This window comes from Anolis carolinensis, chromosome 4, assembly GCF_035594765.1.
Source record: "Anolis carolinensis isolate JA03-04 chromosome 4, rAnoCar3.1.pri, whole genome shotgun sequence".
NCBI classification, from domain to species: Eukaryota; Metazoa; Chordata; class Lepidosauria; order Squamata; family Dactyloidae; genus Anolis; species Anolis carolinensis.
In genome coordinates, this window is record NC_085844.1 from 125733114 (window position 1) to 125805202 (window position 72089).

Sequence of the window (72089 nt, forward strand, 5' to 3'; positions counted from 1 at the left end):
AGGTAGGCGGAAGTTGGGCTAAAGGCCAGGAGCTCACCCTGATCATAGCTTTGAATTGTCAACCTCTTGATTGACAAGATTTACTAGCATCTGCTGTGTTAAAGCCTGTCATAGTCTCTTTGCTGGACTATAACAACAAATGGATTCATTGCTGTTCTCAATCAGCAGCATTAGTACCATATTTTCTGGCGTATAAGATGACTGGCCATATAAGATGACCCCAACTTTTCCAGTTAAAATATAGAGTTTGGGGTGTGCTCACCGTATAAGACGATTTCTTCTTTCAATGCACACCAAATAAAAAGACTATCTGAGTGGTAGTGCAAACATGCCTCTTTCACCTGTCTGGCCCACCCTTGTAGCCTGTTACCGTACCTCCTTCTCTGTTTCAGCACCCGCCCTATAAGATGACACCCGGTGTATAAGATGACCCCCAACTTTTGAGAAGATTTTCCTGGGTTAAAAAGTAGCTTTATACAACAGAAAATACAGTACCTCTTAACATCTGTGAAATCTGGACTTTCATTCAGAAAGACAAAACAGGACTAACATCTTAGTCCAGGTGAGTATCTACAGTCTGTATTTATACCACCTTAATTGCCATAGCTCCATTCTGTGTAGATTAGGGAGAGATATAAGACGTATTTGTAGACTTGTACAAGAGCTCTTCAGTGCATAATTCTTATTATCTCAACAAACTTCAAATTCCAGAATTGCAGAAGATGAAGTCAAGTCAGTTGAAGGGGGTATGTTACTGAGTGACAACTCTCATCACTTTTGATTATCCGCCATGCAGACTGGGGATCTGAGCAAGGCTGTTGATGACGGGTGTCTTAAAGAGCTGCCATAAATCAAAGCCAACTTGATGGCAAATGACAATAAAGAAAACTAGCACAGTAGGAATAAAGCTAGGCAATTGCTGCGAAAAGTCATGGCTGAGAAGTTCTTGGAAATGAATAGGAAAGTCTGTGTACTTCTTGCCTCTGAGGTAAGGCTGGGAAACCCAAGTACTCTGGCCCATTGTTGGATTCCAAATCCCTACAATTCCAACATGGTCAATGGAGGCAAAAGAATGGTTTACCCCAAGGCAGCATTCTTGCATCGACCTTATTTAACATCTTTATTAACAATCAGCCACAACCCCACAAAGAGCTTTTTATATATGCTGACGACCTTGGCCTAACAACACAAGCAAAAGACTTTGAAACAGTCAAAATCCAACTTACTGATGCTTTATAACAGGGGTCCTCAAACTTTTTAAGCCGAGGGCCGGTCCACAATCCTTCAGACTGTTGAGGGGCCGGATTATCATTTGGAAAAAAAAATACAAACAAATTCTGATGCACACTGCACATGTCTTATTTGCAGTGCAAAAACAACAACAAGAACAAGAACAAGAACAATGAAAGAACAATACAATATTTAAAAATAAAAACAATTTTAACCAACATACATTTATCAGGATTTCAATGGGAAGTGTGGTCCTGCTTCTGGCCAATGAGATAGTCCAGTTAATTAGGATTGTTGTTGTTGTTGTGCCTTCAAGTCATTGGGTGACATTGGGTGAGCCTAAGTCTAAAATTTATTTATTATTTATTTACTGCATTTATTTATTACATTTGTATCCCCAAAGGGGACTCAGAGTGGCTTACAAATTATATGTACATACAATATATTATATTATTAGCATAGAACAATATTAGCATTATATATTACTATATTGTACTATACCAATATACTGTAATATTATTAGTAATATTATATGTAATATAGAATATATAATTAATATTATTATATGGTATTATTATTAGTGTTATATTGTATTACATTATAATATTATTATCAATATTATATGTATATACAATATATTATATTATAAAACTGAGGGCGGGGGCCAGGTAAATGACCTCAGAGGGCCGCATCCGGCCCCCGGGCCTTAGTTTGGGGACCCCTGCTTTATAAGATCTCTCCAGCTACTACAAAAATAACCACCTGAAGCCTAACTCTGCCAAGACACAAGTGTGTGCTTTCTACCTACGGAACCATGAAGCCAATAGGAAACTGAAAGTTACATGGGAAGGCCAAGAGTTTGAACATTGTTTCCATCCTAAATATCTTGGTGTCATCTTAGATCTGCCTGAACACTAAGCACAAAGTAGCTACACGCAATAACATCTTGTGGAAATTTACTTGCAGTGCATGGGGAGCATCAGCCCTGTCCTTGTCTTACCCAACTGCTGAGTATGCCTGCCCTGTTTGGCACAAGTCTGCCCATGCAAAGCAGGTGAATATAGCATTGAATAAAACATGCAGAATAATCACAGGATGTCTCAAACCTACACCTGTTGATAAACTCTACAAGATAGCTGGAGAACAGACTCAGGAGTGGGCAGATCAAAAGACAACCTGGCAAAATGGTACTAGCTAAAATAATCTGCCACCTTGTGCGACTGCAGAGCAGAACAGACAACTCCACATCTGTATCCCTGCCCGCAATGTCTTGCCTCATATACAGAGGAAGAATTGCTTGAGGCTACAGACAATGCGGTTGCTGTTGCCTGTTTCTGGTCAAAAGATATTTAGCTGCTTGTCCTCCTTCTATTTTCATCAGTTCTATATTAATTTATGCAATGCTTTTGATACGAAATAAATAAATACATGGTCAAGAATGATGGGAATTGCAGTCCAGCATCAGGAGAGTTATGAGCTTCCCATCCATGCTGTAAAATCAGGTTTTTTATTACCCTTTTGTAAGAAACAAATATTTTGGTTTTTGGTTAATGGATTTTAGCTATATTGTCCTGTTATGTGTTTTAATCTTGTATTGTGCTTAATTTTTGTATGTCACATTTCTTGTTCTCTGGGCTTTGTCCCCATGTAAGCGACCCTGAATCATCTGGGGAGATGGAGGCAGGTTATAAGAATAAAGTTATTATTATTATTTTATTATGACACAGCAAACAAGATAGATATGCTGGATTTTGTATCACAAAATCACAAGTCGAACACTTCCCAAGTGTCTAGGACTGTGTGATGTATTTTCGGATGATGCGTGCAGATCCCAGTAGAGTGGCCTTTTGCAGTTGGCAGATTGTGATTTTGTCAATGTCTATTGTTTCCAAATGCCAGCTGAGATCTTTTGGCACAGCATCCAATGTGCCAATCACCACTGGACCACCTGCACTGGTTTCTGCCAGAGTCTTTGAAGTTCAATCTTGAGGTCCTGATAGCGGCTGAGTTTTTCCTGTTGTTTTTCGTCAATGTGACTGTCACCTGGGATGGCGACATCAATGATCCAAACCTTTTTCTTTTCCACAACTGTGATGTCTGGTGTGTTGTGTTCCCGAACTTTCTCAGTCTGGATTCGGAAGTCCCACAGTATCTTTGTGTGCTCATTCTCCAATACTTTTGCAGGTTTGTGATCCCACCAGTTCTTTGCTGCTGGCAGGTAGTACTTGAGTCATAAGTTCCAATGAATCATTTGGGCCACATAGTTGTGCCTCTGTTTGTAGTCTGTCTGTGCGATTTTCTTACAGAAGCTGAGGATATGATCAATGGTTTCATCGGTTTCCTTGCACAGTCTGCATTTTGGGTCATCAGCTGATTTTTCGATCTTGGCCTTAATTGCATTTGTTCTGATGGCTTGCTCCTTGGCTGCAAGTATCAGGCCTTGTTGTTATTATTATTATTATTATTATTATTATTATTATTATTATTATCCTTGTTCACACTGCTGGTGCTCCATTGCAGATAGAGATCAGAAGAGCAAGACGAGGTAGCTCTCTGGGAAACTTGCCCATTAGAACGTACCCTTCCTTCAAGAACCTTCTGATATACATCAAAGAGATCCCTAAGAATTCAGCAGAAAAAAACCCCTTCTGAAACAAAGAGAATGTTAGGCTTCTATCACAGTTTCAGCCTCGTCTATCAGCTGAAAAGAAAGCTTGGGTGGGTGAGGTGGGGTTTTGATGTTTCTAAAAGCACCTCCGTTTTAAGGCTACATCAATATAAATGCAGCGAACTGTGACCCCACTTCACTGGACTCCATTAGAAGCCATCCTGGAGTACACACACCTCACATGAGTTTACCGAGCCCTGGCTTTCAGAAACAGCTGGAGTGAGAGGGAACACTCTATTGAAGCTCAATTTTTAATTCACTTTAAACATTTTCGTTTCCCCCTCAGGAGTTTCTGTGTAATAATCCTGCCTGCTAAAATAACACCTGTAACCAACTATGGCACTAACATGCTGCGAGTTTCATTGCTACCGATGGTTCTAATGCTAATACACCATTGTAAGTTCTGAGAGTGACTGCTGATGGAGCAAGTGACACCGAAATGCCTAATCTTTCCAACCAGAAGATGGTAGACACTTGTAATCAGCTCACCAAATCAGATGTCTATTGTCACTGAAACTATATTACAATTATGTCTCTCTTTCCTGACATTCTCTGTTGCATGCAAGTTTATGGAATATGGTGGTCACTTCTTTGGAACACAGACTCATGACCCTGCTTCAGGCTACTTGAAGCCTTCCCTTGTCCAATCAAAATTCCTTATTCTTCATACGTAACCTTCCCAAACAAAATTACTTCTCGCTTTCAATATCTGGACCATTTTATAATAGTTTTTTTATTATGCATCTATCTATACACATAATAAAAGTGAAAATCTGTATGTGTGTATGTGGCACAGGTGTCCGCTCACGCAGACAGCTTCCGGCCTCCACAAACAGGCTAAAGTTCCCAGTACGGAGGAACCACCAAGTCACTCTCTCCCAGGACAATGCAGGTTACAGTGAGCACATCCCAATGTTCCTTTCTCTCCCCATTTGCATGACCCCACCCACTTCCTCTCCCTTAACCCTTCCCTATCCTTTCCTATGGCACACAGCAAACGGAGGAATAGATCAGCAACTGAACATACTGGAGAGGATTGGGGAAAATTCACTATTATTTGTAGGAGTTGTGGGGACTGGGATGTATAGTTCACCTGCAATTTAAGAGCACTCTGAACCCCACCAACGATGGGAGTTACAGTTCACCCATATTCAGAGAACACTGAACCCAGCAAGTGACGGATCTGGACCAAACTTGGCACACAGACCCAACATGGCCAACAGTGAATCCTGGGAGAGTTTTGGAAGGGTTGACCCAGGATTTTTAGGAATTGTAGTTCACCCACACCCTTATGCATTTTCTAATGGGAGCATTCATAAAAAACAAAAGCAAAGACTGAGGTTTTTTTTCTAAGCCATAGTGTAACATATGATATTACCTAACTTCCAAAAAACAAATAATGCCCTTTTCAAATAACCCGAGCATCGCCGGATACCCAAGCTAGTTTAAAATAAAAAACACATTGTATTATTCACACACACACACAAAATAGAGATGGGATGAGGGTTGTGGAGGTCTGGTTAGTAAATTAGTGTTATATAAATATCTGCTGTATCACCTAAGAAGAGGAAGGGGATTGGGAGACAAAAAAAAATAAACTTGTTATTGTTATTACATCCATATCTTCCACACAAGTATTGTTATACACATCATCTAAAATTTTTAAAGTTTCAAAGCAGATACACTCTCTGGCCATCCGATGTCAAGACTTGTTGTCATATCTTTTCATCTCCAGTAGACTTTCAATGTTCTTTTCCAGTTCTTTGGATATATTATTCTAGTTTTCATTATTGCCATATAAATCCATGGAAATCATTTCCCTTTGTTTGTAAATTAGTATAATATACATGAGAATTCATTACATTATACTGCCATATATTCTTCTCTTTTTCTTTGTATGTATTTGTATATCTATTTGTCCATCTAAAATATCTAAATAGCAAGGCATACAATTATTTCTATTCAAATTAGAAAGTATGGTTAGGTCAATTATCTAAGGCCTTGAGAGTCTCTTAAATATAGAAAGTGCCAACAGTACACAATGCATCGATATACCATTTGTGTTATTTTAGTCCACAAATCCTACTGTGGTCATCTTCCTCTAGTTTTCCATGAATCCAATAAAGGGTTTCCATTCTTTTGAAGCTTCTGTGTATTTATTTGCTGTAACACTAAAGTTAGTTTGTTTGGTAGAAATTGGGAGACAAAGCCCGTTGCCCCTAAGTTAGCCTGCTGTCTTCAAGCATGGCAGAGTCAGCCAGAAATACTTCAAGATTCAATGAGCTTAATGAAACAATTTATACCAGGTAAAAAGGTATTATAGGCCCGGGCTGTGGCGCAGGCTGGAGAGCAAGCCAGCTGAATCCAGCTGCAATGAATCACTCTGACCAAGAGGTCATGAGTTCGAGGCCCGCTCAGAGCCTATGTTTGTCTTGTCTTTGTTCTATGTTAAAAGGCATTGAATGTTTGCCTATATGTGTAATGTGATCCGCCCTGAGTCCCCTTCGGGGTGAGAAGGGCGGAATATAAATGCTATAAATAATAAATAAATAAATAAATTATTTTCTAAGTCCTTCCGCTGCATTGAAACACTGCTATCCCTTGCCCGGGTTCAAAGAAGTGTGTCCACCATCTCTACATATTTGGTCTTGTGCAGAAATTGAGCTGGACGATTCAGCTTCCAGACATTGAATTGGGGGAGAAGGAATTTTGGGTCAGGCAACAAAATGCCTTGAGATGGTTCTGGCCCATCCTCACTCCCTACCATTGTCTCCTTACCTTCTTAAAACCCAACATGGTAATCTCATCCCAGTCATTCTTTTTTTTCCATTATCCTCTCACACAAGAACTCCTGGAAAGAAAGAACTCTTCTTTCATATCTTTTCTAAGAAACCTTTGTCTAACTCCTTAGTTTTAATTGCCAATTAAATTAGGTCTAATCTAACAATGTTCATTTGTGCTCTAACTCGCTCGCTCTTCACTCTGTCGTCTCCCTGCTGTCATACTTCAAACAGATAGCTCCCTGGGACGTGGACCATCTGGGTCCATGCGTGAGTGCACACACTTATGAACTCTGCCATGCACACCCCAGGGAAAGAGCCTAGGGCACAATCACTCGCTGATAGTCCTGTGTCACACCAGGAAGAGAGAGGTCATGCAAATATCAATGGCTGTCAGCACCACGGACAGAGCATTGCTGGCAATAACTGGCAGGAAGTTTTTCTCATTTTGTTCCAACAAAAGGACTGCGGGCAACTGATGCCTTAAGGAAGCCTGCAAGGATATGAGGTTTCAAAAGTCTACCAGTGCTGATTACAATTCCTAAAAGGACACTATGCATTTGTAACTTCATGATATTATATTAACTGCAGTTAATGCAAAGGTCGGTGGCCAGGATACTAACTGGAGTGAATTAGACGGAGTGGTCAACCCCTCTGTTCAAACAGCTCCACTGGCTCCCGATAGGTTTCCGGTCTCAATTCAAGGTGCAGGTTACCACCTATAAAGCCCTAAAGGGTTCGGGACCTGTCTATCTTTGTGATCGCATCTTCCCCTATGAACCTGTGTTATCTTTAAGATGTTCTGGGGAGGCCCTCCTCTCGCTCCCACCCAGTCTCAAGCACAGTTGGTAGGGACGAGAGAGAGGGCCTTCTCGGTGGTGACCCACCCGCTCTGGAATTTTCTCCCCAAGGAGATCAGGCTGGCACCCACCCTGGACACCTTTCATAAAGACCTAAAAACATGGATGTTCCACTGTGCTTTTGATTAGATAGTTCCGCAGATAACTTTGGCTCCTAGCTATGACCCAAAACCTAGTCCTCGCACTTTACGACTGTTCTCCATCCATTGACATAGTGCTCTGTTTTACATTGCCCTCTATTTCTAATTTTGTCATCTGGTTTTTGCACTTTATCCATCAACCCTGCTCTTACAACTGATTTGCATCTGCCCGTCCACCCAAGTCCAGAAGCTGTTTACTATATCAAGCCATTGGTTGGTTGCTCGATGGTTGTCTTTATACTGTGTTATTTGATGTTGTTTTATATTGTTTTATGATGTTTATGAGCCCTGGTGGCAAAGTGCGTTAAAGCACTGAGCTGCAGACCGAAAGGTCCCAGGTTCAAGCTCCAAGAGCGGCGTGAGCGGCCACTGTTAGCTCCAGCTCCTGCCAACCTAGCAGTTCGAAAACATGCCAATGTGAGTAGATCAATAGGTACCGCTCCGGTGGGAAGGTAACAGCGCTCCATGCAGTCATGCCAGCCACATGACCTTGGAGGTGTCTACGGACAACGCTGGCTCTTCGGCTTAGAAATGGAGATGAGCACCAACCCCCAGAGTCAGACATGACTGGACTTAACGTCAGGGGAAACCTTTACCTTTACTATGATGTTATTGCACTAACTTTATTGTGTTATATTTTAACTATGTTGGTTGGGCTTGTCCCCATGTAAGCCGCCCCAAGTCCCTTCGAGAAGATAAGAGGTGGGATACAAAAATAAAGTTGTTATTATTATCATCTTCATTATTATTATTGAAGAATAATTACAGAGGTAGGAATCATACAGCACTTAGACTGTATCTGGACTTGAAATTTCAACTGTCCTAGGCAGCATAGCCTATTGGAATTATAGTTCAACAATACCTGGTGGGTTGCATAACTCCCACACCCAAATTAGAAGAAGCTAAAAGTACCCTGAAGTTGAGGAAAGGGCTAAAATTTGACCTACAAACGTTCACTCTACAAGCAAATAGTGAGAGTGCTTGACAATTTTTCCAGAAATGGAGTGATGCTGACCCTCTGAACGTGACACAATACAGGTGCATACAATACAGGTGAACTCACACAAACTCCAAATGCAGCAGAATTGATTATGTATCAGACTGAATAAAAGTTCAAAAACAGGTTCTAATAATCTCATATGTTTGCAGAATGTAGGACAAGCAGATTAGAAAAATACACTGCATTTGGGGGCAAGTTTAACATTGCTTAATAATATTGTTAACACTTAAAAAGGTAAAGGTTTCCCCTGACGTTAAGTCCAGTCATGTCTGACTCTGGGGGTTGGTGCTCATCTCCATTTCTAAGCCGAAGAGCCGCCGTTGTCCATAGACACCTCCAAGGTCATGTGGCCAGCATGACTGCATGGAGCGCCGTTACCTTCCCACCAGAGCGGTACCTATTGATCTACTCACATTGGCATGTTTTTGAACTGCTAGGTTGGCAGGAGCTGGGGCTAACAGCGGGCGCTCATTCCGCTCCCGGGATTTGAACACTTAGGTTTGTAACACTTGTAACACTTAGGTTTGTAAAATAGGATGTGTTTTCACACATAATTGCTTTAATGATGACCATAAGGGTTAGGTGGCTTCTCCAGATCTCTATGCTTCTCTTGAATTTGCTTGGTAAAGTGTCCTCTTTCCCCATATAGACGCCCAGCATGGTAGATAGTGGCATTTGGTGGCCTCAGGACCCTTCCACACAGCCATATAACCCAGAATATCAAGGCAGAAAATCCTACAATATCTGCTTTGAAGTGGGGTATTGGTTCAAAACAGAAAATGTGGGATTTCATTCAGCTGTGTGGAAGGGGTCTGAATGTCTAGTGGATATGAAAAACTAATTTGATTCACTTACTAACTTTTTTTTTTTTTTACAAAAGGCCTGCTTTACTTCAAGTAGACCTAAAGCTTTCACAGCTAATGTTAGTCTCGGAGCATGAGCTGCCACTTCACAAATACACAGTTCTTTAAATGAATTCTCAGGGAAGCTTACAAAACACAATAAAATGCAACAAACAGTCATTGATAATGGTGTGGATTTTGATTTCATCACTAACATGCACACTGATGTGGAATGCATATAACATGGATTTACAGGTTTATCTATATTACAGATACATTTATACAATTCAAGCATGCAAATGAAGGTAAATTCAATTTGGTGTACGAAGCATGTATAGGGTCAAAAGATTAAAGCAAGTGCTCATGATTAGCCATAATACTTAATACATTCTTTAAAATGGGGATTAACGTCAATTATTAAAGTTTTGACATCGGCCACTATGCTGAGGTGGTTGAATTGATAAAGAGAATCTGTTTTCTTCTTTGTTACTTTTGAAAGGATTTTTTCTTCATTCAGCATTTATTAAATTCTATTCACCAACATCTATAGTACAAGTTTTCTCACATCTGTCATTAAGCTGGTGATACCTTTGGAAAGAGAGATGGGTAAGGACTAAAATGTGAAAGCTGCCAGGTGGAAATACAGCATGGGTGGCTGAGCTTTATGGAAAGGTAGCGACAAAGGAGACATTACAATAAGTTGATGATTTCTTGTTAAACTAAAAAGGCAAAGTAATGTAGAGCTGCACTCCAGGGAGACATCTTGCAAGAATGAAATGCTCCAATTGAATCTGTACATATCGATACAACACAATCATGTGCATTGGGTCCTAAAATAGTTCAGTCTAAATTGAGCCACACGTGACCTACAGGCCAGCGTAACAGCCACGAATACACATCTATCTCATAAGAAACCAAAAACTGACATAGTATATTTTTAAAAGTCACAGTACTGCTTTCCTGGATTGCTGTAGCATGTACTACAGCTGGATATCATCAAGTCCAATGATAGTCCACCATTACTCCTCTCCTTCTCCAGATGCATTGCCCACCCTGTTTTGCCATCTGTATCTTATTCACGTATACAATGTTTAGATCATACACATGTCCTGCCTCAAAGTAAAGGTTGGACAGCGGAGATTGGAAGGGGAAAAGGGATGTTCTATGGCAGGTGGTTGTAGAGCAACAAGGAGGCAGAATGAAGTCCTAGAAAGGGTAGCACAACCTGAACAAAAAGAAAAGAACAATGAGACGTAGGGAAGGAAGGGAAGTTACAAGTCAGAGTTGGCATGGTGTGTAAATTAATGAAGATCCATACTTTGAATCCAAGCTTCTGTCCCATGTCAAAACTGATGTGTTATGAGATGTAGTAATGTCCTAAATGTTTACATCACCTTAGAGATGTTTTTCCAATTACTTAGTTACACATTCAATAGCCATACATCAACCAGTGTAAATCACAAAAACCCACAAAACCCTAAACAAAGACTGATCATGATGCCAAATAAACGAGGTACTTCCAAAACATATGAATTAGAGCATATGTCAAACACAAGGCCTGCAGGCTGAATGCAAGTCTCCATGTCATTTTACGTGGCCCTCCAAATGTTGGACTACAACTCTTGTATTCCTCATGATTAGACATCATAACTACAACTGATGGGAGTTGTTAAATATAGTCAACAACAGCTTCTGTTGTGTTTTATAGCTGTATTTGTTATAGAAATTAAAGCAGCAAACCACTGATTACTCAAAACCTGGCATTAGAATTCCATATTTCATTCTTGCCGCAAAGTTTTCATATCACTTTGAAAATGGATCAGAAAATGTGGTCTACATGTGCCCTTGGGAAATGTAGTCTACTTGTGGCCTTTGGGGGAAAAAACTGGGGAAGGCAAAAAAGGGGGTGGTGAGTTGGCAATACAGTAGAATCTCACTTATCCAACATTCGCTTATCCAACGTTCTGGATTACCCAACGCATTTTTGTAGTCAATGTTTTCAATATATCATGATATTTTGGTGCTAAATTCGTAAATACAGTAATTACTACATAGCATTACTGCGTATTGAACTACTTTTTCTGTCAAATTTGTTGTATAACATGATGTCTAATAGGTTTTTCCTTAATCCCTCCTTATTATCCAACATATTCGCTTATCCAACATTCTGCCGGCCCATTTATGTTGGATAAGGGAGACTCTACTGTAATAAAAATGGCAAACAGGGACACTTTGGAAAAGAGATCTGGGGAAATATCTGGGTTGAGGTGAGCAGATCCACTTGATTATAGCTGAACAATATGGGAAAAAACACAAAGGAACAATTTTTTTTTTCCAGACTGGGAAAAAACACAAAGGAACAAATTTTGGAAACATCCTGTTGGCGAGTCCCAACTACACTGGACCCATTCAATCAATTGTTGACTAGTGAGTCAACACAAAGATGCATCCAATAATAAGGAGAAAAACACAATTTAGGCCATATTTATTTACACATATACACATTACAAATGTGAGTGAAATTTCACAAAATATATTGTGCAAAAACCTTCTGTGCATGGATTGTTTCATGCTGTTTGTCTCTGGTTGAAAAAGAAACATCACCCTTGAATGTTTCTTAAAGCTGTCCGTCAACATATGCAAATGTTATGTAGATTACAAGGACTACCTAGTGGCTTAACATAATATACAGATAGCGCTAGCAGCATAACTTGAGACAATGGTCTCTGGCAGGTTTGTGCTGCAAATTTTTTTGGGATTCTGTCAGAAATAATAATAATTTTATTTCTTACCTGCCTCTTCTTGTTGCTTGAGACGGGTTACAGTATAATTAAAACACATAAACATTGCAATGGGCAGACTTCTCAAGGAAGGGCAAGCTAGTTAAAATATCCCATTCTCTAGAGATCAGTAAGAAAAGTATTAACGTTTCCATGACCAAAAGGAACTATAAGAAAAATACAAAAAATACTAGACAAATAAATCAGATAAAAATACAATCCCCTCACATTAAAATTTAGCTCAATTTTATTGGTACTAAGAGCATCAGTATGCTGAGGTACAGAATTAATGTAGTTCTCCCCGATTTCAGGATTTAACTCTGTCATGCAAGAATTACCAGAGGATTAGCGGAACAACTGTGCAAAGAAGACAACCTAACTGTGGCCACATTCTGTGCCTGAGCGCCATCTAGTAGGCAGAAGCTGGAATATAAAAACTTGTCTCAGACTAGACTGAGAATCTATGCCAGAGGTCCTCAAACTTTTTAAACAGGGGGCCAGTTCACAGTCTCTCAGAACTGGTGGGATCACAAACCTGCAAAAGTATTGGAAAATGAGCATGCAAAGATACTGTGGGACTTCTGAATCCAGACTGACAAAGTTCTGGAACACAACACACCAGACCTCACAGTTGTGGAAAAGAAAAAGGTTTGGATCATTGATGTTGCCATCCCAGGTGACAGTCGCATTGACGAAAAACAACAGGAAAAACTCAGCCGCTATCAGGACCTCAAGATTGAACTTCAAAGACTCTGGCAGAAACGAGTACAGGTGGTCCCGGTGGTGATCGGCACATTGGGTGCCATGTCAAAAGATCTCAGCCGGCATTTGGAAACAATAGGCAGTGACAAAATTACGATCTGTCACCTGCAAAAGGCCACCCTACTGGGATCTGCACGCTTCATCCAAAAATACATCACACAGTCCTAGACACTTGGGAAGTGTTCGACTTGTGATTTTGTGATATGAAATCCAGCATATCTATCTTGTTTGCTGTGTCATACAACGTCGTTGTGTCAATAATAATAATAATAATAATAATAATAATAATAGGGTTGGAAGAGACCACCTGGGCCATCTAGTCCAGTCCCCTTCAGCTTTCACGCACAAAGAGCACAAACAAAGCATCCCCAACAGATAGAAGGTGTGCGGGGGGCGAGGGAGGAAGGAAAGGCGCTCACCTTTACCTTCTCCTTTGTGCAGCATGTGCCTTCCTCAGCGGAGAAGGGAGCCTCCACCACAGGGACAAACTTCACCACCAAGGGGACAAATCCACAGGACAGGACAGGCAGTGGCGGCAAAAACACCCAGCGGGCCGGATAAATGTTTTTGGCGCTTCGCATGTGGCCCTCGGACTGTAATTTGGGGACCCCTGATCTACGTTGTCCAACTTCTGATTCGAGGTAATTGGACAGGTGCCATAGAATTCTTCATAGGTAGAGTAAGACAGCATTAACCTATCCATAATAGTTAGTTAAGAACAAGTGCTTCTGAACATCAGTGGACCTTCCCAACTCCCAGAAACTTACTATAGAGAACAGCTTCATGATACTTTAATGACTTGCTGAACGTTTAAAAAAGATTTTACATGCAATGTAATGTTATTTCATTTTCTATTTACGATATACTGTATATAATGCTATGGTGTTGTAAGTCAAAAACAAAAAATAAAGGAGTTACTAAATATTCAAACCACTTTATGACTTTTGATCCACCCTGTATAATCATAGAATCAGAGTTGGAAGAGACCACATGGGCCATATAGTTCAACCCCCTGGGATGCAGGAAAAGCACAAAGCCCCTAGACTGATGGCCATCCAGCCTCTGTTTAAAAGTCTCCAAGGAAGGAGCCTCCACAACACTCCAGAGTTTTCAACTGTTGAACAGCGCTTAGTCAGGATGTTCTTCCTAATGTTCAGGTAGAATGTACTTTCCTGTAATTTCAACCCACTGCGCCAAGCCCTAGTCTCCAGAGAAGAAAACAAGTCTGCTCCCTCTTCCTTATGACATCCTTTTAAATATTTAAACATGACGATCATGTCTCCTCTCAACTTTCTTCTGCAGCCTAAACATGTCCAGCTTTTAAAGCCCCTCCTTATATATGTCATGGTCTCCAGACCTTTGATCATTTAATTCACCATTCTCTGGATATGTTCCAGCTTGTTCATCTCTCTCTTAAATTGTAATTCTCAGAATTCAACACAGTATTCCAACTGAGGTCTGACCAAAGCAGAATAGAGGGGCACCATGACATCCCTTGATCTAGGCACCCTTTGATATAGCCCAAAATTCCATTGGTGCTGTTGCATCACACTGTTCGCTGATGTTCAACTTGTTGTCCACAAAGACTCCAAGATCTTTTTCATATGAACTGTGGTCAAGCCAGGCGTCCCCCCATCCGGTATCTGTTCATTTCATTTTTCTGCCTAAGTGAAATATCCTACATTTGTCCTTGTTGAAATTCATTTTGGCTTAGGTCTCTAATCTGTTGAGGTCATTTTGAATTCTGATCCTGTCTTCTGGAGTATTATCTATACCTCCCACTTTGATGTTGTCTGTAAACTTGATAAACACACCCAACCTTCATCTGTCATTATTAAAGATGTTGAACAGCACTGGGCCCAGGACAGAACCCTGCAGCACCCCACTAGTCACTCCTTTCCAGGATGAAGATGAACCATTGGTTGGCACCCTTCGGGTTTGGTCACTTAACCAATTAGAAATCCACCTAACAGCAGTATCATTTAGCCCATACTTCCCTCAAGAAGTCCACAAAACCAATTTATGCTTCATAGGTCTAATCAGACCAGAAAATGAATTCAGAGGAGGAAAGATGCTCTGAAGTTTACTGAGAAGGCCATTGAGAGTGTATTCTGCTGGATTTCAAGAATGAAGAAATACAAAGAGATTTTCTGGGTGGAAGAAGCTCAGAGGATTCAGGTGCTCCTTTAATCTCTACTCATAAGATATAATCATGAAATTAAAACAAAAACTAAATTGTGCCTTCATTAGATTCAGAAAATCAATTGGATGCATCTTCCAGAAGAAATACTATAGCTTTTCTTTATCCTTCTTGGTTTCAGGAATGTGTGGGTCTTTTATTAGTGCTCAATGTGATAAGAAAGGATATCTAACTTATTTGCATTAACTCTTTTCGATGACATACCTAAAATCCTTCTGTTGCTGTTCTTGTGTCTTCCTCCATTTCTGTCCTATGGCAACCCTATCATGGGGCCTTCTTGACCTTCCACTGAGACTGAGTAAGACTTGTCAAGGTCACCCAGTCAGTTTTCATGACTTAGCACGGATTCGAACTCTGGTCTCTGGAGTCGTAGTCCAATGCTCAATGCTAAATTATCTTTATTTTTCTGCTTCCTAATTAATGTGTCCAGAATTTGAATAATTATCACTTCTGAAACAACTAGTCACTTTTATAAATCCTTTTACTGATTATTCTCAAAAAATGTTCAGTCAGCTTACTCTCCATCTCCCTTCAGTCCAAAATACTCCCACAATGCTAAAACCTATTTTTTTCTTCGTTCAAATCATCCTAGGATCTAAATCACCACTCACAACAAACATTTCTTCCTTCCTCCAGTAATTAGAACTACATACACTTTGTTAGGAAAGATCTACATTCGAAGATCTATATTCTCTCCTTGGTGTTTAAATCTGGTATCTGCTTCCTCCTGTAAAAACTCAGTTTTCAAAATACTAAATAGTGAATTCAAAAATAATTGATCTTTAAGTGTCAGACAAGCATCAAGCCAGATAGCTAGGAAACAGCCTGTGCTTAGCTGGTTATGTATTTCGTTATATGTAGATGGACTGGCTTTAAATGCTTTATTTTTTTTAAAAAAAAATTATCAATGTTAATGTATTGTGGATACATATTCCTCATAGAGTGAAATTTACATTAACTTTAGTTCTTCACAAATAATTACTTTTAAGAAGCTTGCATGTACTCTTGTTTGTAGCTTTGGTTTCCATTTTGTGTCTCTTTTCTTCCTCCCTTTCTCTCATACACCTTCTCTGTCTTTCTTTCCCTACACTTCCTTCTTTTCTCTTGCATTTATTTTCTTCTTTCCTTTCATCCCTTTCCTTCCCACCCCTGATACTTTTTCTCTTTTCTTCTGTCCTTTTCCTCCTCCTCCCTTGCTTCTACCCTGTTCTTCTCCTTCCTTGTTTCTTTGCTTCCATTCTTCTTTCTCCTCATACACGTCACCTAGCATTAACCAGTCTGCATCACTACCTTTCCCAGTCACATCAAATCTACTTTGACAATCTACTTTGTTCCCTTCCTTTTCCTCTGCTCTGGGCCCGAACGTAGTGCTTTTTTTAGTTCAAGACCCTCAACTATTTTTATATTGGGTAATGAAGGATCTGAGCACCAGGTTTGGTCCAGATCCGTCAAGTCATTTATTGTTTATTTTATTTATTTATTGATTGATTGTATTTATAGCCCACCCTTCTCACCCTAAAGGGGACTCAGAGCAGCCTTACAATAGGCAATAATTCAATAACATAGGAGACTTTATGGTAGAAACAAACAAAAAAGCATACATACATATATACATACGTTGACTTTTACATATATCGATTCATCCAGGATACGTGTAAGCACATACTGTGACACATTATCAAACACATTATCATTTGGTGCACGTTAACTCTCCACAAAAAGGAGACAACTCACCATTTTTTTGAAACCATTATATTAAGAACAGTCAACCAAACTATACAACAATAGAAACGAAACATGAGAAAAAATGAATTAAAATTGAAGCAGTTAGACTAAACTGAAACTAGACTCTGAACTATTATGACACAATTGCTGCAGCCTCAAAAACGTTTTTTTACTGTTGTGTCCAATGAAGCAGCTGAACAATGAAGCTTTCCTAAGGCCATTTGCCCTGATGTCTTCATGTTCCTCAGGCTAAGGGAGAAATAGCCACCAGATGCGGCTAAGCGGGCAGAGGCTCCCAGGGCTACCGCAGGGCTGCAAGGGACACAGAATGCCGAAGAGCCCTGAAGCTCTGCAGTGAATGTTAAGGCATTGGGACCACAGTAGCTTCCCGGCTTACGTAAAGAAACTACTTGGGTCCTGGAAGTTTTGTCTATCTTCTTCTCTGAAGAAGCTTCTCCTGTACAATAACAAGTCAAAAAGGGTTATATAAATCACACAATTTATTTGGTTCTCTGTTTTCATAAACAGGTAAATCACATTTTGACTGTTTCATACTTTTATAGTACAAACTGTATCAGGGACAAATGATATTACCCCCCTCCCACAATAGGGCACATGCAATGTTCACGAGGAAGAGGAACATATTTGTACGTGGGTCCCATCCACTCCAAACTTTTCAGTATGGGATTAAATAATGCAGACACTGCTTACAGGTGTCTGCAAGGAAGTGTAAGTCAGACCTATATATGCAGTAGAGTATCCCATACGTGAAACAATGACGAACTGCTCTACATAAGCAAGTATTTAAGCACTTAAGGTAATAAATTTCTCACATTAAGTAATAAGTATAAGAAATGTATTACCCTAAGTGTCTTAAATAAATTAGATGTTGCTTCAAATTTAAGAGGATGTAAGTTGCAGCATACCAAAAACAATTATCGGGTGCCTCCTCTCTCAAAACTAAAGCTCTAGAAGCTGTATGAAAGTGTGAGTCAACAAGATATGATAAACTAATTATAAAGGTGTGAGTCAACAAGAAGTGAGATATTAATAAGTTTCTCACATCCTGTTGACTCACATTTTTACAATCGATACCACTTCTAGAACTTTGGTTTTGAGAAGGAATGCACTCAATAATAATTTTTGGTATGCCGTAACTTGGGTATTCTTACATTTGAGAAAACATCTAATGTGGTTAAAAATATCACAACTTAAACATAAAGATGGCATTACTGTCATCTACATTGCACTCAATTTTGTGTTATCAGCATTGTTACAAATCCTGTTTAAAAGTGATAACACTACATTTTACCCTTAGCTAAGGGGGATCCGGTCTGAACATTCCTAAGGTTTACAGATTTTAATGTTATTAAATCCAAATCACAGGATTTATATAATTAGATTTATACACTTACCCAGTTTTGTCATAAGTCCATATGTACCATCTAAAGCAGATGTTGATGCAAGAGATTGAAAAGTGCAATTGTTCACATTCACATTAAATTGGTCTGGATCTGATTTCTCAGAATGGGCAATTGAAATGTCAATTTTTTTCAGTTTTTGCAATGAAGAATTATATGTAGCTTCAACAGGGTTTGTTATCTGTACCAAGTGAACAATAAAGAAATTAAGAGTTACATGGCATTACTTTGTGTATGTGCAGATAGTATCCAGAGACAGCCTTTCTTATTTACAGTAGAGTCTCACTTATCCAATATAAATGAGCCAGCAGAACGTTGAATAAGCACAAATGTTGAATAAGGAGGGATTAAGGAAAGGCCTATTAAATGTCAAATTACGTTATGATTTTACAAATAAAACACCAAAACATCATGTTTTACAACAAGTCTGCCACTTGTTTGGGAGCGTGACTGTACTTGTGTTGCTGTTGGGCATGTTGGCCCGCTGCGCGTTGCTGCCTAGACAAACAGACTGTGTTGGATAATAAAGAACGTTGGATAAGCGAAGGTCGGATAAGTGAGGCTATACTCTATATAAAATACAACTTAGCTATCCCATGTGGAACCAACTACTGTTTTAGTAGAAGTTATGGGTATGGTAAGCTAGTTCCCTTAAGCGATAATTTGTCCCTTATGAACAGCTAACTACAACCTTCCTATCTTACTATCAACTTCAATTTGAGCAGAATCTGAAATTTGGTGCTCCTTTTCCATTCTTGCCACAACTAGCTGAGGAGAGTATGGCTTTTAGACTCATGATCAGCTGAAAGGAGGACACTTCTTGCTTAGAATATAATTTTTACCTCCTTACCCGGAAAGAGCCCAGAAAGAAAGTTTCTATAATAGAGAGAGAATGGAATTTCTTCTGCTGCTGCCACCAACCAAAAATAGAATATTTTCTCCTTATGGCAAGTAATAGAAATGTCCACAGTCAGTTTCAAACTTAGCAATACAGCCATTGACAAGAACCCAAGTAAATGTGCATGAAGGACTGGAAACAGTGATGATGCGAAGTTTCCTCCAACTGAATGTGATCAAGCCCAAAGTGACACCTGAAGGCAGTGAGAGAAGGTAAGACTTCTGTATAACTTCTAACACTACAGGGAAAAGGCTCTGGTCAGAACTGTTATTATCCAGTCTTTCAAATCATGTGATTTCATCTGCACATGCTATACACACTTTTGTTTTTATTGTGCTGAGCTTTTAAAAGTTGATTTTGTCAAATTTCTTTTGGTATTTTAGCTACAATATTGTAGTATGGTCTGAGGTCTATGGTAGTTATGCCGACACTATAGTGACACCATTGATAAGGTTATATACATAGGAAAGCAGCCAGTAGTATTGAGGGAGAGGTATAGGTGAGCAGGCTCAAATGTAATCACTCTAAGAAGCCTCTTCTCAAGCTTCATCCAACTGCATATGGTTTCAGACTTGGAAACAATAAGGCACAGAGATTTACCTCCACAAAGAAGAAAACCATATGCTAAAACTTTCAATACATTTCTATCCTGAGTTATGTGACTATGAATTTTCTTTAACTGTGATAACTGCAAGTTAAGATAGTACAAATGAATTCACCTCAGTTTCTTCAGATGAGTCCAGGATTTGGTTCAGAGGTTTCAAATCAGGCAATTCTTTTCTCTCAACAGCATCACTGGGAATATCTTTTCCCTGCCAAAAATGATTTAACATGTTTTTAACAAACATAAAACAAACAAACAAACAAAGCTAAAAATAAAACTTTGGAAATAAGAGTGTAAGGACAATAGCACTGTATATATATTTGACAGAAAAATGCTGCTAGACAAGACTGAGCTCAAGAGAGAGGACTGGAATAGTTTGGATTTTCCTATTTTTTCTCTTTGCCCCTGTATTATTCTGTCAAACAGATCTCAGGGCAGCAGTGGAAATTATAGCCTAGCAGCATAACAACATAATATAAAAGTTACTAAAAGGTTACTTTTAGCAGTGGTACTACTGCAATGAAAAGTCCTCCTTAAAGGGAAATCTTCCAAAACCTGAAACTACTTGTATATGCTGAAAAATGCTAGTTGAAAGCCTGCCTCTGGTTGCATCTACATCCTAAAATGAATGCAGTTTGACATTACTCTGCCATGGCTCAATGCTATGGAATCCTTTATAGTTTGGTGAGGCACCAGAACTCTTTAGCAGAGGCTAAAAACCTTGTAAACTACAACTCCCTGGATTCCACAGGATTCTATAGCATTCAGCCATGGCACTTAAACTAGTGGCCAAACTGCATTAATTTTGCAATACAGATATGCCCTGTTAGCAGGAATTTGACACCAGCTGTTGTTATGCAGGTATTTTGGCTGATTAGATCTTTGTTGCTTTAGTATTTGTTATTTGACTATTATGCTGATGTTGGGATTTCTGTTTTTGTTTCTTTTTATGCTTTTCTGTTTGTATTTACAATTTATCTTAAAGAGTAGAGTATATTTCAAGACAAACAGTTGTGAACATTCAAGAAGGGAGACACATCCAGGAGGTTAACAAATACAATAACCATGGCTATGAGACAAAAGAGAGTGTTGCACCACATTCGTGTCCCTCAACCACTTGCCCACCTCCCTCCTCTCAAACAGAACAAATACTACCTCAGACATCAGATATTGACTAGGGTGAGTCTCATTCTTGCTTTCTTCATTGTTTGGCATTTGACAGGAAAATATTTCAATATCTGAGCACAAATTATCATCAATATCGCCATTTTTCTTTTCTTCATAGTAATCAGAAGTTATCAAAGTGTTATCCCAAATTTCCTTGCATACTGGTTCCAAGTATGAATTTTCAGAGTCTAGGCATGGGCTTGCTGTATCCTGGATATATATTCAGTAGAAACGCAACAGTGCTATCAGTACATCAGGAAGCGCTTTTTTGTTATTCCTGCCCACTGTTAAGATACCATTTGTGTATTATTCTAAGCATTTTCCTTGGTGGTGACTGAACTGGATTTAAAAGGAGGTGAGCTCCAACTTTCAGCAAGTCAGGTTCTGGGATCACTGACTACAGATCAGATTTCCTATCATGCTCTGTGGGCAAGATCATTCCCCAAAGAAACTCCTACCATCTATTTGCAGATCTGACTGTTCTTTATTGGGTAATAATGTGTTCATATACAGGGTGACAGAATCAGAGACCTCTCGCATAGGCATTAGGAACAATGTAAAGGATATGATCTGTTGTAAGTGAAGCTAATTCTGTCGTGAGAGCAGGGGAATTTGAGCCTACTCCTCCTTGGTTTCTGATTCGTCTTTGTTGAATAGCTCCCATATATTGTAATTTGAATTGCTTACATTTATTTAGATCATAGAAAACAAGATGTACAGGTTGAAAATTAATCTGGAGATTAAAGAGATTTGTTTTTGGTTGAAGCATGACATCTTTTTATCATTAGAGGGCTTTTTCCTTAACCATTTGTCGTTTGAGAGCTTGCATAATTGTGAGAATAGAGGGAATCTTCTGATCTTCTCTTCATTTTTTCTTGAAACTGGGAAGCTTAAGGCAATAAGAAGAGGTCTAGAAATTCCATGTATCAAACTGCTATCATATTGATGACATCCTTCATTACAATTAATTTTGAAGGGGAAGTGTAAGTGGTAGCAAAGTCCATCCTTGTGAAGCATAACAGTTAGAGGTTTAAAACTTCTCTAAGTGTTTCAGATCTTGGAATACTAGTATGGTGTTGTCCTTGCATTTTAAAGCTGGCACAGCATTGAGTTCAGACAAGACTTTCTTAAAGAAAACAAGGGAATATATTACCAGATGGTTTGTTAATGGATAGGGCATAGATCATGGATCTCTGGATGTATTTGATATCATAGCTTTCAGTGTCAGATACTGGCATAAATCATTCAACCTGATAACCATGTGCACTCCAGAACAGCCCCACAACAAATATTTAACTGCTTCTCTCTATTCTCAAGATCCTCGATTCCGTTACCCAGAAATGTATTTGTCTCTATCAGGATTAAACAGATCTTAATATGTTGTCGAAGGCTTTCATGGCCAGAATCACAGGGTTGTTGTGTGTTTTCCAGGCTGTAGGGCCATGTTCCAGAAGTATTGTCTCCTGATGTTTCGCCCACATCTATGGCAGGCATCCTCAGAGGTTGTGAGGTATAAACAGATCTTATTTAAATTGTTTTAAAAAAAAAATTTGGAAAATATTTGACAAGACCTTCACAGTGAACTGGAATTATATTCAAAATGTAAAAAAAATCTCTCTCATATACAGTTCAAATAACCGTGGAGCTACCCTTATACTCATACACTTTCCTCTTTTATTATCATTTGAACATACATGTGAAAATACGGAATACTTGTCACTGTCTTATTTAAAATGCCTCATGGACATGTTGTATTCCCCTTACATATAGAGCATAGCTTCTAGTCACATCAAGAAAGATAACAAAGAACAATAAACATGGCTAAGAAAATTAAGAAAGTGCTGCACCATCATTAACTGCTTTCCCATCTCCCTTCCCACAACACTAAACACTACCTCAGGCCTGAAATCTTGGCTCTGCAGAATCTCATTCTTGTTTTCTCCACAGTTTGGTATCGGACAGGGTAATACTGCAATATCTGAGCACAAATTATCATCAGTATCACAATTTTTCTTTTCTTCATAGTAATCAAAAGGCATCGAACGCTCATCCCAAACTTCCTTGCATAAATTTACAGGTTCCAGGTATGGCATTTCAGAGTTTAGGCATGGACTGGCTATATCCTAGAAATATATTCAAGGAAATGTTACAGTGCTGTCAATTTTAAAATGAAATACAGTTTTATTTAACATGTTTAGTTTTCTAGAATCCATGGACTGGACACTCTCCCACAAAATATTATTTATTGAAGATAAACATATGAATAAAAGAAAATTATCACAGAATACACCTTTATACCATGGTTTTGTAATACACCATAACAATACTATTTGTTTACAGATCTTAATTTAAAAACTGGATATTGAACAATAACCCAATAGTCTTTTTTTAAAAACTGTAATTACATCCATTCTACTACAGCAGGCATGGACAAAATTTGGCCCTCCAGGTGTTCTGGACTTCAACTCCCAGAAATTCCAATCATCTTAGCATCTGTTAGGAATTGTGGGAGTTGAAGTACAAAACACTCAAAGGGCCCAAATTTGCCCATGCCTGTATTACAGTATCAAGGCATTTTGGTTGAAAAAAGTACTTTGTCAGATTTCAATATTCATTATTTACTATCCTGGGCTGTCCATAAAACAGTATTTCAAAAGAAAATCTAACTTTCATTTGCTTATCTTAAGGCTTATCAGGAACAACTACACAGACCAAATATGAGAGACGCATTTTAGAAGACGTATTTAAACCACCCAAAAACTGTTGCCACACCAGAGATACAAACTAAGCAGCTATACTGTATGTGGAAGAACTCTCCAGTGACAGATGAGGGGGCATGGCTACTTCCTCTGCCATGTGGACTAGAGAAGCATTACAATAGGAATTGCCATCTCCATTTGCTGCTGCTTTTTTATCTTAATTTTATTGGACGTTTTATTAGCTCGTATAGTGGTAGTAATAGTACACTGGATTTTTACAGCTTTTATGTATTTAATACATGTTCATCGCTAAAGAACAGGCAAAGAGAACAAACATCAAGAACAACAAACACATACAAAGCAAAATGAAAAATCAAGATTAACAATAAACATTGGGCTAAGATGATGGAATGTTTCATGGTCAAGGAACACTTACTTTGAACAAAATCTGTGCAGTCTTATAGGAGATTTTTAGCAGTCAGTTGAAGAATCACTGTATAGTGTCCTTCCAGAATGCTTGCTGGCTAAGTAAAAGTTGATGCCACCACAGATATTCACTGATATATTTAATGACAAAATGAACCATAACAGTCCAGAAATCTACTATGTTGGGTCATAAGCCAAATACATAGGTATGAACCAATAGATTTACAATCTCTTCAAAATATGGTGGGACAGACATAACCATTCTGGAAAAATATATCATTTGTGTACAATTATTAATATATTTTCCTTTGTAGCAGCTAATATGAATTTGTAGGGGGTGAGATGACAAGATAAGGTCTCAATCTGAATATGCAATAATTAATTTTGGGTGGAATCGTCATAGGAACCAAATGGAATTAACAAGTTATAGGGAAAATTTTAGGATGTAGGTTTAGGTCTTCCATGTGTTTGGTAGATCCTGCAAACCTTTCACATTGTGAAATGTGTACATTTGTCCAACATCTGAAAACAAATGTATAGGATAAGGATTCGATCAGGGAAGGGTCAGAAGCAAGACTGTATTTCCACGCCCCTCGGATCTCCCTCGGCCAGGCTCTTCCTGGAGGAAACCTTTTCCTCCAGCAAGGGCCTGGCCGAGGGAGATCCGGGGAGATGTCCCTACAATCGCGGGGCGCTTCCGGACGCTTCCTCCTCCCTCTTCCTCTCCTTCTTTCATGCTCCCTTTGCTCGAGAGGAGAGGGAGGGACACCCCCGGCGGCGCCTCGGATGATACGGATGCTTGGTTAACCAGGGCTCAGTTAACAGAGACTCTACTGTACTATCGAATACTTCTTTGGTCTATAATTTCAAAACCAAAAAAAAAAAAAAAAAACCAAAAAAAACATTTAGTACTTCAGCTTGAAATATTCTTTCATTTTGCACTAGGCATAAGTTTTCACAAGGTTTGAAAGAGCATGTTTTTGGGATTCACCTGGGCCATTAGAATCCATAGAGTCCATCCCTTGTATCAAACCTCTAGAAAAAGTACAATTGTTTTAAATACATAGTGCAAAACAGCCATCTGGACTAAGAACCTATCAGGATGCAAATCTATATTTTAATAGTCTACCAAGGAAGCTTTATAGAGGTTGATTAGAAAATTTTCATTCTGAATTGCTAATTACTCTAGAAAACCCTTGCTCAATTACAAATATTTGTCATACTGTAGAAGGTAAGAAATACACAGCAAGTTCCTTCCTAAGCAGTTCTTTGAATCTTGGCTAAACTTGAAATATTTGTTAAAATCATTATTTCAGTGGTACCTATTTTGGCAAAGCAGAGTTTAGGTGGCTAAGAACTGTTTTAAAACAGATGGAGAATTACTCAATTCAAATTTTCCCACCTGGAAAACGTCTTCACTCTTGCAGAACTCCAAATCAGTTGTGTCTGGGAGGCCCCCAAGAGATTCCTGCTGAAGCAAGGAATCTACTTTCTCTGTCAAATCAGCCTCCTGCTTTGGACTGGGTTTCAAATACAGAGCTGAAAAATTCATTGTTTTGAAGCCCTATTAAAAGGCAAAAGTAAATAAAAAGTTTGAACACTTCTTAAGACAGTTTGAATCTCCAAATGTACAATGTTCAATTATCTGTCTGCTTTCGATCTCTATCCTCTTAGAAGAGATCTGCACAAGACATAACCTGCACACAGCATGTGAACTCACAAAAGAGACTGTCATTCTCACTGGCTCCCCTGGATCCATGCTGCCTACTGCAAGACACATTATATAATCTTGGCAGCAGACAGCAGTAGAGGCTGAAGGTTTAGGACATGCCGCCTTATTCTATTTACGTTAGGAAGGGGATGAGAGAGGGGAAGAGGTCAACTGGTCACGTGAGTCCAACCAATCAAGACTGAGCATGGAGGGGAAAGTATTCCTAAGTTTAGCCTATTCTTGTTTTGGCCCCTTACTACTGCTGAGTTGTGCAGGTCTGTTTTAGAAAGTGGTTTCATACACATCTCTATATTGCAGTACAGTTCCAAAGGCAAACCTATGGCCAAAGGAAAGATCCATCAATTCAGCTATAATAGTAAACCATTGTTGCTTAACTAGTTCTTCCATGAATATTATTTTAATATTATTGTGTATATTGACTTTTATGACTGTTTTTAATCATGTTCAAGTTTTACTGCTCGGTTTAATGTTTTATCTGATTTGTGCTGTCGTGTCTGGGCATGGCCCCATCTAAGCCGCCCCGAGTCCCTCCGGGGAGGTGGGGCTGGATATAAGAATAAAATTATTATTATTATTATTATTATTATTATTATTATTATTATTATTATTATTATTATGAAGTCTAAAATAAAAATTCTGCTCTTGAAACTGTGTATTGTTTAAAATATACTTATATAGACTTAAAGTGTATATGAGAGTTAAAAGTACACTTTAAGCTAATTTATCTTTGGAAAGACATGGATAAATTAAGTGAACAGATCTACGGTATTTCTTTGACAATCTGCTTCCCTTTTTAAACAACATATATTTTATTTGACCTTCAAACAAACAGATCCACAGTTCAGCGTGGGTCTATCTTGCACAACCATGGTGCCAAATTTTGACATTCCTGTCCCTTTGCTCAACACTTTGCTTATACACTTATCTATGAAGCTTTGGTTATCCATGGCTACATGGAATAATAATAAGCATTATTTCTACCCCACCACCATCTTCCAAAAGGGACTCAGAGCAGTTTACAGAGCACTCATAATGTAACAATACACAAGGTGCAATAAAATACAAATACCAAAGGTAAGAACATAATTTACATCATCAATATATATAAAAAACACAAAATCAATCAATCCTAAAATAAACATTGATAAAACACCATGATAATTACGGACATGAAATGAATAGCAACCAACCAGTCATATAAAGTGCTTTCAGTGGAAAAATCTACAAATTTAAAAACCTTTTGAGCTCTATACCTATCTAAAAGCTTGATTAAAGAGCCAGGTTTCTAGGTTAGACTGAAAGCATTGGAGGGTGGGGGCTAGCCTAATTTCCCTAGCGAGGGAGTTCCAGGGCGGGGGGGAGGGGGCACCACCGAGAAGGCCCTTTCCCCCACTTGTACTTGTGATGGCGGTGGGACCGAGAGGGGGACCTCCCCGGTGGACCTTGGAGCCCATGCCAGTTCATAAAAAGAGAATCGTTTTCACTTCCACCCATGTATAAGACAATGTAATCCCTATTCCATATCATCTCCCTCCAATGTCCCTCCTTTCACCTTGGAAGGAATGTTCTCACTGTAGATGAAGGCATGGCCTTCTAATTTCAGTATGTTGTGCAAGTAGATATCTTCATCAGAGCTGGTGTCACAAAGAAAAAGATGCAGGACTCCATTTATATATTCATCCACCACACCCACCAGTAGCTTCAGTTCACACAATCTTTGGAATGCAAGTAAGGCACTAGGGGTCCAGTCATCCTTGAGGAGAAAAAAAGGATTTTTAAAAAAATGGAAAACAGAAAAACGAATTTTATCTATCCTGCATCTCAACTTCTACTTCTTCAGGTGATGGGGGAAGGTCCACGATTTTTCTACCCACCATGTCCAGTTTCTTGCCCCCCCCCTCCCTGTCTGCAGGAGGAGAATAGCCTTTAATTGTGCCTCATCCACTAAAACGAAATTTAGTTTTAGATGGAAATTAAGCCAGCTCAAGTCTGAATTTTGCTCTCTATAGAGGTTGCTGGACTTTCTCAGTGTAGGACGACAGTTGATGGGCTAGTCCAACACTATCTCACGACTTGCAGAAGATAAGGTTATTTATTTCGTGTCAAAAGCATTGCATAACAAATACAATTTAAAATAAGGTAAAAACAGAAGAACCATAGAGGATGGAGAATGGTGTTGAACATCTTTGAAGACAAGATCCTCAAGTAAATCACTATCATGGGATAGTGATTTATTTCACCTGCAATTTGAGTGCATCAGCCAGTTTCAACATTTGGTCAGCAAAAGATCTCATGTTATCTGTAAGGAAGAGGGGAATGAGCTCGGCAACTAGAGGGCTGGGGGAGCCACCTCCCGTTGCATCCAAGGACGATGTCAGAGAGGCGATGGCTGAAACCAGGAAGGCCAAGGTGTGCTCCTCTTAGCTGAAAGCGTTGATGGGTATGTCTCAATGTAGGTCCCTTGCTTTGATTAATGCTGAAAGATCTATCATTCATAGTCGCCATAAATCAAAGTTGGCTTGATGGTAATTAACAACAATATATGACAAGACATTACACTTTGATAAGAATCTTTATTGCTGCAGCTGTTTGCAGTCTATTTGATAATTAACACATAGAGGAACATTATAATCTTAAACACTAACTCAGCCTTTTATCCAGCAGGAAATATCTCATCTGTTGAAAATTGCCAGCTCTAAACGGGCATCTGTAAACACACACGTTTTCAAAGATTGATATCCTTGGGAATTCCTAAATCTAGCAACATCAATTATATATTTATGAATATCCAGAATGGATACAATCAATCAACGTAAGAATTATCTGTTTAGCATAACCTAGTTGTTTCTTTTACCAACAATATCTGTGGTAATAAAAACAAATGCTACAAAATGAATAATATACATACCTTAGTGGGTTTCACCCAGGCTAAGGAACAAGGGATAGCTTGAGCAGGAAGCTTTGCATAGCTGTCTCTGTAATACGAAACAAAAATTGGCTGATTCTGTTAATGTGGGATTTGTGTATTGATAGTGTTTAAATGCAATTTGTGTCTTGCCTGTATTGCATACTGATTGCATCATCCAGAGTGTACTATAGTCTGGAAAGAGTTAACTGCTAAGAAGCTGTAATGACCTTGATGTGTGGCTGGAACTGGGGAGTGTCCAGACACAAATGTTTGTGCATTACTGATTGCATCAGTTCAGTTCTGATCTGAGTTGAGTTGAGTGCTGTCTGCTGAGAGTCCTGTGTTCGTCCATTGTCTGAAAGTCTGTTTGTCTTGATTATTACTGAAGTCAGTAAAACTTTGTATATAGTTTTACCAACGTCTCTGATGTCTCTTCTTTCTGCGTTCCACTGATTCCATCCAACTACTGCTGCGCTGCAAATTACTCTGACAGATTCATACCTATTGTCTACCTCACTAACCTTGAACTGAATGCAGATGTTCTACATTGGACAAAAATGTTGATTCATTTCCATGGATTTGATTTTCCAAAAATAAGCTTAAATTATTCTTGCCATTATCTCGCCCTTGCAATGCACCATAATTAACTCTTATCCTATCTTCCTAGCTGGAGACAAAGATTGACATTTTGTTTCAAGTTTCTTGTGTGCTTCAAGCTGGTGACCCTAAGGTAAACTTATTAAAGGATTCTCTTAGTAAGATGTGTTCAGAAGACGTTACCATTGCTTTTCTCTGCAGCTTCGAGTGTGACTTGCCTGAGATCACCCTGGGTATTCTAACATTTCACAGTCACAGTCCAATGCTCTAACCACTAGCAAACTCATTAACAGGAAGTAGGGAAAGTAGTAAGAAGGACCACATGAACTCACAGATCTTTTCAAAGCTTGCGAACAAGGCATGATGCTGGAAATAATAAGTTTCATGTGGCCTATAAAACTGGTATTTCAACTCACCTTATCCATGTTTAATGGGAGAAATTACTGCCTATTACAGGGAAAACCAGCTGATTCCTAATCCAAACACAAACGGGTGCTTTTCACCTTAAGATCAGACAAGCATCTCGAGCTCTGAGGATTACTTGGGAAAGGAATCCCACTGGAGCAATGCAGCACACCAAAATACTCGGGAGTTACCCTGAACCATGCCCTGACTTAAAAGCACTCCTGGAATATCAAGCCAAAAGTGGACGCTAGTACGAAAGCTGATTGGAATAACCTGGGGATCATAAACAGACACAGTGAAGACCCTTGCGCTTTGCTACTCTGCTGCTGAACATGCAGGCCCAGTGTGGAATACATCTCACCACGTTACAACAGTAGATGTGGCTCTTAATGAGGCATGCCGCATCATCACAAGATGTCTATGTCCCAAACCACTGGAGAAATTATACTGTTTAGCCAGCATTGTATCACCTGACATCCACCGGGAAGTAGCAGCCAGCAATGAAAGGACTAAGGCATTGACATCTCTGGCTCATCCCCTGTTTGGGTATCAGCCAGTACCCTGACACCTTAAATCAAGAAATAATTTTCTAAGATCTACAGAGATATTCGCAAGAACACCTCAGCAAGCAAGAGTTCAAAAGTGGCAGGCTAAAACCCAGAACCTCAATCAGTGGGACACAGAAGACTGGGCAACTTGGAGAGCGCTGAACATTATATGTTATGTAGTTATATGACTAGTCATTAATGAAAAGGTAACCTCCAACTTACTTACTTGAGAAATCTTAGGGAAGATTTCTGGACTATATCCATATTTCCAAAGTCTGGATAAAATACTTCCACTTTCTGGTCATCAATGATTTGATGAATGATACCTCGGTACCACCATTTGCCTTTCAAATTCCTTACACAACAAAGCTGGCCAGGCTGGATCAAAGCTTCAGATATGATGTAACGATCAGTTACATTTTTAGAAGAATAACATCTTCTGAAAAATAGAATTCCAATATGTCACTATATAGCACAATCTTACATGTAATCAGCAGGGTCTTCTCCAGACACATCTGTACACATACATATTAAACTGAACATTAAACATCAACAAGCTGGCAGAGCTGCTGGTTTTTCAGACAAAGTAGCGGATTGAAATTAGGCCTGTTTAAGGACTTTTATTCCTATGAAAAATCAAATTCACAGTTTGAGAACCGCCACTGACCTCAAAAGGATTCTGAGTAGCAAGAGAAACAAGTGGAGGGTTGCACAAACACAACAAGGACCAACTACCAAGAGCAAAATACTTCCAAATAAACAGCTCAGGGGAAGGTCACGGGGGCTTACATGTCTTTATACTAATGCACAGAGCATGAGAAATAAACAAGGAATAAAAAATTCCAACTTTTAGTATAATACCACACTTATAATGTCATAGGCACAGAATCATAGAATAGTAGAGTTGGAAGAGACCTCATGGGGCATCCAGTCCAACCCCCTGCCAAGAAGCAGGAAATCGCATTCAAAGCACCCCTAACAGATGGCCATCCAGCCTCTGCTTAAAAGCCTCCAAAGAAGGAGTCTCCACCACAGTCCGGGGGAGAGAGTTCCACTGCCAAACAGCTCTCACAGTGAGGAAGTTCTTCCCGATGATCAGGTGGAATCTCCTTTCCTGTAGTTTGAAGCCATTGTTCCGCGTCCTAGTCTGCAGGGCAGCAGAAATCAAGTTTGCTCCTTCCTCCCTATGACTTCCCTTCATGTATTTGTACATGGCTATCGTGTCTTCTCTCAGCCTTCTCTTCTGTAGGTTAAACATGCCCAGTTCTGGTGGGATTACTCCTATCGCTAGAATGTAGCCATTGAGGACTAGAACTTCTTTTACAGAAACAGAACAAAGGGGAGAGGGGGGGGGAGTTGCCTTATAAGTTAAAAAAAGTTATGTTGCAGAAGAGATGCAAGACTGCAGTATGGGAAACCAGCTTGAGAGCATCTGGATAAGAATCAGGGAACCGGGACTCAAAAAGATCTCGTTGTGGGTGTCTACTACAGACATCCGAGCCAGGATGAAGAACTCAATGAATGCTTCTGTCAGTAGTTGACCAAACAGGCACAAAGAAAAGATAATAGTAGTCATGGGCGATTTCAACTATCCTGATATCTGCTGGAAATCAAACTCAGCCAAGAGTACAAAGTTCAACAAATTCCTCACCTGCCTTGCAGAAAATGTTATGGTCCAGAAGGTAAAAGAGGCAACAAGGGGATCAGCTACTCTCGATCTCATCCTAACAAACACAGAGGACTTAATCAAGGCAGTCAAAGTGGTTGGATCCTTAGGGGCAAGCGATCATGTGCTCCTGCAGTTTGCGATACAAAGGAAGGCCAAAATGTGGTCCCTATCTTTAAGAAAGGGAAAAAAGGCTGACCCAAATAATTACTGTCCTGTCAGCCTCATGTTGATACCTGACAAGTTTCTGGAAAAGATCGTTAAGGAAGTGGTCTGCAAACACTTAGAAACAAATGCGGTCATGCTAATAGTCAACACGGATTTGTCAAAAACAAGTCATGCCAGACCAATCCGATCTCTTTTTTTCAATAGAGTTACAAGCTGGGTCGATGCAGGGAATGCCGTGGATGTAGCATACCTGGATTTCAGTAAGGCCTTCAACATGACCTTCTGGCAAAGAAACTAGTCAAATGTGGGGTAGGCAAAACTACGGCTAGGTGGATCTGTAATTGGTTAAGCGAACAAATCCAAAGGCTGCTCACCAGTGCTTCCTCTTCATCCTGGAAAGAAGTGATGAGTGGAGTGCAGCAGGGTTCTGTCCTCGGCCCAGTTCTGTTCAACGTCTTTATTAATGACTTAGATGAAGGGTTAGAAGGAATGATCATCAAGATTGCAGATGACACCAAATTGAGAGGGATAGCCAATACTCCAGAATACAGGAGCAGAATTCAAAATTATCTTAACAGATTAGAGAGATGCGCTGAAATTAACAAAATGAAGTTCAACAGGGACAAATGCAAGATACTCCACTTAGACAGAAAAAATGGAATGCAAAGATACAGAATGAGGGATGCCTGGCTTGACAGCAGTACATGTGAAAAATATCTTTTGAGTCCTTGTGGACATCAAGTTAAACATGAGCCAACAATATGTCACCGCAACTGAAGAGAGATATTGACAAGCTGGAATGTGCCCAGAGGAGGCGATTAAAATGATCAAGGGTCTGGAGAACAAGCCCTATGAGGAGCAGCTTAAAGAGCTGGGCATATTTAGGCTGCAGAAGAGAAGTTTGAGAAGAGACATGATAGCCATGTATAAATATGTGAAAGTAAGTCATAGGGAGCAGGCTTGTTTTCTGCTGCCCTGCAGACTAGGATACAGAACAATGGCTTCAAACTATAGGAAAGGAGATTCCATCTGAACATTAGGAAGAGTTTCCTAACTGTGAGAGCAGTCCAGCAGTGGAACTCTCTGCCCTGGAGGGTGGTGGAGGCTCCTTCTTTAGAGGCTTTAAAGCAGAGGCTGGATGGCCAACTGTTGGGGGTGCTTTGAATGTGATTTTCCTGCTTCTTGGCAAGGTGTTGGACTGGATGGCCCATGAGATCTCTTCCAACTCTATGATTCTAAGTGATTCTTTAGCAAACTGACTTAGGGAAACAAAGTAATAGATGCAGGATTTGTGAGTCCTATGCAGAATTCCATAAGTGTTCATCTCATTATTAGTATTGATTTTATTTTAAGTTTCAGTCAACATAAATGTGATTTCTCATTTTTAACCTTTAATTACTTTTGTTTTAGTCCAGTATCTATATTATCAAATACATGGCAATCTTATACTCTACGGTTTTGAACAAACATGAACATATCACAAAAATATAAACATACAAAAACCAATCAGATTCTTCTCCCCACAAGACTAGTAAATATACTTGCAAACTCTGGATTGCCACTGCTTGACATAACTGACTAGTTATTCCTCACCTCATCTCAATCATCATGTCTTGTAGTTTATCAGATGTTTCTGCACTGTAGATACGAACATAGAATTGTGAAGGTGACACAATATATTCCACAAATACTCCCATCAAAGTACCCTTGTCAAGCTCAGGAAGACTAAAGAGGCTTCTGTCTTGGGCAGCATCAGGTGGAATTTCATTTTCCACAATCTCCTGCATAATGCCAGGAATCTCCATATCCAAGTACTACAAAGGAAAAATAACAAAACTGCCCGTTTATGCAGGATCCACAATGTACTACCATGGTTATTAAATATTAGTGTCTGAAGACACATTTATTTATTTTCAGCACTGCACCTTTGGGATTAATCCATTCTAATACAACTAACACAGCACTGAAGACACCTATCCTCATGACCAATGAAAGGACTATGCAGTGCCATACAAGACACAAACCACCGCCCTTTCATCTGTCCCTAATTTTTCTCAGTCAAAATGGGTAAGTGAAATGTCAGGAAAGACTTCCACCATTACACATATTTTTAAAACATTAGGACTTCCCCCTACCCCATCTTATTCATTTGCTTAGATCTATAAGAGGAAGAAAGGCCATGCGATGAAAACATGATTTTTTAAAAACAACTTTCAACAGATCTGAAGAATGCCTACTCAAGTAATGCACAGAAACTTGTTAAACCTGAGCAGTAACAATCAGGTGAACAGGTAAACAAGAAGCCATGGATAACTGAGATATCCAAGGAAGCTTAATGTGGATGGGTAGCTAGCTAATTAGGGGCCGGCAGCATTTCAAGATTACTGGTTTATCAACATAAACAATACATAGCCAAAGACCATTAAGTCCCAAAGAAGTGCAGGGCGGAGGCATAGAAAAAGTAAAATCACCACTGTTTTGTATCCTTTTGATTATCCAGGTATTGTAGATATCCCGTGGACAGTGCTGGCTAGTCTTCTCCCCCTCATGTAATTTTATAGTTCTTTTTTGAAATACAGCTTAAGTATTAAATAATTGGTAGCAAAAGGAACATAGAGGTGCTGTTCAACCATGCCACAAAGCTCTCCCCAGGCCCCATATTTGAATTTTCTTAGTTCCCCCATCTTTATCCCAACATACATCTCCAGTAAGTTTCACCAAGTTAACTAGGATATGATTAATGGAAAAATATTCCTCCCCTCCCAGATTCTCCAAACACTCAAGAATTTCACATATACAGTTATGTAATTTCCATGAACAGGAAGCGCTACATGAAATAAAATTAACAGACTGAAAAGGGAGCTGAACAAGGCAGTACAAAAAGTTGACAACATACAAATGGAAAAACTATCTTTAACTATATTGGCAGGTTAACTTACCATGGAGGTGTGAATCATTTTTCATGCTAGGTGTCATTGGACTACAACTCACAGCATTCCTCAACATAGACTAAGGCCACTTGGAGTCGCAGTCCTACAGTTATTTGGAGAATTGCATACATTCCACTATGAACACCATGAGGAAACTGCTAAAAAACAATTGAACAGGAAGGGGACCAAGTACTTTTGGATTAAAGCTAAACTGATAGTTAGTGGCTTCCATGTCAATTGAGTCATGAATCCACTAGTGGTTTTAGGGTGAACTTTAAAAGAGTTATCCAAGGTGTCAAAGCTATTTTGCTGATAGGATTCAGCACTGTGGATATCTTTTTAAAAGTCTCTAACCCACTGAAATGGTGGGCCACCAGCCCATACTGATTGAAATGTTCTCCACCAGAGATACAAACTTGGTTTTGGTAGAAAATTGGCTTGAAAAGTTAGTATCAAATGAGGTCAAGCTCAGAAATCACTGTACATAGAATCCTTAGGAGCACATGCACTGAAAGGGGAAAATTGAGGCATGTTGCCTTTATGCACAAAGGTAGGGGGAAAGAAAAAACCTCACATACAGGGAAGCTAAGTAACTGGCTGCACCACATTAAAAATCCTAATAAAATGGTTATGTTATCTCCTAGGTCTTATTTATCACAATATAATTTGGAATATCATCCTACCGGTGTCGCCATCTTTGTAATGATATTGAATTTAGTCACTGGATTTTTAGTATCCTCAGAAGGAAAATCCCAACAAGGCAGCCTGTGTCCATCAGAAGTGTCCTCATTACCTAATAAACCAGACTGAACAGTCTTGGAATTTTCTTTTTCATCTGTAAAAAACAATACATGCTTGTATTAGAAAACAGTAATGCAATAGGTATATTTGGAAGTCAGTACTCTCACCAAGGCCCCTAGTGGTGCAGCGGATTAAACCCTGATCTGCTGAACTTGCTGACTGAAAAGTCAGTGGTTTGAATCCAGGGAGCGGGATGAGCTCCTGCTGTTAACCCCAGCTTCTGCCAACCAAGCAGTTCAAAAACATGCAAATGTGGGTAGATCAATAGGTACCTGTAACGGAAAACTTTATTTTAATGGGGATTTTTATCTATGTTATTTAATGCCGTTTAAATGGTGAAGGTGGACAGAAGTCAGCTAATTCTGATTGGCTGCGAGTTGCCATGGTAACGTAGCTGCTTCTGTAGAAATATAACAATTTGGTGAGGCTAGTAAGAAGGGGGCGGAGCTAGCAGGAAGAAAAAGGAGAGACTGTTTTAAAAGGAGTTCAGTTATTGAAGTTCTCTGGCCGGTGAGCTAGAAAGAAGACGTCTGTAGTTCGGTTGTGTGTAGGTTCTAGCGAGGGGAACCAGAAGAAAGTCTTCTGTGTGTTCAGTTCAGTTTCTAGCCTATGTGACAGAGGGAAAATGATATGCATTTAAGTGTGCAGCTAAAGATGCTGTATTGAAGAATAAAAGGACTAGCTCAGGTCCTGGTTCTCAGTTGGGTAATGCTGAGGGAAAAGTAAAAGAAACTGTTGAAACAAAGTTTCAGTCAAATTGTTGATGTTAAAGAATGAAAGCTAATATTATATATAAGTGAAACTGAAGAAAAAAACTTTGCAACAAGTTACGCTTATTGTGCTAATGAAACTATAAATAAACATTTCGTTGTTCTTAATAAAGACAGTGTCTTTAAGTGGTGAATTGCTCTACATAGAGTCAGTGAAGATTTGTCTCACATTCTTCCCGAATGTCACATCACCTCATTCACGCGCATGCACACGCTCACATGTTTATTGCTGGCAGTGGCTGGGATCCTGAAATAAGGATCGCCTCCTATCCTAGTGGGAATTGAGATCCCATGTTTAATGTTGGCAAAGGTGTAGGATATTAAGAAAAAAATTCCCTCAGTCTAAATGTGAAGAGCTTTGGGCTGAGTTACATTTAATTGTGGTAGTGGTTGGGATCTTGAAACAGAGATTTCCCCCTGCCTGTTTGTGAAGAGAGGTGCTTTTGCAGTACCACTCCGGCGATACAACCTCAGAGGTGTCTACAGACAACACCAGCTCTTCAGCTTAGACATCCCCAGAGTCGGACACAACTAGACTTAATGTCAGGGGAAATGCTTTACCTTTATCTTTACTATTTTCACTTAACATGAAATTAAGTTTATACGCAGTGATACTACATAAGTGTTATAGGACCAAGCCAGACACAGTACATGTCACATTTTAAAAATACTATTTAGCTGGTTTTCTGCACACACCCCAAACTATTACGGAATGTTATGGGTATACAACTAAGTAATAGTTAGGCATGGACCAATTTTCAGTAGAAAATCAACATAGAGTCCTGATCAGGGTTAACATTTATTGCAGATTTGGGACCGACCACTTTTACTCTCACCACCTTGGCATCACTTCTGAACTTTCTGAATGCCTGGATAGGTGGTTGGCCTCCTGAGGCAGCACTGATATTTCTCCCCTCCCCCTTCCACAGAATGACTCTCAATTTATCCATAGATGCTATCAAAATGTGTTTTTTTGCCCCCAAAGCCTGTCCTCAGTTTATACATGAGCATACACAATAGTTATCTTGATCAATCCGCTTGTTCTTCCTGCAAGAACTTGCATACCAGTATGTTGTGTCCTCACATACCATTTATTAACCACTGTGAATCAATGCCAAAGATGAGACAGTCTTGTTTCCCTTCTTTGCATTCAATATGGAGAACATCATTAAGAGCACCAATGAGCTCCATCAGGTTTAAAAAACCCAGCTTTCTTATTGGCAATGCTTCTTTAAAATGTGCCTAGATGAAAGAAAATATGGAAGTTGAAGGAACATACAGCATTTTCCTCTTGTCTTGACTTTCTACTGTTATACTAATAGTGCAGAAGCAGGCTGAACACATTCACTATCTGGAGAAGGAGAAATACGGCTGCTATATCACCCCATTTCTCCTACTACTTCTTCCCTCCCTCCATTTCTCTGTCTGGCTATCTACTCCTAAGATCCTCCATGTAAAGAAGGGCTCAGTCAGGCTGGTGTATTTTCTCAGAGAAAATGTTCCAGCTCCTTAAGGCAGGTAGCACATCTTTACAGGGAGTACCTGTAGACTCTGGGTAGACAGGTAGGCAAAGGATAATAATGGTGCAGTCTTGAGGGAGGGAGTCAAGGTGGGATAGTAACAGCTGCCAGCAGAACAAAGAACAGAGCACAGGGAAAGGTGGGATGGTTGTATCAGTCATCTAGAGTAGCACAGCTTATAACAACTAGCACCCCATGCCTAAGTGGGCAGCAACTGGAGGTCAGCCCTGTAGTAGTAATACAAATATTAATAATTTCTAAGTCACTTTATCTCTCTAAAAAAAACCTCCCAAAGCAGCTAAAGCTAAAGACTATGCAATACAATTTAAAATGGAAAAATATACAAACATTAAAATAGAATTAAATATAGAAATGTTAAAAAATACATAGTTAAAAGCAATAAAACCATTAAACAAATCTGTTAAAATACATAAAACACAGCACCCCCTGGCTTGCTCTTAAAAACTCTCTTCTTTAAAAACCCACCAGAATAAAAAACATTTATCTCCCACCAAAACTACAGCAGGGAAGAGAGCATTCTGGCTTCCCTGGACAGAGAGCTCCAGAGTCGAGGGCCAGCCACTGAAAAGTAACGCCCATCTCTCATTTCCACAAGCTTGCGAGGGCGAGTGGGACCAAGAGAAGGGCCTCTCCTGAGGATCTCAGAGCCTGGGCAGGATTGTCTAAGGAGATGAAATCAGCTGAATAGCTTAAAATGAGGATAAAATATTAGATACTTTTGTTAATAAGTCTTCCAAAAGGATTTAGCCTGAATGTTGATAAAACTGACATACTGCATACATTCTTGTATGCTGAAAAACAAGGCATCCAGAATTAAGATTATATCCTGTTGACACCCAGGTTAGGCACGGGTCATGTAATAGGAAGGAGAACTCAATGCCCCCTTCTCCTGGCTTTGTCCCCCAATTCTGTACCATAGCTGAGTCACAGAAGGGCAGAGACAGTGAAAGTAGTACAAATGAAGCTGAATAGCATAAAAATAGGAAGGAATGTGTCACCAGAAGCATATCCATGGGTATCTCATTCTTTCACATACAGTGATAGACTTTCACAGTAAATATCTAAAGTGCCATTCTCTATATGTGACAAATGAGATGTCCAGAATTAGGATAGATATATCAAGGTGCACAAGTTCATGGAATAGTTACACCTAGGAAGGGGGGGGGGCTGCTGCAGGAACCTCCTACATAAAGCTAAGTCTTCAGAAATGAGCTTGTCCATTTACAATGCCAATTTACAAGGTCAGAAGAAAAGCAAACAGATGGACTATGACTGGTGGAGGATACAACTGGCCTTGGGCAGAAAAAATACATCCGGGGTAAGGATAAAGCCCAGAGTAATGACACCTAGTAGAAATTAACAGCTCTAAGAAAGAAGACTAGAAGGTAAAGAAGTCTATGAGGAAGAATCTGAGGTGAGGTGGTGGTGGTGCTAAGCAGCTTGAGGAAGTTCCAGGTGGGAAACCAATGTAGAACCAGAAGGGACAGAAAGAAGGCACTCTTGAGATCTATTATTTATGTCTATTTTCTAGCTAACAAGCAGTTAAAATGGATTAATCCAAAAGTTTCAGAGTTATACACAAGCTTTGAAACTTTGTCATTTGAATCTAAGAGCCATGGTACTCGAATCTTAGATGGCCAAGCTGAAATGTCTTTATCCAGGGGGAAATGACCTCTGTGACTGAACACTTTGTTTCATTTCTCATGGCCATGAATGTTTCCTGTGATGGATTGTTTGGTACTAGGTCTGTATCAGTTTTCATCATGAAGATTTATTCTTAGTTGCACTTATTATTTCTGTGCACCATCTTGAACTCCTAGTTGCTGTCAGCCCACTTGCAATCTTTCAAAAGAAATAAGATTGAGAGATTGGCTTTCTTGAAGGTATTCCACTGTCTTTTTCATTCCCAGATATTATGTACACATTTTAAATTGATATTATTTTTTTGAATTTTTACTTGCACAGGGTTAGCTTTGACAGTAAGCAGAGCTCAAGTCCATGCATCCATTTATAATTGCAGTTAGCCATGCTCTATCCCTTTGAGGAATCTTTTAACAGGAGAATGAGAAGAAATTTAAGTGAGGATAATAACAGAGAAAAGAGCAGAAGTCTCACACCTGAGGGTGATTGGTATCATGTCAAGCTCAATTCTTGCAGACTGGGAGTAAATTGTTAATGTATATCTTTAACATCACTGACAGAAGGCTTTCCATGTCATTTGTTCACTGTGGATGCCCTGTGAAATATGGAAATTACTTTGTAGGAGTACTGCAACCTCAGATATGGTCTCTGTTCAGTTTCCAAGCAACTAGGATTAGTCAAACTGGATCTGAAAGGGAATCTGGACCCTGGGAGAGAAGTTGAGGAACCTGAGGAAGAAACCAAGTTCTCGGGGCCACCTCGAGTCTTTTTTGTTTTGCTGTTGTAGATCGGCAGACTTGGAATACTGCTGGTATCGTTGGTAGAAAAACAGCTGCTTCAGCTGATTGGAAGGGCACTGCCAAAAGAAGGAGTGGCCCTTTGACCTCTGAGGCAGAGGAGATGAACGGCTCCAAAATTACTGGGAGCCATGCCATCAGTTCCGAAAGGCAGCATAAGATTGAGGGTTGAAGCCATATTTCCTGGCCAACATCCTCATTTCTCAGTTGTTCTTTCGATTTAGAATAGGTGGATTCGTTAAACAAACCAGCAGCATCGAAAGGAAGGTCTTCAATGAGCACCCTGGCAGAGAATAAGAGGCTGGATGAATAAAGCCAAGCATGGCAGTGAATCGCAACCATGAGCATTTTACCAGCAGTGTCAGCTGTGTGCAATGGAAGCTTGGCCTAGTGATGCACCAGGAATAGAGCCTCAGTTTTGACAGAATGTGGAAAGTGTGGTTTGACATTGTTGTCCAGATGGTCAAAGAAATTAGCAATAGAGTCCAACAGATGTCTCTGGTAATTTACCATGCAGGCTCCATGGGTCAAGATGCAAGCCAACAACACAGCACTAGAGTAGACCTTGTGTTGTCGAAGGCTTTCAAGAGCAGACCTTCTTTTTCAAAAGAGTAGACCTTCTTTTCAATAGCATCAATCTTTTTATCCTCCTTATCTGCAGGAGCAGAATGAAGACGTTGGCAGGAGTGGGCCTGAGTCTCATCCACAATGATAAAGTTCAACTTCGGATGGTGTGAAAAACAAGAAAAGTCAAAACCAACACTTTGTGCTTTGCCCAGAAACTAATTGATAACCAGTGGACTTTAATACTGTAAACAGCATACAAATTACAAAGTCTTATTGTGTTTCGTCTCAATTTAATTAATGTGTCAGTATCAATTCTGGTACTATTTACCCTCCAAAATAACATATGCCATATATATCTATTTACTCAAGTCTAACGCGCCATTGAATCTAATGCACACCTCAATTTTCAAAACCCTGAAACCAAAAAAGTATTTGCTGGCAAATGTAATGTGCAGCTGCAAAAAGTGCACACTTTACAATTTGGCCAAAAAAGGTGCACATTACAGTTGCTGTCAGCTTAGAATTCCTTCTTTAACAACATCAATGCATCAAGCAACTGAAAGAAAAACCTTGGGGTGCATCTATGCTGTAGAGTGAATTCACTTTAACTGTGCTGACTTAAGACTATGAAATCATGTAGTTTTACAAGGTTTTCACCACATGCAGAAGCAGCAAGTACTAAATATCAAACAGTTTGAATGAATTGAGATATTCTAATGATACTTTGTATAAACAATATTTATCAAAAGACTCATGCTCATTAAGATCAATTATCAACTTTAATTTTCCTTCTATTTTAACTATAAAATCTTCAAGCTTTCGCAGACTCCCTGTGAGGATATCCCCAGCCCTGAGGGGATACACGAACCACACTGATACATAATAATGTAATAATAATAATAATAATAATAATAATAATAATAATAATAATAATACTTTATTTGTATTCCACCCTATCTCCCCTAGGGGACTCAAGGCGGATTCCAAAAACAAAAAACACAGAGGCAAACATTCAATGCCTCAAGACAGGTATAAACATGAATACATTAGCGACCCACCCAATACCACAGCAAACTGACATCGAACAACTAATTATAACATAAGACTTAAAATTACACAAACAGTTAAACAGTAGAATTATTATATCTAATCATAAAAACATTAAAAGATTTAGAATTGACTATAATTGCAATGATGTTCATGGTGCCAGCCAACCCGCTAGGGCCAGAGTGTACTGATTAATATCCGATAATATTAATGGACTATATATGTTTCCTTCCTGCTTCTTAAACTGTATCAACAGCAATATAGACAGAATGCACAGTAAAGACAAATTTATGTAAATGTAATTAATTAAGAAAATAGTACTCACCTCAAATTCCTGAGGTAACTTGGAAACAAGCAAGCCTTCTGGGTGTTGTGCTACAATCTAAATTTAAAACAAATAAACATATAAGGAAATTTTTTGCTTTGCTACGTTTACTTAAAACTTCACTTAAAAAGGGGAAGAGGCTATTCAGTGCACCTTCCATATCTGTAATTTCAGAAATTACAGTGGAAACATAAAACCATTTATTATATTAAAACAAATGGCTTTTGTCAGAAGATACCCCAGATTCTCATTGGCAGAAATAGAAAAATCCTAGAGATATACCCTCTCTTGGAACTTGCTAGGTCCTTCACTGAAATTCTATGGTAGCCTATGGCGAAAGCATACCATGGAATCATACAGGAGGCCTAGAAAATTCCTATAGTGGATATAGCTTGCCAGATGTGGGTAAGGGAAATCTGGTATGAGGGTCATAATGTACTATATGCTGAACTCATTCAGGCATTATTCCTTAATTTCCAATTTTAATTAGCAGGGTAAATGTAAACCAAAGTGTATCAATTGAGATGAACTGGCAAGGCATTGTTTAACTCACATCAGAGAGAGGTGGAGAGGAAAGCAGCATCGGGAAGAGAGAGAGTCTTCAAACACTAAGCTACACCTTGGTGGTTTTGCTTTTTCAGGACCAGCCTTGTCTTAAAAGATTAAATCAAGCTATAAGATGACATACGTTTTTTATTTTTTCCTTGAGTTCTGAGCTGACTATTCCTCCAGGTCCTTTATTGGCAAGTACTACTTTCATCTCCTTTTGTAGCTTTGGTGGTGGTAGTGGTGGTGGAGAATCTACAGAAAACTAGAGATAGAAGAAATGTTTATTAAATCCACACCACACCTTTCTATTTAAAACAGAGCACAAACCAGTTGATGAAAAAATATATTAACTAAAAGATAAAAAGCACATGAATTTAAAACATTTCAATTAAAGAATCAAGGAATGAACACCATCTCCAAACTCATATTTACCACAGCAGCAAACCAGCCTAAAAACCGAAAACTTGTTTGAACAATGGTTTTGTTGCCAGAGAACAGACGGACAATAAAGAGAGCCAACTGAAATCTTTAGTCAGTGCATGGGAACTCGTCTTCATTTTTACAAACACTGCCATTTCAAAATTTTAAGAAAATATGAATTATAAAATTTACACTGGAAATTTTATCATATACCAAATTTGGGGACAATACTTTGGATACACTGAATAGTTATCACAAAATAACGTTAAATAGTTATTACTGTAATGGCGGATAGGCAGGAGCAACTCTCTCTACTTGCCCCCAAAACTTCTTATATTTGTGTAAGTGACTTAGGTTAGGCGTGTTAAATTTATTTTCATCAAGAGCAACATCAGCCTTATAGTTGCCTTCAATGGGCAACTGTATTGCGGGTCAGCTACATCTATGGACATTGTATTACTCTTCTATTATAAAAAAAAAATTAAGTCCTAAAATCTAAAATTTGACAGAGGACCAACAGGTAAAATACATACAATGCCTGAATGATAAAAAAGTAAATAAATCTACAGAAATGCTACACCAAACATCTGGTATGGAAGCACCACTAGCCATTTATGTATGCATTCTAAGTGCTGCCTTGGGAAGAAACTGTTGTTGCTATTGCTTGCCTTCACTCACCAGGTTCAAAAAAACTTAATATAGCACCATTCTACCACACAAAGTAAGAATATCAAAACAATGAAATCTATCCTTACTGTCTCAAAATCACTGCCATATAATATCCCCGACTGTTTTTCTATAATTTAGACACTTGTATTGCAACATTTTGTACATACTTGTTCAAATCTCTCTTTAGATTTCAGCAGCAGGGGCTCCATTTTCAACTGCGGTAGAGAAGTATCACATTTCTCCTTTGGATCCTTAGTTTGGTCTTTTGTAGATAGGCCAGTATTCACAACAGGTGAAAGTACAGCAGTATGCAACGTCTGCTTCATCTCATTTGGTTGGATTACTGCTTCACCATAATAAAGTCAAGACAAAGATTTCAGTCATGATTTTATGATTTTCTATCTCCCTAGTCAGGAAACGCTGAAAGTCTCATATTCATTATTCAGCACTTCCACCCGAGAAGCAGAATCTTGGTATACAGTACCTGTCAATTTATCTCTTACTGACTCTTTCATCAACCAAAGTGCATGAGAGTTAAAGTAAAAACCATCACTGTGTTGAATGTGTTGTCGAAGGCTTTCATGGCCAGGATCACAGGGTTGTTGTGTGTCTTTCGGGCTGTGTGGCCATGTTCCAGAAGCATTCTCTCCTGACGTTTCGCCCACATCTATGGCAGGCATCCTCAGAGATTGTGAGGTATACCTCACAACCTCTGAGGATGCCTGCCATAGATGTGGGCGAAACGTCAGGAGAGAATGCTTCTGGAACATGGCCACACAGCCCGAAAGACACACAACAACCCCATCACTGTGTTGCTAAGTTATTTTAAAAAATAGCATACCCCAGGAAGTTAACTTATGATAATTTTTTCTAAGTATGAAACATGATTTCCCCTGACTTTCATGGGAGAAATAATATAGTTGACTCTTGGTATGCATTGGGATTTGGTCCCACTGTCTATCTGTGGATACCAAAATTTATGAAAGGCCATGTCCCATTGTATATAAGGGTATAGTAAAATGATGCCCCTGATATAAAATTACAAAAATCAAGGTTTGCTTTTGGATTAAATAATAATTCAAGCTATGGATTCATGGGTGTAGAATCTGTGAATACACAGGATTTACTATAGAGGCAGTCCCTGGGTTACAAGCATCCGACTTACAAACGACTAATAGTTAAGAACAGGGGTGAGACAACAGGAAGTGAGAGAAATCTACCCTTCGGAAGGGAAATTCACTCCTGAAAGAGTTGTCATGATGAAGAAGTGTCTCCACTGAAGCTTTATCATTAATCATTGTTAATACAATAAGCCAAATTTCTCAAAATCCAATTATCACAGAAGCAGAAAGTAAGAGGAAATATTCTAAACAGGGGCACAGACAGCAAAACAAACACCACAGGGATGTTTGCTCTTCCTTCTGTTATCCAAAGCTAATACATAGGCTGGAGTTACACTTTAAAATATACCTGTTCTGATTGACATACAAATTCAACTTAAGAACAAACCTACAGAAATTCTCGTTTGTAACTTGGGGACTGCCTATATTTACAAATGCTAAAAAGTATCTGACAATATGAAGTTAGCAATAACAATAATATCTTTAATATACTTGTAGTACAATCTTATGTGTCCCTATTCCAATGTAAGCTCTATTATTTTCAGTGGGGTTTAGCCATGTAAGTACATCAATGGTTACTGCTTGAATTTTCCAATCTTTTAAAACATGGAAATGTGTGCCACCTCCTTTCCAGAATTATTCCAGCTACTGAAAAATTGGACCAATCCTGAAACAAGCTCATTATCTATCATTTAGCTGATAAATGTTACATACTGTCAACTGCAAAAAAGGTGTACAACTAACAATATGCACAAAATCATGTGTAACAGAACAAATTATTTAAATACAAATAGATCCATTTTGCCTCACATTAACTAAAACTCCAACTCTCTTGCTACATGCCTTCTCTAAAAATGTCATCAGCTGAGAGAAAAACATCAGAGATCATGGTTTTAGGTAATTTATTCCACCAACATCCACTACTGCTCAATAGGAAATTAATTGTTCAAGATTCCTTCTGCCCCGTAGCAGAATACCACAAGAGATGCAAATGTGTAACTGAATAAATGGAATGTAAGGCTCTAATTTGGTAAGCCTTCCTACAGACTTAAGGAGTAAATCAAATAAGACTCAAGGATGCTAAATGACAACCAGTTCCGTCCCCCCAAATGCCCAGCCTGAATGTAAGCATATGCTATCTTACCCTTTGGCAAGTTGTTTGTCTGTTTCTTGGGTGGACTGTCTTTTAGAGTCAATAGAGAGCCTGTCTTTGTTTGAACAACTGTGATGATATCTGAAGCTGCATTCAACACCTCAGACATAGAGTAGAACCCATAACGACTAAACTCAAATTTCCGTCCAAAGTACAGAAAAAAAGTTTTGTCAAAGTTTGATAATAGGACAGGGGAAAGCTTCAGCAGTTCCTTCAGTTCACTTTTTACAATAGCTGGCAGAGTGGGAGGAAGCCGCCCCCTCCGAGGCAAACTTAGAGAACCTTGAGGGTGCCAAAGTAGTCCAGTGCGACACATGGAATTCAGCCTTTGCCTGTAAAAAGGTGGCTTCGGTTTACTTTTCTGTCTTGAAACCAAGTTTGCAATCTGCTTGGTGCACTCATCTGCAATAACTAAAAGACAAAAGCTCATAATAGTTAGAGTTGCATGTTATCAATATTTATTTCTTCCAGTCTCCCCTTTCTGTCAGCCCTTTAAAAATGGTACTATTAAAAAATGAAATTAGTTAACAGTATACTAGTTATGGAGTCCCCCGTGGCACAGTGTGTTAAAGCGCTGAGTTGCTTTCACTATCCTCGATCTAAACACTGGAACATTGGTTCACAGTAAACTGAACTTTATTATTGCCCCCTTTTATAGGACTTTACTCAAGAGTTTTTGCACTAATCATCCTCTGTACGTAGCAATTGTTGTCTTGGTTTTAATAATTGTCATGTTATGTTGTTTTATAATCTATGTTATTGTGTTGTGTTTTTAAATTTGGACTGTTTTCTTATGTAAGCTGCCCCGAGTCCCATTGAGGAGATGGAGGCAGGGTACAAGAAGTTGTTGTTGTTATTATTATTATTATTGCAAATGCAAACAAATCAGACTGCACTGAAAACAAAGATTGCCTTTCAATGCTTATGTCAGAGAATATGTAACATCTTCAATTAAAACCACAGAGCACATTTACAACAGTTAAGTTAAATTCCTTGTCTCTGTATATGCCTAAATTAATTCTCTATACATTTTCTCCATCACATTCACCTTTGAGGAGGACACTGCCATTCGCCATAGGGCATATTTTCACAACATCAGGCATATCCTTCACCAGTTCCATAACAGAGTGGTAGCCAAGGGAACGAAAAGGAAGCTGTTTCCCAACCAGATATCTATATTCTTGTTCTAAACAGGATGGGGTGAGGCCTTCCTTTGCTGGTGTCAGCAGTGACCTCACTTCCTTCTTCAATGACTTCATCAACTCTTCTTGATCTGACATGCTTACGCTGAAGAACACAAAAGGCAGAAGAAAATATTGTATGGGTAATATGATGTAAAGATATGACGTAATTTTAGTTGCAGATGAGGGATGATTTCTTTGGGACAATGACGTCCACAGAAGAAAGAACAAACATGTAAAGTGCATTAGTTCCAGGCATCATCAACAAATTTAAATAGTTTGGGTACAGAACACAAATAAATTTATTTTCCTGCTCATATGCCTTCTCCAGCATTGAAGAAGTGCAGCAACAAAGATTCCTTAAAAAGCACTACAATATGCATCACTGGCAAAGGTTAAGTCAATGCCAGTGTAAGATTCTCTTCAACAGAAAATCAAATATAACTTCGCCTGGAATGTATTCATAAATACATTTAATATCATTATGACTGTATGCTAGTAGTGTCAGGATTCAGGGACTATGAAACATGTTTAGCTTGCTGCAGTGTAATGCTTCACTATCCCATACGTAATTGGTTGACAAAAATGATGACTGAACAGAGATTTGTAAAGGTTGTCTCCTGAGGAATGAGTAGTGGTAGGGTTCATGCTGGAAGTCATTCTTGAAAGTGCCATTGCTCCCCAAATAATTGTATCTGACCTATATTAACTGCCACTAGCTTGAAGTTACTGATTATCAAGTGCAGACTTTTACCAGGAGCAAAAATATGATTACTAAAAAAACTACAATAAACACACAACACATACAAACATGATGTAACAAAAGCACAAAGAAATCTGATTTTTGGAACTCTAGCATTCACTTTCACAAACACTCAGTGACCTCTATATACACACATATACCCTATGAACTACCTTGAAGATGTATTGCTAAAGGTTTTCACAGCCAGAATCACTCGAGTGATGTGTGTTTTCCGGGCTGTATGGCCATGTCCTACTTTGAAGATCTTTTTAATACAAAACGTTAGATATTGGCAAGTGATGGGGTGCATCTCACACAAGCAGGAAAACATCTTTTTGCACACAGACCCACAAACCTCATCAGGCGCACTTTAAACTAGATCCACTGGGGGAGGGGAACAACAGCCTGGCGAACACTATATTACCCACAACCACAGGGAAGCGCCAAAAGGCTAAACGGAGGGTTGCACAAACACAGCAAGGACCAAGTACGGAGAGCACAATAATCCCAAATAAACAGCTCAAGGGGAGGTCACAGGGGCTTACATGTCTTTACACCAACGCTCAGAGCATGGGAAATAAGCAAGACGAACTCCAACTCTTAGCACAGCACCACACATACGATGTCATAGGCATCACTGAAACCTGGTGGGATGACTCCCATCACTGGAATGTAGCCATTGAGGGCTATAACCTCTTTCACAGAAATAGAACAAAAAGGAGAGGAGGGGGAGTAGCTTTATATGTCAAAAACAGCTACGTTGCAGAAGAAATGCAAGACTGTAATCTGGGAAACCAGCTAGAAAGCATCTGGATAAGAATCAAGGGAACCGGGACTCAAAAAGATCTTGTTGTGGGTGTCTACTACAGACCTCCGAGTCAGGATGAAGGACTTGATGAAGCCTTCTGTCAACAGCTGACCAAACAGGCACAAAGAAGAGATATAGTAGTCATGGGCGATTTCAATTATTCCGATATCTGCTGGAAAACAAACTCAGCCAAGAGTACAAAGTCCAACAAATTCCTCACTTGCCTTGCAGACAACTTTATGGTCCAGAAGGTAGAAGAGGCAACAAGAGGATCAGCAACTCTTGATCTAATCTTAACAAATGTGGAAGACCTGATCAATACAGTTGAAGTGGTTGGATCCTTAGGGGCAAGTGACCATGTGCTCCTGGAGTTTGCAATACAAAGGAATGCTGAAACTAAGACAAGTCAAACACGCATTCTCGACTTTAAGAGAGCTGACTTCCAAAAAATGAAGGAATTACTGAGCGGCATTCCATGGACACCAATATTAAAAAACAAGGGAGTTAAGGATGGATGGGAGTTTTTCAAAAGTGAAATACTCAAGGCGCAAATGCAAACAGTGCCAACAAAGAAGAAAAATAAGACAAGTGCAAAGAAGCCAGAATGGATGTCCAAAGAACTTCTAACTGAGCTAAAGCTCAAAAGTGACATGCACAAGAAGTGGAAAAGGGGAGAAATCACCAAAGAAGAATTCAAACGTATAGCCAACACCTGTAGGGAAAAGGTTCGCAAGGCTAAAGCACAAAATGAGCTCAGGCTTGCCAGGGACATAAAAAACAACAAAAAAGGCTTTTTTGCTTACGTTGGTAGAAAAAGGAAGAAAAAGGAGGCGATAGGGCCTCTGCAAGGAGAAGATGGGGTGATGGCGACAGGGGACAGGGAAAAGGCAGAACTGCTCAATGCCTTCTTTGCCTCGGTCTTCTCACAAAAAGAAAGCCATCTTCAACCTCAGCAACATGGAATGGGCGAAGGATTGGGGGAACTCCAACCCCAAATAGGGAAACAAGTTGTCCAGGAACACCTGGCCTCTCTAAACGAATTCAAGTCCCCAGGGCCAGATCAGCTACATCCAAGAGTATTGAAGGAATTAGCGGAAGTTATTTCAGAACCACTAGCAATTATCTTCGAGAGTTCTTGGAGAACGGGAGAAGTCCCAGCAGATTGGAGGAGGGCGAATGTGGTCCCTATCTTCAAGAAGGGAAAAAAGAACGACCCAAACAATTACCGTCCGGTCAGCCTCACATCGATACCAGGCAAGATTCTGGAAAAGATCATCAAGGAAGTGGTCTGCGAACACTTAGAAACAAATGCGGTCATTGCTAATAGTCAACACGGATTTACCAAAAACAAGTCATGCCAGACTAATCTGATCTCTTTTTTCGATAGAGTTACGAGTTGGGTCGATACAGGGAATGCTGTGGATGTAGCCTACCTGGATTTCAGTAAGGCCTTCGACAAAGTCCCCCACGACCTTCTGGCAAATAAACTAGTAAAATGTGGGCTAGACAAAACTACGGTTAGGTGGATCTGCAATTGGCTAAGCGAACGAACCCAAAGGGTGCTCACCAATGCGTCATCTTCATCATGGAAAGAAGTGACAAGTGGTGTGCCGCAGGGCTCCGTCCTGGGCCCGGTTCTGTTCAACATCTTTATTAACGACTTAGACGAAGGGTTAGAAGGCACGATCATCAAGTTTGCAGACGACACAAAACTGGGAGGGATAGCTAACACTCCAGAAGACAGGAGCAGAATTCAAAATGATCTTGACAGACTAGAGAGATGGGCCGAAACTAACAAAATGAAGTTCAACAGGGACAAATGCAAGATACTTCATTTCGGCAGAAAAAATGGAAATCAAAGATACAGAATGGGGGACGCCTGGCTTGACAGCAGTGTGTGCGAAAAAGACCTTGGAGTCCTCGTGGACAACAAGTTAAACATGAGCCAACAATGTGATGCAGCAGCTAAAAAAGCCAACGGGATTCTGGCCTGCATCAATAGGGGAATAGCGTCTAGATCCAGGGAAGTCCTGCTCCCCCTCTATTCTGCCTTGGTCAGACCACAACTGGAATACTGTGTCCAATTTTGGGCACCACAGTTGAAGGGAGATGTTGACAAGCTGGAAAGCGTCCAGAGGAGGGCGACTAAAATGATTAAGGGTCTGGAGAACAAGCCCTATGAGGAGCGGCTTAAAGAGCTTGGCATGTTTAGCCTGCAGAAGAGAAGGCTGAGAGGAGACATGATAGCCATGTACAAATACGTGAAGGGAAGTCATAGGGAGGAGGGAGCAAGCTTGTTTTCTGCTGCCCTGCAGACTAGGACACGGAACAATGGCTTCAAACTACAGGAAAGGAGATTCCACCTGAACATCAGGAAGAACTTCCTCACTGTGAGGGCTGTTCGACAGTGGAACTCTCTCCCCCGGGCTGTGGTGGAGGCTCCTTCCTTGGAGGCTTTTAAGCAGAGGCTGGATGGCCATCTGTCGGGGGTGCTTTGAATGCGATTTCCTGCTTCTTGGCAGGGGGTTGGACTGGATGGCCCATGAGGTCTCTTCCAACTCTACTATTCTATGATTCTATGATTCTATGATTCTATATCCAAACTTAAAAATAAACATAGTGAAATGGTCATGTTTACTTGGTTACATGCTGCAAGTCGCTTCTGCTGTCTACCAAGAGGTTGCCCAGGAAATCAGCCATCTACCAAGAGGTTGCCCAGGGGATGCCCAGATGTTACTATCCTGCGGTGAGGCTTCTCTCACTCTGGCACCAAGAGATGCAGAGCTAAGCTTAAGAAATGGGAACTACGAAGTGGAATCCACAACATGTGAGTGTGGAGAAGAAAAAGCCACAGACCACTTACTACTATGCAGCCTGACACCAGAGGCACTCCAAGTGTCCAGTTTCTGGTCAAAGGAAATCTAGTATGCCAAGTTTTTAACTTTGTTTGTGGTTTTTCTATACATTATAACTGTATTCTCAATTCTCTTCTGACATGGTAAACAAATAGCAAGCGAAATCGTCTTGAAGAAATATAAATGAAATGTTATTATTAAAAGAGTAAGGGAAAATAGAAAATGTAATGTATAAGTAAAGTGACAAATTTACTAGAAGAAATACTAATGGTTTAGGCCCAGAGGAGAAGGTAAGAAAAAGATGGGACAATATAAAAAGAAAGAAGATCAATGAGAAAGGCAAATGGAATTTTTAAAAGACAAAACTATTTTTGTTTCTCCTGAGCAAACAATGAGAATGGAACTGCTTTAAAACATAGAAATATGTATAACAATCCCCTCTCCTTCCTCATTCCTGGATGTACATTAGACTTATAGAATCATAGAATAGTAGAGTTGGAAGAGACCTCATGGGCCATCCAGTCCAACACCCTGCCAAGAAGCAGGAAAATGGATGAACCTAACAAGAAGCAGGAAGCATAGATGGACCTAACTTACTAACAAAACTCTACATATTATATCAACTTATTATACTCCCCCACCAATCTTACGATATTAAAGTGTGAAAATGAAAATAAAAATAACTGCCATGACTAAGTGCCCTTCCACACACTCATATAACCAAGAGACCCTCTCACAAATCCCGCAAGAACAAATGATGAGCTTGCAGCACTGCCTAGTTTGGAAGAAGTTAGCAATGCCATCAGCCAACAAAAAAACAACAAAGCCAGCGGACCTGATGGGATCCCTGCTGAAATCTTCAAAACGGGTGGACCTGAGCTGATACAACAACTCCACCAGCTCATTGAAAAGGTGTGGGTGACCGAGAAAATCCCAGCAGACTTCAAGGATGCCACCATCATCACCCTTTTCAAGAAAGGGGACAGAACAGACTGCGGGAACTATCGCGGTATCTCCCTTCTAACCTCCGCAGGGAAAATCCTCGCAAGAATCCTTGCAAACCACCTTCTCCCTGTCTCAGAAGACACCCTCCCAAAATCCCAGAATGGCTTCCGTCCCTCCAGAGGAACAGTGGACATGATCTTCACTGCTCGACAGCTCCAAGAAAAATGCCGGGAACAAAATCAATCTCTGTACATGGCATTCATTGACCTTACAAAGGCATTCGACACAGTGAATCGCAGTGCTCTCTGGACCATCCTCCAAAAAATCGGGTGCCCTGCCAAATTTGTGAAGATCCTGCGGCTCCTCCATGATGACATGATGGCAACAGTCTTGGACAGCAACGGCTCCCAAAGTGACCCATTTAAGGTGGAATCAGGTGTCAAGCAGGGATGTGTTATTGCCCCTAACTTATTTTCCATCTGCATCGCTATGATACTTCACCTTGTTGATGGGAAGCTTCCCACCGGAGTGGAAATCATCTATCAGACAGATGGCAAGCTATTTAACCTCAGCAGACTGAAAGCCAAAACCAAGGTCACCGCAACATCTGTTATAGAACTCCAATATGCCGATGACAACGTAGTCTGTGCGCACTCAGAAGAAGACCTACAAGCCACTCTAAACACCTTCGCAGAAGCATACAAGAAGCTCGGCCTCTCACTGAACATCGAGAAAACCAAAGTGCTCTTCCAACAGGCACCAGCTAATCCCTCTACAATGCCAGGAATACAGCTTAATGGTGTAACATTAGAAAATGTCGACCATTTCCACTACCTTGGCAGCCACCTCTCCACAAAAGTCAACATTGAGACTGAAATACAACACCGCCTGAGCTCTGCGAACGCATTTTTCAGAATGAAGCAGAGAGTGTTTGATGACCGGGACATCCGTAGAGATATCAAGGTGCTTGTTTACAAAGCCACTGTCCTCCCAACCCTGCTCTACGCTTGCAAAACATGGACGGTCTACATACATCACACCAAACTCCCGGAGCGTTTCCATCAGCGTTGCCTCTGAAAAATCCTACAAATCTCTTGGGAAGACAGGTGGACAAATGTCAGCGTGCTTGAGGAAGCAAAGACCACCAGCATTGAAGCGATGCTCCTACGCCATCAACTCCGCTGGACTGGCCACATTGTCCGAATGCCCGATCACCATCTCCCAAAGCAGTTGCTCTACTCCAAACTCAAGAACGGGAAAAGTAATGTTGGTGGGCAGGAAAAGAGAATTAAAGATGGGCTTAAAGCCAACCTTAAAAACTGTGGCATAGACACTAAGAACTGGGAAGCCCTGGCCCTTGAGCGCTCTAATTGGAGGTCAGCTGTGACCAGCAGTGCTGCGGAGTTCGAAGAGGCACGAATGGAGGGCTTAAGGGAGAAACGTGCCAAGAGGAAGGAGTGTCAAGCCAACCCTGACCGGGACCGCCTTCCACCTGAAAACCGATGTCCTCACTGCGGGAGAACATGCAGATCAAGAATAGGTCTCTTCAGCCATCTACGGACACACCCCCAAGACCCCACAACTGGAAGACCATCGTCGTCGGCCTACGAGGGATCGCCTAAGTAAGTAAAACCCAGAATAACAAGGCAGAAAATCCCACAATATCTGATTTGTTCTGGGTTATCTGAGTCCACACCGTCATATATTCCAGTTCAAAGTGGATAATATGGGATTTGTGGAAGGGGCCTTAATGCTATGGAATCCTGAGACTGTTGTGTAATGAGGCACCACCACTCTTTGGCGAGAAATCTCTGGGCCCTTCTGCACAGCCCTATATCCCAGAATACCCAGGCAGAAAATCCCACATTATCCTAGTGTGGACTCAGATAAACCAGTTCAAAGCAGATATTGTGGGATTTTCTGCTTTGCTATTCTGGGATATAGCGCTGTGTGGAAGGGCCCCTAGATAACCCAGTTCAAAGCAGATATTGTGAGATTTTCTACCTTGATATTCTGGGATATAGGACTGTGTGGAAGGGCCCTTAGGGCGTTGTAAAACTGCAACTCCCAGGACTCCATAGCATTCAGGCATGGAGGCTAAAGTGGTGCCAAACTGCATTGTGGATACATCCACATTCTCAAAACACAGTGCAATCTTATCCCTACCTAAGGAAGCGCCTATTCAATACAGCGAGGCTCTCTTGGGAAGGAGGCAGGCCTCTGTGCGGACCAACTCCTCAGACGAAGGCACGCCCGGCTTTCACAAGCCTAGCAGGCCTACCCCACAATGGCTGAGGAGAAGCATGCTCTTCGCCTTCCAGGCCCTGCCTTCTCTCCTTCCTCACGCTTCGTACTCGCCGCCAAAGAGAGGTCGAAGCGGGCTGCGCAGGCGCAGTGATCACGTTCGCGATCGCTCCAAGTAGAGCGCGAGCGAACGTAAGCTCTGCGCCTGCGCAGACGACGACCGCAGCCTACTTCGCCCCATCTGCGCTCTCTGGTTCAGAAAGAGAAAGGCGCGCGCTGGATCTCATGACCAGCCTTTTGTAGAGGAAAAGCCGGTCGATTCCAACCTGGAATGCTGTTGAAATATTAGCATAATCGCCACAGAATGCTGGAATTAAGGCCTCTTCCACACAGGTGAATAAAATCCCACATTATCTGCTTTGAACTGGGATATATGACAGTGTGGACTCGATATTCCAGTTCAAAGCAGATATTGTGGGTTCTTCTGCCATGATATTCAGGGTTATATGGCTGTGTGGAAGGGCCCTATGGCCCTTTTTTAATGGCCCTGCCTTAAGGGTTCCTGGCCAGTTGCCACTCAGGCCTCTTCTGCAACTCCTTCTGCACAGCCATAACCCTGAATGTAAACGCAGATAATCCACAATATCTGCTTTGAACTGGGTTATCTGGGTCCACACTGCCATATAATCCAGTTCAATGTGGATTTTATACAACTGTGTGGAAGGGGCCCTAGGCCCCTTCTGCGCTGCCATATAAAATCCAGATTATCTGCTTTGAGATGGATTATATGGCTGGGTGGAAGGGCCCTTAGCTCTCAAATCTCTTTTGGCAAGTCTCCTCTGGGTGATGGTTGCCAGTTGGTTCCCATTAACTATCCACCCTTTTTTTCTTCTATTTGTATGCACAGTAGTCTCGTTTATCCAATGTTCTGGATTATCCAACACAGTTTGCCTCCTGCCCTGATCCACAGCTGTTTCTTTAGGCAGCATGGATTGAACTTTTTATGGATTTAATTTCTGACAATATTGGTACTGTAAGTTCATTTTATGCAATTCTATCTTTATCCGTAGTCAATTTGTTAGTAGCCAATGTTTTTGTAGGCAATGTTTTCAATATACAGTAGAGTCTCACTTATCCAAGCCTCGCTTATCCAAGCCTCTGGATAATCCAAGCCATTTTTGTAGTCAATGCTTTCAATATATCGTGATATTTTAGTACTACAGTAATTACAACATAACATTACTGCGTATTGAACTACTTTTTCTGTTAAATTTGTTGTATAACATGAAGTTTTGGTGCTTAATTTGTAAAATCATAACCTAATTTGATGTTTAATAGGCTTTTCCTTAATCCCTCCTTGTTATCCAAGATATTCACTTATCCAAGCTTCTGCCGGCCCGTTTAGCTTGGATAAGTGAGACTCTACTGTATTGCGATGTTTTGGTGCTAATTTCATAAATACAGTAATTACTACATAACGTTACTGTGCTTTGGACTGCTTTGTCTATCGATTTGTTGTAAAACATGTTTTTTGTGCTTAATTTGTAAAATCATAATATAATTTGACATTTAATAGGCTTTTCATTAATCCCTCCTTATTATCCAACATTTTCACTTATCCAACATTCTGCCAGCCCGTTTATGTTGGATAAATGAGACTACTGTATATATAAAATGCTTTCCAGGAACACAAAGAGGATGCTTTTTAAAAAGACACTGCTTTACAGAGCAATGCAAGTGAACAACACAAGTTGCTGCATCAAGAACTTTACTGTCTAAACATCTGATTAATTCTAAAGCTGCCCATAACTTACTTGAGTTTATTGTCTGGGGTCAGAACATACAGATGGTGATGTCTAAAGGCAGTTCCCATTCACATAACCTATAAATGATCAAGGTGTTTTTCAGAACAGCATCAGCAAGAAAGGAGGAGAAGGAAGGTTCCTGTTCCTGAGAGTTTTAAAAATCTATTTAGCTGTTTGTTTAATAGTTTAGATTATTTTAATTTGGGGTCATATTTATATTTTTAAGTCAGCTTGGGTTTGAATGTGTTATGAAAAGATGAGGCATTTATGTTATAATAAACAATACTTTATTCTCCACTGTATGCCTAGTTTTTGTTTTGTGTATTTTGCTATGTATTTCACGGAGTATGTTTTAATATGTGTATTTTACGGAGTGTTTTAAAATGATTATGTGTTTGCTTATGTTTTAGTAATGCTGTAACGTGTCTTGAGCCATGAGAAGAGGTGGACAAGAGGCCACATATCTTAAGGCATGTCACATAGTCCCCTTCCATACAGCTGAATAAAATCCCACTTTATCTGCTTTGAATTGGGCTATATGGCAGTGTGGACTCAGATATTCCAGTTCAAATCAGATATTGTGGATTTTCTGCCTTGGTATTCTGGGTTATATGGCTATGTGGAAGGGCCCTTAGTGCAGGGTTCTAAAACTCATTTTCATCCAAGGCCACATCAGCCTTATGGTTGCCTTCAAAGGGTCATTGAATCCATGGACAGTAGATATAGAGGGCCAACTGTAATTTGTTTACAATATGAACATAAAAAGAGTGCTCACCACATGCAATTTAGCCAATTGAAATCTAAGCAGATAAGCAGATTTTTGATACTGCTGCATAAATCTTTGAGGAGTGCCATGGCTCGACAATATTATATCTATTGTTTTATATGATTGAAGAAATTTATATCGCTTAGAAATTCTTGGAATGTGAAGGGCATGACATACATTACATTATATTAGAAAGGATCTCCTAAAATTTGGTATCAGTATAAACAGAGACTTTTTTCTTAGATTACAGTATATCAGCCACCTCACTGTTGAGAAATACAGCCACAGAGATTAGAGAAAATGAGTTTAATTTAGAGTTGTGTAAAGGCAATGACCATGTAATTAAACAAGAATATAAAGTGGGCCTACAATTTGGAGTATAATGTCCATTTGTTTTTTCCTCGTTTTATCCTTATGTACAGGCAGTCCCCAAGTGACAAACATCCGACTTACAAACGGCTCATAGTTAAGGAGGTTGGTGAGACAACAGGAAGGGAGAGAAATCTACCCCTAAGAAGGGAAATTCACTCCTGAAAGAGTTATCATGGAGAAAATGTGTCTCCACTGAAGCTTTCTCACCAATACTTGTTTCCATAAAAAGCCAAACCTTTCAAAATCCTGTAACAGGGACAGAAAGTGAGGTGAAATCTTCTGAGCAATGCTTCTCTATGCTATCCAAATGGAGCCCCAGTGGCAAAGCGTGTTGAAAGCACTGAACTGCTGAACTTGTAGACCGAAAGGCCCCAGGTTCAAATCCCGGGAGCGGAGTGAGCGCCCGCTGTTGCTCCAGCTTCTGCCAATCTAGCAGTTCGAAAACATGACAGTGTGAGTAGATCAATAGGTACCGCTCCGGCGGGAAAGTAACGGCGCTCCATGCAGTCATGCCGGCCACGTGACCTTGGAGGTGTCTACGGACAACGCCGGCTCTTCAGCTTAGAAATGGAGATGAGCACCAACCCCCAGAGTCAGAGATAACGTCAGGGGAAACCTTTACCTTTTATGCTATCCAAGGATCGATCATCTATTTATCTAATTTTGAGTTACATTTTTAAAATGTACATATTCCAACTTAATTCAACTTAAGAACAAACTTACAGAACCTATTTTGTTCACTACTTGGGGACTGCCTGTATTTCTTTTATTGCAAACTGGATAAATTTATGTATTATAAGATTTAGTTAAAATAAGTCTGGTTGTTTTTTTGTTTTTTTGGTTTGTTTGTTTTTTGTTTGTTTTTTGCTTTCTTAAAGTGCTGTAAAGATGAAGGAATATCCAGTTTAGTATTTCCCCCTCACTCCACTGGATGGAGCCAAAGCATGAATTATTGTTGGATTGAACATGCTTCCTCCTTTTTATGTGAAAGATATTCCCAATGTTGTGAGCAAATAGAATCATACAGTTATAGAATAGGAAGTGATCCAAATCCAAATTCAGAAAAGTCATCCGAATTCTGGTCAAAAACCACCAACAATGGTCAGCCCACTATCTGCCACAAAACTCAAGGCCCCGGAGGGTCAGAAAAATCCAATTTTTTGAAGTTTTTCAGATTTGGAAGACGTCACTATTTCTGGAAAATTTGAGGTTTTTCCAAACCAGGCGGGTCAGGAAAATCCAAATTTTGGAAGTTTTCCAGATTTGGAAAAAGTCACTTTTTCTGGAAAATTTGAGCTTTTTCCAAACCCAGTGGGTCAGAAAAATCAAAATTTTGAAAGTTTTTCATATTTGGAAAAAGTCACTTTTTCTGGAAAATTTGAGCTTTTTCCAAACCAGGCGGGTCAGAAAAATCCAAATTTTGGAAGTTTCCCAGATTTGGAAGACATCACTTTTTCTAGAAAGTATGAGGTTTTCCCAAGCCAGGTGGGTAAGAAAAATCCAAATTTTAAGTTTCCCAGATATGGAAGACATCACCTTTTCTGGAAATTCTGAGGTATTCCAAACCCGGCGGGTCAGAAAAAATCCAAATTTTGCAGGTATTTCAGAACTGGAAGACGTCCTTGGAGAAATTGGAAAGATATTGGGAAAGATTATTAAATCATTCTCTCTCTTGATCTCGAGAGAGAAGGCGGTTTTCTAATCTTGCCAGATATCTCTCTCCAGGAATTAATTGGGCTCAGCTTCCAAATCGGTTTCACAGGGAACCAACCTGCCTATTCTCTCATGCTTACATTTTAAAATGTTTAAATCATTTGACTTAGGTTAAAATAAAACAAAAACAACTTCTTTTCTAAAATGTCCAAACTATTCACAGATAGGAAGGCTGCTGAACACACTGAAACCTAAAAATGACTTGAGGCTTCTTTAATTGGGGCACTTTTGTTAAGCATTTGTGGTATCTTGCTGTAGTTTTGTTTTAAAAACAGAAAAATCCATGTGACATTTCTGTTGTACCAGATTAATTTCTGACAGTTCCCAACACCAGCTGCAACATTTTCTTTCTACCTACAAGTGGAATGTGTCTGAACTCCAAAACATATTGGAGCAATACACTCTCACCTTTTCTTCTCCACGTTTTTTTAAAGAATTACAGTGCATCAGTGAAATAGCACTTTTGCACTATTAAGTTTTAAAAAAGAAGTTCAGGGAGGACAAAATTTACCCTTCTAACAATATAAACACCCCAGCAAAATATGTCCCAGTTTTGTTTAAATCTTAACTTTTTTACAATATGACATAGTGACATAATGCAAGTATTTTTTATCAGAATAAACAAGAAACTCACCAAGCACTGCATGTCATTTCCCACAAAAGTAATCTTTTGAGAGTTTGTGTGAAATATTTGGTTGACAGAGAAAATAAATATATATTTAACATTCAACTAAAGCATTTCTCCACAGGTCCTAATGTGGTCCTCCATGCAACTGGGCTTAACCTTGCTTAGTTTCCTTGCCAATTAGGGATTTGAATCTCCCAAAGTCATATTCTAGCACTGAAACCAATATTGGCTCATTCACGTTATTTTGGCATTGCATCAATATGATACAGATTGAAATAGAATATGTCTAAATGCATTTTCCTTAGCCCTGAAGAGTGAAAAACGGTTGTTTGTAAAATGTCCACTTGAAGGCAGCACTTACTTATGGAAGTTCGTAATTTTCTGCCTAGAATAGAATAGAATAGAAGAGTTGGAAGAGACCTCATGGGCCATCCAGTCCAACCCCCTGCCAAGAAGCAGGAAATCACATTCAAAGCACCCCCAACAGATGGCCATCCAGCCTCTGTTTAAAAGCCTCCAAAGAAGGAGCCTCCGCCACAGTCTGGGGGAGAGAGTTCCACTGCCGAACAGCTCTCACAGGAAGTTCTTCCTGATGTTCAGGTGGCATCTCCTTTCCTGTAGTTTGAAGCCATTGTTCCGCCTCCTAGTCTGCAGGGCAGCAGAAAACAAGCTTGCTCCCTCCTCCCTATGACTTCCCCTCATTTGTACATGGCTATCATGTCTCCTCTTAGCCTTCTCTTCTGCAGGCTAAACATGCCCAGTTCTTTAAGCCTCTCCTCATAGGGCTTGTTCTCCAGACCTTTGATCATTTTAGTTGCCCTCCTCTGGACACATTCCAGCTTGTCAACATCTCCCTTCACAGAATTGGACGCAGTATTCCAGGTGTGATCTGACCTGTAAAGGTAAAGGTAAAGGTTTCCCCTGAAGTTAAGTCCAGTCATGTCTGACTCTGGGGGTTGGTGCTCATCTCCATTTCTAAGCCGAAGTCACCTTTAAATGTATATTGCCACAAATATGGAATCATAGATTTCACAATAAGTAAAATGTTTTTCTCCTAAGCTAGGCCCCCATGTTTCTCATGTACTCTTTTAGATTTACGGACTTAAGATTATTAATTCGCTTTTCTGGGTTGTTTTTTTTAACCATACAGTATTGTGTTCAGTTTAACCTAAGGATTACACAGAAGGATGTGGAAGAGTGAGGAGAATACTATATCCAAATGATAAGCAAATGAATATCTCTATAAATAATGAAAATTCACTTGAAAAAAATCAGTACTTTTATTGTGATGCAGCTGTTAAGAAGTGTTCAAAGTATCTTTGCCTCACATAGGGTAAAGGTAAAGGTTTTCCCTTGACATTAAGTCTAGTCGTATCTAACTCTGGGAGTTGATGGTCATCTCCATTTCCAAACTGATGAGCCGGCATTGTCCATAGACACCTCCAAGGTCATGTGGCTGGCATGACTGCATGGAGTACCGTTACCTTCCTGCCAGAGTGCTACCTACTAATCTACTCACCTTTGCATGTTTTCGAACTGCTGGCAGAAGCTGGGGCTTCACCCCATTCCCGGATTACCTTTTGGTCAGCAAGTTCAGCAGCTCGCCTATGTCAGCTGAACCTGTGAAGAAGGTGGGAAGGAGAGCAGCCCCCACCCCCAGAAGATCTTAGCACCCTGGATGGTTCATAGTGGGAGATGCATTCGGACAGGTAAGCTGGGACAGAACAATTTTCAAAGCCAGTGAAAAGCAAATTGACAGCCAGTGAAGCTGATGCAGCAGGGGGGCTTTATGTTCCCTGTGCGCCACTCAAATGAGCAGCCTGGCTGCCTCCCGTTGGACTACTTGAAGTTTCCGAACAGTCTTCAAAGGCAACCCCACATAGAGTGTGAGTTTCACATTTATTATTTTGATTACTTACAAGTTTGTATGCCAGTCCCTGCCTCTCAAAATTGGGACTGCCAAGCATAGTATCCTGCCACCATGGAGAGGGGAAAGAGCCAGGGCCACTTCAGGCAGCCAGTCCCCCTTGGCTTCCACTCCCATTTTCCTGCCCAGGTATTCAAAAAAGCCCGAAGTAGCATTGCGGTGGAGAAAGTAGATGAAGTGAGTTTTTAGATTCCTTTCTTGCAATAAGATTTGAAGTACAGTACAGGCAGTCCCTGACTTACAAACATGTGACTTACAAACGGCTCATAGTTAAGAATGGAAGTGAGACAATTAGAAGCGAGAGAAATCTGCCTCCAAGAAGGGAAATTCACTCCTGAAAGAGTTACCATGGGAAAAAGGTGTCTCCACTTAAGCTTTCTCGCCAATCCTTATTTCCACAACAAGCCACATTTTTCAAAATCCAATTATCGCAGGGATAGAAAGTGAGGTGAAATCTTCTGAACAAGGGCACAGACAGCAAAACAAACACCACAGGGGTGTTCACCCTTCTCTATGCTATCTAAAGCTAAATGGTACAGTAGAGTCTCACTTATCCAACATAAACGGGCCGGCAGAATGTTGGATAAGCGAATATGTTGGATAATAAGGAGGCATTAAGGAAAAGCCTACCGTGTTTCCCCGAAAATAAGACAGTGTCTTATATTAATTTTTGCTCCCAAAGATGCACTAGGTCTTATTTTCAGGGGATGTCTTATTTTTCCATGAAGAAGAATTCACATTTATTGTTGAACAAAAAAATGAACATTTATTATATACTGTACAGTATTTGTCATCATAAACCAACATAACCAGACAAACTGTGAATCCTATCAAGAATTTCTTGTTACTACCATTATTTCCATATACAACTGGTATGTACATTTACCAATCCTGCAAGCTCTGGTGTTCTGTTTGGCAGGCGCTGGGCATGCTTCCAAACAAAAACTTTGCTAGGTCTTACTTTCGGGGGAGGCCTTATATTTAGCAATTCAGCAAAACTTCTACTAGGTCTTATTTTTCGGGGATGTCTTATTTTCGGGGAAACAGGATATTAAACATCAAATTAGGTTATGATTTTACAAATGAAGCATCAAAACATGTTAGACAACAAATTTGGCAGAAAAAGTAGTTCAATACGCAGTAATGCTATGTAGTAATTACTGTATTTATGAATTTAGCACCAAAATATTAAGATATATTGAAAACATTGACTACAAAAATGCATTGGATAATCCAGAATGTTGGATATGCGAGTGTTGGATAAGTGAGACTCTACTGTATATATTTTTGGCTTAAAAATATATCTGTTCTGGTGTGCATACAAATTCAACTTAAAAACAACCCTACACAACTTACCTTGTTCATAACTTGGAAGCTGCCCATACTTAAATTGATCCATGGATAAGCTGTCCCAGGTTTATGCGTAAATGCTTTAAACTAAAGTTTCTAAATTTGTACAGTATATATATAGTACTAGCTGTGCCCGGCCACGCGTTGCTGTGGCGTTGTCTGGTGGTGTTGGTGAGAACTTGTTGAGGTAGTGGTGGTATTGAATGTCTGTTGTATGGTTGTCTTTATGTTTAGTATGCATTTGGTTATTTGTGTACTGTGAAAGTGGTGAGGGTAGAGGGGGTCTATGTCCCTGTGTGGTATTGTATAAGGAGCCCCGGTGGCGAAGTGCGTTAAAGCACTGAGCTGGAGACCAAAAGGTCCCTGGTTCAAACCCCGGGAGCGGCGGGAGCGGCCGCTGATAGCTCCAGCTCCTGCCAACCTAACAGTTCAAAAACATGCAAATGTGAGTAGATTAATAGGTACCGCTCCGGCAGGAAAGTAAGGGCGCTCCATGCAGTCATGCCGGCCACATGACCTTAGAGGTGTCTACGGACAACGCCGGCTCTTTGGCTTAGAAATGGAGATGAGCACCAGGCCCCAGAGTCAGACATGACTGGACTTAACGTCAGGGGGAAACCTTTACCTTTACCTTTAGTATTGTATAGTATTTATACGTTGTCCATGTGTTGTGAAAGCTTGGGTTGTGTCCAGCTGCATAGTAGAAAGGGTTGGGCTGGATGGCCCCTAGGAGTCTCTCCAAACTCTTGGATTCTATGCTTTTATTATTATTATTATTATTATTATTATTATTATTATTATTATTATTATCATCATCTTCTTCATCATCATTATTATGTAGAGGCTGGATGGCCATCTGTCAGGAGCGCTTGGATTGTGTCCTCCTGCATGGTAGAAGGAAGTTGATCTGGATGACCCTTAGGGGTCACTCCAAACCTTAGGATTGTATGATGTTGTTATTATTATTAGTAGTAGTAGTACAGTAGAGTCTCACTTATCCAACATAAACAGGCTGGCAGAATGTTGGATAAGCGAATATGTTGGATAATAAGGAGAGATTAAGGAAAAGCCTATTAAACATTAAATTAGGTTATAATTTTACAAATTAAGCACCAAAACATGTTATACAACAAATTTGACAGAAAAAGTAGTTCAATACACAGTAATGCTATGTAGTAATTACTGTATTTACGAATTTAGCATCAAAATATCATGATGTATTGAAAACATTGACTACAAAAATGCGTTGGATAATCCAGAATGTTGGATAAGCGAGTGTTGGATAAGTGAGACACTACTGTATTAGTATTGAGAGGCTGGGTGGCCATCTGTTGGGAGTGCTTGGATTGTGTCCTCCATGGCAGAGTTGAGTTGGAGTGGATGGCCTTTAGGTGTGTCTCCTAACTGTCTGATGCTATGATTCGATGTGTGTTATTATTGTGCAGATATTGGATGGCCATCTGTCAGGAGTGGTTGGATTGTGTCCTCCTGCATGATATAAGGAAGTTGAACTGGATGATCCTTAGGGGTATCTGCTAACCTTAGGATTGCACAATATTCTTATTCTTATTATTATTGAGAGGCTGGGTGGCCATCTGTTGGGCGTGCTTGGATTGTGTCCTCCATGGCAGAATTGGGTTGTTCTGGATTACCACAGTAATTATTTCATATTACAGTAGAATCTCACTTATCCAACATTTGCTTATCCAGAGTTCTGGATTATCCAACGCAGTCTGCCTTTTAGTAGTCAATGTTTTGTAGTCAGTGTTTTAAATTCATTGTGATATTTTGGTGCTAAATTTGTAAATACAGTAATTACAACATAGCATTACTGAGTATTGAACTACATTTTCTGTCAGATTTGTTGTATAACATGATATTTGGTGCTTAATTTGTATAATCATTACCTAATTTGATGTTTAATAGGCTTTTTCTGAATCTCTTCTTATTATCCAACATATTCACTTATCCAACGTTCTGCCGGCCTGTTTATGTTGGATAAGTGAGACTCTACTGTATATTTATAATCTTATATTATCTGCTTAGAACTGGATTATATGAGGCCCCTTCTACACAGCTGTATAAAATGCACACTGAAGTGGATTATCTGGCAGTGTGGACTCAAGATAATCCTGTTCAAAGCAGATAATATAAGATTATAAATGGGTAATATAGCTGTGTGGAAGGGCCTTGAGTCTACACTGCCATTTAATCCAGTTCAAATCAGATAATCTATGGAAAATGCCTAAGTGAGGCCTAACTGTGCCTGTCCCGTGAGCTGAGTAGGTTGCTAGGAAACCAAGTGGGTGGAGCTTAGCACTCTAACTGGCAGCAATTGGATAAAAACAATTATTCCTCTCTCTCTAATTAGGACTTTATTTTTCTTTTCTTTTTGTTGTATCAACCTTGAGGCGTGGATGATGGGTTGTGTTGTCAAATTTCGAGGTTGGGGGGCCTGTACTTTTGTTGTTTTGTCCACTGCCCTGATGCCATTACTCTTTTATATATATAGATATACAGTAATTTTCTACAATTTTGTTGTAATTGAAAGTTCATGCTTGGCCTGGGGTTTCCTAGACTGATTCTGTTAAGTAAATAATTGGGTTTTTTTAGGGGGTGGAAAGACTTATTTGAAAGCTAAATGAAGACACTAGTGCTTGGTGAGGGAGTGGGATGATTAATCATATTTTTAAAGTGCCGCTTTAAAAGAAAAGTACTCTTGCTGGAAACGAAAACCTGCAATTTTCTACATAACTGAAAAGCCTGCAACTCAGCCATTGGGCAAAATATCCTAGGGAATTTCCACTATCTCAGCAAATCACCTACCTCAAATCTGCCAATAATTGCTTCCAAAAGTTAATGGCTGCTTCCAAAAATGGAACTTTGAAAGAGTGTATAACATGGAGAAATGAAAGAATCCATCAAAGAGTTGTCAATTCAGAGTCTAGACAATCTATAAAGAGAAAGATGGAGAAAAAGAGATGAAGTTCTGTATCAAAATATCCCTGGGTTGTACACTGGAAACCTGCTGACACAAGCAGATCATAGGATTGGAAGAGACCCCCAAGGGCCATCCAGTCCAACCCCCTGCCATGAAGGAACACTCAACCAAAGCTCTGCAGATGTTTGAGAGTTGCAAGGAACTAGTGATCACACACTTGGCTACAAAAATGTATTGCAAATGGTACTATAAAGTGAGGTCCAAATCCCTTGCCATGTTTGAGGAATTACAGAAGATGAGACCTACTTTTGCATAAACTATACCTGAAGCAAAACGTGTTTTTGTATATTAGCTGGACAACTGTCAAGGATAGTTAGGGAGGCAGTCAAGCAAAAAATAGACTCCCCAGAACTGGCAGGAATTCCACTTTTATTTTTGGCAAAGGGGTATTTTTCTGGGTGTGAAATAGTACGAAACAGGACTGCGAAGGTGAATTGTCAGGCCTGGAGGCTTCTAAGAGAAGCAATGTGTCTTTCCTTTTGGCAAGAAAAGTGTTGTTCCAAGTAGTCTGAGCTATGTGCGTGTGAAGGGCCACAAAAATAGTCCTGCACATGGCCTTAGATGAGCTTATTTCCCACTCCTATCCTATATATGTGATCATTTTACCTTTAAGAATTATTTCAACCAACACAAAACAGGTATTAAGTTCCCAAGCCTGTGATTCTCCTGGCTCAAGTTAAAAAATTATCATTACACTGGGTATTTTCCTCTCCTCAGGTGTGGAAGTCAAGCCTCAGAACATGTTTCATATTTTTAAATTTAGAAAAACAACAAGTTCACATTTGCCAATCTAGAAAGACATCGTTTAAGATAGATATTTCCCCAAGAGATCGGTTCATTTTCCGTTTAACTTGGATAATCCATCCAAGTTGAAACTGGAAACTTCTGCACATTTTTATTTTCTGCTCCTCTGTAGTCTCATTATTCACCATTAGACCTTTAAAAGTAGCGTCCTCTCAGAGTTTAATATCTTCTCTAGCCAGGTTCCTGCTTCAAATATAAAAATTTTTTATTGTTTGTTTTAATATTTTAGGAGTAAGCCCATTTTTAAAAGAAAACCTTTACAAATCCCTGCTTGTGTTTCTCGCCAAAGTTTATTTCATATTTTTATATCTGACTGAAAGACACCCAGATTTCAGGAAATGGCTCTGCCACTTTTTAACTTTAACCTTGTTTTTAACTTTGTTTTTATTAATATTGTGTAATTTGTCATTTTTGGTTCTATGTTACTTGTTTTTTGTCGAATGCTTTGTAGTGTTTCTTTGAATTGTTTAATTTATTGTTGTATTTTACATCATTGAATGTTTGCCATTTATATTATGAGCCACTTGGAAGAAGAGGCCAACCCAGAGAAGTGGGGGAAATGTATTCCCTGTTGGGGGATAATTTTCAAAAAAGGGCAGGATAGAAATAAAGTTTTACTTACTTATATGGTATCCATAGAGCTCTTCTCCAGCACTGTATTTCAGACGAGTTGGTTTACTTCTTTGATTTACTTCCAAGTTGCCTATAGCAGTATTTGTAGATCGTTTTTTCATAAAGAATTGGCAGAGTTCCAAACCACTTCATTGCTGTTTAATTAGCAGAGGCATCAAGGCATTAAAAATGAGTCTATCGGAGGGGGAATTGTGGTTGCTTTACACCCTTTGAGTATAGAAATTTCCACACTGGGTTATTCTCAGTTTTAGCAGAAAATGGCAACATACTAGTTTTCTCTCCTGCACTTTAGGAACCTTGTTTTTAGAAGTGTTTCCATTTAACCTTCCTGCCTAGAGCTAAGATGTGGTTGGCCCGGATCCAGCTGGAATTCCAGCCATGAACCGCATGTAACAACGAGTCGCCCCCCAAGGTGTAAACGTGCATCTCCACTTGTGTCGGAAGACATCCATTCCGTTCAAGAGGCCTCAGGTGTATTTTGCAGTACAGACAGGCCCCGTATTTCCATCAGCAGCAGACGTAACAGGTAGCTGTCCGGGTTGGGGTGAGTGGACCAACCACTTACTAGCTCGTTTCCCATCTCTGTCTCACTGCTGAATGCATTCTGAATAGTATCAGGCACTTGAGCTGGGAAATGAAGTGCAAAATGAGACAAAACTTAGGCATGCAATAATAAGGCTACTCTATGACACATGTGTCAAATGCAAGTTCCATAGGCTGAGACCGACCCAGCATGTCATTTTGTGGCCCGCGAGGTGCTGGCACTATCCTCTGGCAAGAAATGGTCATAAACAAAGGTTTCTCTCTCTCCCTCTCGGAGGGCAACAAGGAAGCAATGAAGGACTCCCATATGAAAGGGAAAGAAAGAAGAAGCCGACCCAGAGAAGTAGGGGAAATGTCTTCCCTGTTGGGGGGTAATTTTCAAAAAGGAAAAAGTAATTAAAAAAAAGGTAAAGCAGCAGCATCAACAGTAGCTGCAGTTCAGTAGTTGAGATGCTTATAGTGCCAACAGTAGAGCGGTTAAGCTTAAGCAATTCAGGAGCAGAATCAAACTTCAAAAAGTTATAAAACACTTTATTCAAAGAACTATACAACTAGATAGGAAAATTCACACAGGGTCTAGGTATCTAACTAACAGCAGACATCTTGTCTCCATGCTCACAGGAGGAGAGCAAAAGAAAAAAATGAAGGACTCAAGGCCTTGCCATGTGCTCAGAAAAAGAGGCATGTCCTAAAGAAGTATCAGTCTAACAAGCAGGAGAGAAAGGAAGACAGGCAGACTAAAAACCAACTGAAGAAGGGATTTTCCCTATCAACTATGGGCCCTTCCACACAGCCATCTAACCCAGAATATCATGGCAAATCCCACAATATCTGCTTTGAACTGGATTATCTGAATCCACACTGCCATATAATCCAATTCAATGTGGATTTTATACAGCTGTGTGGAAGGGGCCTGAGTTAAGAGCTTGGTCACAGAACCTTAACTCAAGGTATCGTTGTACTGGGTTGCTGTGAGTTTTTTCAGGCTGTATGGCCATGTTCTAGTAGCATTCTCTCCTGATGTTTCGCCTGCATCTATGACAGGCATCCTTAGAGGTTTGTTTAGAGGTCATTGGGAATGAGGCAAGTGGAGTGTATATATAACTGTGGAATGTCCAGGGTGGGAGAAAGAATTCTTTTCTGTTTGAAGCAAATGCGAATGTTGCAATTTTATTTGAAAACACAGAAATGCTGGACCACTCTGATAACCATCGTGTTAGACTACACAGAGAAGCCACTGAAATCCACAACCACTCAGGGGCTTTCTACACTGCCATAAAATCCAGGATATATTATCTGTTTTGAACTGGATTATTTGAGTCTACACTACCAGATAATCCATTTCAAAGCAAATAATCTGGATTTTATACAACTGTGTAGAAGGGGCCATAATTAAACAGGAAATAAGACTTCCAAACCAGGAACAGACCCCCCCCCCCAAATTTAGTTACATAGTATTATGGGTGTGCATTTTGTAGCCCCTCTTTTTTATCCAACTTTCTACCTGGTTTTCAGGCATGTATAGAAGCGCCTTCAGTTAAGTACTGTTTTGCAGTTGGCCCCTTTTGTAGTCCCATTCATAGAATCATAGAATAGAGTTGGACGAGACCACATGGGCCATTTAGTCCAACCCCCTACCATGCAGAAAAAACACAATCAAAGTTTCCTGGACAGTTGGCCATGCAACTTGTTTAAAAGTTTCCAAGGAAAGGAGCTTCCACACTCCGAGGGAGAAAGTTCGACTGTTGAATAGCTCATGGGATCAGGAAGTTCTTCCTAATGTTCAGGTGGGATCTCCTTTCCTGTCACTTGAACCCATTGCTCCTAATTCTAGTTTCAAGGGCAGCAGAAAATAAGCCTGCTCCCTCCTCCTCATGACACCCTTTCATACATATTGATCATGTCTCCTCTCAAACTTCTCCTCTGCAGGCTAAACATACCCCTCATAGGAACGTATGGTTTCCAAACTTTTGATCATTTTAGTTGCCCTCTTCTGGAAACCTTCCAGCTTGTGTTGTTGTGCATTTTCCACACTGTATGGCCATGTTCCAGAAGCATTCTCTCCGACATTTCGCCCACATCTATGGCAGGCATCCTCAGAGATGGTGAGGTATATTGGAAAACTAAGCAAGGAAGGTTTATATATCTGTGGAAGGTCCAGGGTGGGGAAAAGGACTCTCATCAGTTGTAGTCCAGTGAGAAAGTGAAATGGCAGACAAAGGTTTGAGGCAATGAGACAAAGAGAGTTCCTAGTGGCTGTAGAAAAATGACGTCTTTATTCTCAATGGCCAGTGAGAATACAGCAATAAAGAAAAAGGACCTTCCCCTGTCATCAGGAAAAGGAAGGTAATTTAGACAAAGAACACAGATCCTTATATACTATTTTGGCTTGCCTCTATCCTACGTCACAGGTATTATCAATCACCAATAAATGTCAAAAAAGTCTTACTGAGCACTTAACAAAAAAGCTATCTTGGCATTTTCCTAAAATATAAACTACTTTCAAGACCTCTACCCTTCCATTGGGGCGTTATCTTTGGAATCTTCGCCTTATCCATTAAGGATTCTCATTAATTAAGGAGAATCCCCTTATCTCAGCTGTCAAAGACCTATTAGCATTGGAATTCTCGTCTCACCCATTAGGGGTGCTCATTAATTAAGGAGAATTCCAGTTGTCTCAGCTGTTAGTGACCTATTAGACTGGAATTCTCGCCTCATGCACTAGGGTTCTCATTAATTAAGGAGAATCCCAGTTGTCAGAGACTTAATGGCACTCCCCTCATGGCTCCAGGTCTTATCTTGACATCCCAAAAAGCCTTAATTTGTCTTTTGTCCATTAGCATGGAGCTTTATCTGTTCTTGTTGACATTTAACAGATGTCTCAGTGAACTTTGGTCTTGCTACGGGCAGGCAGTTATTTTGCTGAACAGAGTATTCCTAAAACTAGCACACATCTGCTGGTGATTACATTTCTCTATATCTATTTCTTTAACATGATTACATTCAATATATATTTTCCAATACAAGTATTGTATTTTCCCAATACACCTTCATCAAAGGTTGTAATCAATCACCTTGATTAGCATTAATGGCCTTGCAAGCTTCATTCCTGCCTGGGGGAATCTTTGTTCAGAGTCGTTAGCTGGCCCTGACTGATTCATGTTTGGAATTCCTCTGCTTTCAGAGTGTTGTTCTTTATTTACTGTTCTGATTTT

General features: G+C 39.9%; 1 protein-coding gene across 4 annotated transcripts; it reads right to left on the reverse strand.

Annotated features, from left to right (window-relative positions):
* Positions 1-16815: 16815 nt before the first annotated feature.
* tdrd5 (tudor domain containing 5) lies at positions 16816-55501 on the reverse strand. Of its 4 annotated transcripts, none has more exons than XM_016993016.2 (18): positions 55255-55501; positions 47606-47844; positions 46549-46968; positions 44451-44629; positions 43334-43456; positions 42646-42702; positions 37816-37969; positions 35840-35991; positions 33820-34040; positions 30619-30828; positions 28843-28909; positions 27487-27687; positions 25605-25766; positions 22973-23200; positions 21066-21287; positions 20026-20118; positions 18403-18589; positions 16816-17444 (listed from the first exon to the last, which is right to left on the reverse strand). In XM_016993016.2, exons 2-18 carry the CDS (start codon positions 47835-47837, stop codon positions 17143-17145), a joined length of 3210 nt encoding a protein of 1069 aa, XP_016848505.1. In that variant the 5' UTR covers positions 47838-47844; positions 55255-55501; the 3' UTR covers positions 16816-17142. The 4 variants fall into 4 exon arrangements, with proteins under 4 accessions (XP_016848505.1, XP_016848502.1, XP_016848504.1 ...); XM_016993013.2 differs by having other exon boundaries at positions 30619-30831; positions 55255-55500; XM_016993015.2 differs by having other exon boundaries at positions 30619-30831; positions 44451-44626; positions 55255-55499.
* Between the last annotated feature and the right edge of the window lie 16588 nt (positions 55502-72089).

Coding starts and splice junctions, on each gene's coding strand:
- tdrd5 (XM_016993013.2), bottom strand. CDS start 47,837: ATGTCAGATCAAGAAGAGTTGATGAAGTCATTGAAGAAGGAAGTGAGG. Junction 23,201..25,604: donor AGAGTGAAGACGTTTTCCAG/GTGGGAAAATTT, acceptor ATATATTTCTAG/GATATAGCCAGTCCATGCCT. Junction 20,119..21,065: donor GTCAATATCTGATGTCTGAG/GTAGTATTTGTT, acceptor CATTTTTGGCAG/GGAAAAGATATTCCCAGTGA.